Below are 60,948 nucleotides of genomic sequence, written 5' to 3'. Positions count from 1 at the left end.
TTCTCCCGTCTCCACTTAGGAACTCTGGAGCTTTGTCAGAGTGACCATTGGGTTCTCCCTGACCAAGGCCCTTCTCCCCCGATTGCTCAGTTTGGCCGGGCGGCCAGCTCTAGGAAGAGTCTTGGTGGTTCCAAACTTCTTCCATTTAAGAATGATGGAGGCCACTGTGTTCTTGGGGACCTTCAATGATGCACACATTTTTTGGTACCCTTACCCAGATCTGTGCCTCGACACAATCTTGTCTCAGAGCTCTACGGATAATTCCTTGGTCCTCATGGCTTGGTTTTTGCTCTGACGTGCATTGTCAACTGTGGGGCCTTATATAGACAGGCATGTGCCTTTCCAAATCATGTCCAATCAATTGAATTTACCACATGTGGACTCCATTCAAATTCTAGAAACATCTCAGGGATGATCAATGGAAACAGGATGCACCTGAGCTCAATTTCTCATAGTAAAGGGTCTGAATACTTAAGGTATTTTTTATTCATTTGCAAACATTTCAAAAAAACTGTTTTCGCTTTGTCATTATGGGGTATTGTGTGTGGATTGATGATATTTAAAAAAAATATATATATATATCAATTAAAAAAAATAAGGCTGTAAAGTAACGAAATGTGGAAAAGGGTAGGGGTCAGAGTACCTTCCAAATTCACTGTATAAATGGTCTCTGTGTCTCTGCTCTCGGGACAGCCAGGTTGTTTCCTCATGAATCAGCCCTGTAGTCATTGTTCCAAGTCTGGCAGAACAGATCACTGACCAGTGGCCTGACTCAGTGCTTCATGTTCATATTTCTGTGGCCTTGCCTAGTCTGACCTGGACTGGACAAAACCCTCTGTCAGGACCGGCCCAGCTCAACCATAACCACTGGTCCAGATGTCACTAAGGTCACCAGCCTTTGAAATGCTTCAAACCATAAAGCATCTTTACTGGTGTATTTCCCAGCCCTGGCTGCTCTATAGATAGAGAGCCATAGGAAGGAAATCACTTCCATACATCCAGCATAGGAGGCTTAGGGTTAGGGTTAGTTCCACTGAGAAACAAATGTTTGGCAGCGGAGTTCATTGGTACTGCGGATTCTAAAGTCCTCTGTAACTCTGTCTGGAGTCAGAGACCAGAGTTTTGTAATGTAATCAATATAGAATGAGAGGAGTGACTGAACAATGTCAAAGCAACTGAAGGCTATCACATTCCCATCTGATTGGCTTTAAAACATGGCTTCCCTCAAACCAGACACAGGATCAAGGGAAACGCAGGCTTTTTATTTTAGACAGTTAAACCAGTTTGACTCTTTCAAAACAACTCCTCCATCATGCCAACTGCCATGTGTTCTAAAGAGGGATGTACCCAGGACGTGTAGAGCACACTTAGGCCTGATAGACCCACAGCAATGGCTTCCATGCCGCCTGTAAACCTAAACCACGCATGTACACACACACACACACACACACACACACACACACACACACACACACACACACACACACACACACACACACACACACACACACACACACACACACACGCACGCACACACACACACACACACACACACACACACACACACACACACACACACACATACACACACACACATGTACAAACACACACATGTACAAACACAAACACACACACGCACAATATGGAATTGTTTGTCTTCCTTGCTGTTGGCCAGTGTTCCAGTGCTGTTTGGATAATAGAGCAGGTTTAAGTTCAAGTGTTTCATGGTTGTAATTTCACACAGAGCTGCTTCTATATGGATCTCTGGCCGAGAACTGATACACTGAATATTCACATAAAGTCCACTCAACCTCTCTACCCTGGACTCCTCTGATTTTCCCACCCCCGCCCCCCATCTTCCAACATCCCTTAATCTCCCCTCTCTCCCCCATCCTCTATCTGCCTCCCCCAGTCTGCCCTGGCCTGAGCAGTGAGAGAGTTCAGTCAAAAATCTGTTGTTGACTCAGAAATGCTCTGCCAAATACCAATAGTCAATAATCAAACAGTCAGCCAAATCCACACAGATGGCTTTTAGTCGGTGCCTGGGTGGAGTCATGGAGAGTCTTACTGGACTCAGGTTACGCTCTCTGGCACTTCAGATGGACTCAGTATAAATGAGTACAGTCAGTCCATTGTCCATTGGCTACGGCTTCCTATTCCCTATACAGTGCAGTGCAGGACTTTGGGCCAGAGCCCTACTGTGAGGTGTCCTATGCCTCTCCCCATACTGTATCCTGCTCTCAGTCCCCTTAACCAAACCCAGAATGATGATGACATGTCTGTGCTCTGAGGATCCACTGTAAGCCCTGATCTCAGTGGAAATGCTGACACCATGTCTTCCTGAAGGGGAGAGAGAGAGGTTAGAGAAGGGGTGGGGAGAGAGGGGGGGGGGGGATAAGAACGAAATACTGTGTCTTTGTACCCAGCGTGTATCCAACACCCCCTTAGTTAGGTGGAACTATTCCATAGGATGACAGTCCTTTCCATTAGATATGGCTGCACTGCACTAAATGCGTCTGCATGTGTTATCTTGTAGTTTGCCAGTAATGTATAATAAATGGACCTCTTCTGTCAATTTATGGTTGTGAGGATAGTGGAGTTAGTGCAGGTCTCTGTGTTGGTCCAGGCTGAATGGTTCCTGTGTGAGAACGCTGCAGGGTTATAACACTGTAACACTCTCAGCTGGAGAGCTTTCATTCTCTCTGTGTGTGTGTGTGTGTGTGTGTGTGTGTGTGTGTGTGTGTGTGTGTGTGCGTGTGTGTGTGTGTGTGTGTGTGTGTGTGTGTGTGTGTGTGTGTGTGTGTGTGTGTGTGTGTGTGTGTGTGTGTGTGTGTGTGTGTGTGTGTGTGTGTGTGTGTGTGTGAACTTGTTTAGTTTCTTTTCTAACTCAGGATCCCTGTGGCTTCGCTGGGTTTATATTCTCATTTGGAGCTTTCAAAGACATCCCTCTCTCTCTCCTCTTCCCCTCTCTCTCCCTTGTCATTAATACCTGTCCCTCTGTCCTTCTCAGTCTCTCTCTCTCTCAATCCCTCTCTGCATAGATGTGTATGTATGTTGGTTTTAGGAATTTAACTTTGCATGCAGTTGTGAGAATATGTGTGGTTAAATATTGTGATGTGATATGTCATGATGTGATGTGATATGATATGTAGTGATGTGATTATGTTAGCTGTGGGTGATATTCTCTGTCTCTGTTTTATTGTTGTATTGGTAGACAGGCGGCGCATCTGTTCAGCATTATCATGCTCTTCACAGGGGACCCAGCCTGTGACTGGCGACATGGCTTTTAAAGAGTGCTAGCTCCAGTGTGTGAGTGTGTGTGTGTGTGTGTGTGTGTTTGTGTTTGACCCTTTAGAGCAGTGTCCCATCTGCTGCTTACATATCCCATAGGCACACAGTGACAGTATCCCACAGGCACACAACTACCAGGCCTTCACCCCACACACTTCACTGAGCTCATTAAAAACACACAGGAAGTATTTACAGAGGTGGGCCTTGATGAAGGACAGATAACTTCACTGGTCTGGATTTAACTCACACACACAAACACTCCTCTGCAGTAACAGTACTATAATGCAGCTACAGTTTCTGCATTCCTAAACACTCTGGGTCAATAATTGTGTTAAATTCTACTGGGGAAAGAGGTGCATCATGGGTGTGAGAATCCAATGCAATCAGCCACAAGAAATGCGCCAAGCAAATTGCAGTGTCTAAGCGGCCTCAGCCACATTTCTAGCTAGCTTCCTTTTTTAAGTTACAGTTTTAAAACATAGTACAACCACTATGGTCAAACCATCTTATGGGGGTTACCACATTTAATCCATTAGGGAACATCCAATAGGAAACATCCTGGAAAGAGTCTCAGTGAACAGTTTCCTGTAGGGGTTCCGTATTGGCCACTTCTACTTACTACCCCAGACTAGTCGCTGTTTCAAGTTTTACGTTTTATTTGTCGTATTTACGGGATACACATGGTATACATCGTCCAAATAAATGCTTACTTGCAGGTTCCTTCTCGACAATGCAACAACAATAATAAATAATAAAAGGTGTGTGTGTGTGCTCTCATGCGTGCGTGCATGGTCAATCCTGTTTCTATCCCCATGAACAGCTTTGAGAGGGAAGGATGGAGAGAGAGAAAGACATAGCGAGATGGACAGACAGAGACAGATGGGGGGGATGGAGAGAGAGAATGACAGAGAGATGGACAGACAGAGACAGATGGGGAGGATGGAAAGAGAGAAAGACAGAGAGATGGACAGACAGAGACAGATGGGGAGGTTGAGAGAGAGATTCTGGGTCGTGGATTATGTTTCTGGGAATCAGTGAGATAAGATCATAACAACATCTGCAGAGGGGACACTAGATGTGGAGAGGGGGAGAATGGGTGGTCACTTGTCAGTAACAGTAACCCTGGGACTGCTCTCTGCTGGCTCTACCTTTCATCTCTCTGACAGACATACTGAACCTGTCCTGTCTCCTGCGGGTCAGTCCTGTCTATGTCTGATGTAGAGATATACTGCAACAGCTGGTTAGTCTTTATGAAACAATGTTGGCCTCATCTGAACTGAAAGGCGTCGTTTGAGACATGCAGAAGGACACAGCTCTCCTGATCCTCTAATATGTGAAGATGAACCAACGGAATAGAGTGGATTGGTTGGACTGCTCTGTCTATTAGTTGAAGCCTTTACCAGCAGTCTGAGTGGCTGTCAGACAATATAATATTCTCACAAAAAATAAGATGAATTCCAGGTGGATGGATAAGACTGGAGGAGATTGAAAATGGAAGGGAGCATGGGAGGGTGAGGACAGGGGAGGGTCTGGGAGGAGAGGAAGTAGGATGAGGAAAGGAAGGAGGAAAGGATGAGGAGACCGGTGTGTTGAACGAAAGACAGACCGGCTGATGACATTTTGCCGAGACGAGCCTGGTTCAAAGAGAGGAGATAGAGGGATGGAGGGAGAGAAATGCTGGTCCTGTGTGGATGAATTGGTACAGAATGGCACTTGAAATGCTAGGGTTGTGGGTTTGATTCCCACAGCAGACTAGTACAAAAAAATATGAAAAAATGTATGTGCTCGTTACTGGGTCACTCTGGATAAGAGCGTTTGCTAAATGAATAAAATTTAAAAATTGAGAGAGGAAGGGAGTGGTGGTGAGGTCATTCTGCTATAAAACCCAGCTGCAAATGGTCACCCTCCTCCCCTCCTCTCCTTACCTCTTTATTCCTCCTACTTTCTTTCGGCCTGTCTTTCTTCCTTTCCTTGTGTTTGTATATCTCTATACCTCCCCATGTCTCTCTCTGAGTGCTTTAGGGTTGGAGCACACCTGTTTGGGAGTAATAATGTGATAATGGGAGAACTGGAATGTACTGTAACACGGACATGTGTCATCTCCTCTCCAAGCAGGTTATACAGTAGCTACTTTTTCATCAGGAGTTGCTTTAAGGTTGTGGTCCCCTGTCCCCATTTTATTCCTGGTGTTGGATGTCTTCACAAGATATCTGCTTCAGAAACGGTAGATCCATTTTATTGAAGGGTAACAAACTGAGCAGAGTCCACATGGAAGGCTCTGCCCCAGGCCCAAATAGAATCTCTCTGAGGGGAGAAGTTCTTTTCTCTAAGAGTGGAGAGGGGTTATGGGTTACTGTCTCTGTCAAAGCAGCTGCTCACATAGATAAGTATGTTTTTGTAGTAAGTAAAATATGCTTACGCACCAAGTCTTTGAAGAGATCTATTCTCATAGATGTCATACAGTATTATAAAACATTTAGATCAATAGATATTTTAGGCTGAGTCCAGTGGTAATGTCAGAGATGTGCAGTACTACATCTGTAATCCAGTATTATAGTGTAAATGCTGCAGGCTGTATCTAGTAACCTATAACCTTTAGGCCCTCTGTCCAGGGGGGACGTTTCTCCAGTTGTCTCCAGATGTTTCTATTGAGCAGAAGGGACGACAGTGATACAGTAATAACTAACAGAGCCATGGCACACACACACATACACACACACCCACACACAAACACACAGTAATAATACAGTAATAACTCCCAGAGCCCTGACTGTATCAGTTCTATCAGCCTGTCCAACTGTAACACCCCACCCCAGTCTGACCCACATACTGAACTATCCCTGTGTGTGTGTGTGTGTGCTTTTGTGTGTGTGTGTGTGTGCTTTTGTGTGTGTGTGTGTGTGTGTGTGTGTGTGTGTGTGTGTGTGTGTGTGTGTGTGTGTGTGTGTGTGTGTGTGTGTGTGTGTGTGTGTGTGTGTGTGTGTGTGTTTGTGTGTGTGTGTGTGTGTGTGTGTGTGTGTGTGGTCTGTGTGTGTTTGTGTGTGAGATAAGCAGTAGGAAGGACACTGCACTTCACGACTCAGTGTTTCCCCTAAGTACCCCCTCCCTCTTCTGTTTAGGTATTAAAACAGATATATATGGAATTCAATAGATTATATGGGATTCAATAGACTTTGGTATGTTTGGATTGTTTCAGTCGTCATCTGGGTTTCCATGGTGACTGAGTTATATCTAGTGTACCGACCGTCTGAACCCACCTGCTGACTAAAATTAACAAAACAGATGAAACACTTTTATCCACCTAGATGGATTTGGTTACATCTAGATTAAGTCATGCCTATGGACCCTTCCCATCTGTTATGTAGATAAGTGAGACATATTGTCCATGGGTGAAACAACATTACCCTATTATATATAATGCAGCTGCAATGTCCTGGGAGAGGAACACAAGACAGTGATATTTCATAAAGAAATACATTAAAGGTCTCTATAATACTAGTGTAATAGAGTTAACACATGTCTAACAGGAGATTCATGGATTTGACACACGAAGCAACTGGGTTTTGGAAAATGTGGGTGGGGAGGTTCTACTAAGCTAACATATGGAAATGTTTTAAGATGGTCATACCATTGATCATTTAGCTATTTGATTTTGAATTTTAGAACCCTTTTAGGTATTGAACAAATATTTAAAATATTGAATATTGATTATTACTATAACCCATAGAAATGCATTGAATAACACATTAATGGCAAAAATAAAGGTTTTGAAGTGTCTGTTTTATATCAAGGAGATATACTGTACAGTACACATATTTAACCCCTTCTTTTTTGGGTTTAAAATTACCTCCATACTTCCATTCATTTGTATGGGTTACCTTCAGATGAGTCCCGTGACACTTGTATAAGTCTCATCTTTCCATGGAGTGATTATATTAGTTTGTAGGCCAAACCATTCAGACGCTTCAGACGTTTTCATGAGAAGAACGACTTTCGGGATGTCTCATGGTCTGACAAACACTGCTGTAGCTCAGCCACCTTCCACCGCAGATGCGTAATTCCGACATAGGCGGATGTGGTGGATTGAGATACAGCTCTTGTTGTAGCTTAAACTGACAGATTTTGATGGGGATTCTTTTATTATGTTACTTAGATTGACGCAATAGACTCTTAAGGATTATTAAGACCCATTTCCTGGTTTCTCTGCTGAGACTCATGGGATACAAAGCCTCAGGTTCCCAAACAAACCCACTGTGTCTGTTCCTCCCAGGACACATACCCACACCCAACAGACTATGCCTTGATCAGCAGGCTGAATTCCTTTTAACTTTTATTTATAAAATGTAGCAGTTGGGGGGAAAAAGCAGAAGGTTAGTGAGAGATTCGAGAGACATCTCTCTCTTTATGACAAGAGGCACAAAATAACAATATATTACAGTCTTTACAAGACAAATAATTTAAACAAAATTGAAACATGATGATATCAGCTTTTATATGGATATTTTCACATGCGTGATCTGACACTGGAGCCACACACACATCTATGCTACAGAGAGCTGCAGACACAGAGCGCTGCAGACTCCTGTGGCTCCACAGAACTACATTGGAGGAGTTCTGTGACCACTATCAAACATTTGTTCTGCTCATGAATACATAACTGTACACAGGACTCAAAAGGCCACTTTAGATATTATGGAGGTAAAAGTTCAGAAAGGTTGTAATACAGAGCTGAATATGTTGCATGTTGCATGATGTGTATTGCAACAGCTGATGTTTTTACTCCCTGATATAGTCTGTGATGTTGACACTATTTCTTGTTGTTGAATGACGCAGTTGCTTCTCAGAGCTGCTCATTGCTTTTATAACTCACACTATGGCTGTAAGGTGCATAACACACTATGGCTGTAAGGTGCATAACCCACTATGGCTGTAAGGTGCATAACACACTATGGCTGTAAGGTGCATAACACACTATGGCTGTAAGGTGCATAACACACTATGGCTGTAAGGTGCATAACACACTATGGCTGTAAGGTGCATAACACACTATGGCTGTAAGGTGCATAACACACTATGGCTGTAAGGTGCATAACACACTATGGCTGTAAGGTGCATAACACACTATGGCTGTAAGGTGCATAACACACTATGGCTGTAAGGTGCATAACACACTATGGCTGTAAGATGCGTAACACACTATGGCTGTAAGATGCGTTACACACTATGGCTGTAAGATGCGTTACACACTATGGCTGTAAGATGCCTAACACACTATGGCTGTAAGATGTGTAACACACTATGACTGTAAGATGCATAACACACTATGGCTGTAAGATGCATAACACACTCTGGCTGAATCACATCCGGCCGTGATTGGGAGTACCATAGGGCGGCGCACAATTGGCCCCACGTCATCCGGGTTTGGCCGGGGTTGGCCGTCATTGTAAATAATAATTTGTTCTTAACTGGCTTGCCTAGTTAAATAAAGGTTAAAAAAAGATGCATAACACACAAAATGCATTTGGTTTTATATTCTCTATTACTATCTTTTATCAGTCTTTGGTTGAACAGTATTTTCTGCACTCAACTTTGCAGTTTCTTAGGGCAAAAGGTGTGTGTATGTGTATTTGTATTTGTGTGTGGGTGTGTGTGTATTTGTGTGTGTGTGTGTGTGTGTGTGTGTGTGTGTGTGTGTGTGTGTGTGTGTGTGTGTGTGTGTGTGTGTGTGTGTGTGTGTGTGTGTGTGTGTGTGTGTGTGTGTGTGTGTTAAGCAGGACCAGGTCTCACTGTATGTGTGTTCTGTTAGATCACATGTAGATAAGTGGCCTTGGTGTCGGTTCCAATGTCGTTCCGTGCAGTACAGCGGTAGAACCCAGTGTCTCTGCTGGTCGGGTTCTGGATCACCAGGGAACCCTGGGGACTCAGGTACCGGTTGCCATAGAGACGGGCCTGACCTGTGACCCTTAGCTGGGATTGGTCCGGCATCTCCCAGGTGATGGTCGCTCGGGGGGTTGCTATGACGTAGCAGGTGAGCTGCACAGCAACACCAGGACGAGTGTAGGTCAGGGGAGGGGGGCCATTGGTGATGCGAGGGGGGTAGGCAATGACAATCACTGGAACTGTCAGGATAGACAACGTGTCCTGATTGGTGGATCGGCAGGAGTAGGTCCCCCTGTCGAACACAGACGCATGCTGCACCGTCAGAGTCCCGTCATCCAGGATTGAGTACTGACCCGTTCCTGCCGTCTGGCCCCGAGACACAATCCCCCCGCTGGGCAACGTCCAGGTCAGAGACTGGGTCTGGCTGGAACTATGACTGGGGCTGTCTGTCTGGGGACAGGGTAGCTGTAGATTCTCTCCGCTTATGATGCTGACCAGAGAAGCTGATCTGCTGATGACCAAAGGCTTCCTCTCCGGGATGACACTCCTTGCTGCCTCTGACACTGGGCCTCTTGGACGAGGTGTATCCCCTCGGAATGGGACTCCTGGTACTGTCCTCTTATCCCCGCCTACTGAGCGAGGTTTCTCTGTGCTGACTTGGCCTCCTAAGTGAGGTTTCTCAGTAGTGACTGGGCCTCTGGGGTGAGGTGTCTCCTCTGTAACTGCGAATCCTGAGCGAGGTTTCTTTGTGTTAACTGGGCCCACTGGGTGAGGTTTCTCTGTGCTGACTGGGCCTACTGGATGAGATTTCTCTGTGCTGACTGGGCCTGGATGAGGTTTCTCTGTGCTGACTAGGCCTACTGGATGAGGTTTCTCTGTGCTGACTGGGCCTACTGGGCAAGGTTTCCCTGTGGTCACTGGGCCTCTGGAGCGAGGTGGGTCCTGTGTGTCTAAAACCTCCAGATGTACCATTATCTGAGCCTCGCCCCTCTCACCGCGAGCAACACACACCATCAGGCCAGCATCGCTTGCCCTCACCCCCCTCAGCTCTAGGGTTCCGTTGCGGTGCACAGTGAGTCTGCTGCCGTAGTAAGGCGCCGGGAGAACCCCGTTACCAGGCAGCAACCAGGCCAAGCGGGGTGGAGGGAAGCCCTGGGATGGACAGGGCAAAATAACTGTCTGGCCTCTTACTGCTGAGACCCTCTGGTCCCCTACATTACTGACCCCATTATGACTAACTTCATTATTAATGACACCATTACCAGTACTGACACCATTACCAGTACTGCCCGACTGAACCCTCCCTGCAGACTGACTGATGGTGATCACAGCACTGACTCCACTACTGCTAACAACAGCTGTATGTCTGTCTGTCCCATCGAGTCCACCCCTAGCCCCATTGAGAGTGAAGCTGGGTGGGGTCACGCTCACCTCCACCCCCATCATCCTGCTCATCTCCCCAGCCACATTGCTGGCTCGGCAGGTGTAGTTTCCTCCGTCAGCCCCTCTAGCCCCCTGGATCACCAAGGAGCCATCTGGCCGCACTACAACTGGACCGGACCCCCCCACAGGGATGACACGATTGATTGGAGAGAACCATGTGACTGTAGGGATGGGCTCTCCTTTGGCCCCACAGTTCAGAGCCAACACACTCCCTTGTTGCACCTTGATGACCTCATATCTCGTTCTGGGGAAGGAAGGGGGTGAGGTAAGGACTTTGATCATCACCCTCATGGAGTCTCTCCCCATCTGGTTCTCAGCGTGGCAGACATACTCCCCCTCCTCCCCCATCCCCACTGAGGGGAGGAACAGAGTCCCGTTGTCAAACACCACCAGCCGCCTCCTCCGTCCCCCTTTCTCCTCCCCTTGCAACAGTACGCTGTTCACTGAGGTTCCGTCCGGTAGGCTCCAACTCACTGAGGGGTCGGGCTGCCCGGTCGCCAGACAGTCTACCTTTAAAGCTGCTCCATACGATACCACCTTCTGATTGGACGGCTGCTTTGGCTCAATCTTAGCGGGTTTAGCGGGCTTTGTGACCACGGTGACACGGAGGAGGCGGTAGTCATCAGCCATTTTATTTCGTGCGACACATAAATAGTCCCCCCCGTCTTTCTCCGTTACGGACTGGATATACAGCGTTCCATTACTATGTACCTTCATCCTCTTGTCAAAACTGGAAATACAACACAGAGAGGATAAGGTTTGAAACATCAGCACAAGACACAGACAATCAATCAATACAACAGAGACAGACTAGATTAAACAGATCAGAAATCAATATGGACAAGCACACACCTGTAGTGGGCATCCACTAGTTTCTTGCCAGGTACCCTCCAGACCACTCTAGGCTCTGGGTTGCCGGTTACTGAACATTGAAGGAGCAGAGTTTCACCATATACAACTATAGAACTGGATGGAGAGGTGGAGAGGATCTTAGCCTTACTGAGGGGGGAGGAGGGCCGGAGAGGAGGGTTAAGGACGGCTGAGGAGGGTTTCAGGTCAGAGTTACTGTTAATGGAAGAGGAGGATGTAGTTTTATCTGTGGAGACAACACCTCCTCCTTCATCTCCAGTCACCAACACCCTCACCGTCCTCTTATCCCCGCCCACTGCATTAGTTGCCAGGCACTCGTAGCTCCCAGAGTCCTTAGTGGAAAGCTTGCGTATCAGCAAGGTGGCGTTGGGGAGGACAAACAGGTTCCCGTTGAGGAATTGAGAGGGGAGCAGCAGCGTACCATCTGGGGTCCTCCAGCGGATGGAGGGAACGGGGGCACCCCGGGCAGAGCAGTGGGCGTAGACAGGCATGCCAGCGGGCTGGGTTACCCTCTCCTCTCTCGGCTGCTGGATGGCTGGAGGCAGGAAGGAGACATGGAGTCGGACTGACAGACTGCTTGCCCCTGCTGGGTTGGAGGCTACACAGCGATAAAGTCCTCTGTCTGCTGGGGCGACAGCCACAATACGCAGAGTACCATTAGGGAATATAGACACCCGGGGGTGAGGGCCATGGGCAGGGTTGGAGTTAAGGTCGGGGGTCAGGATGGAGCGGTCAGGTAGCACCCAGGACAGCAGAGGGACAGGCACCCCCTGAGCCCGACATTCCCACCTCACCTCTCCCCCCTGGTGCACCGTGGCCTCTCTGTGAGTGGGTAGCTGAATGCGTGGTGGGCGGGACCAGACCTCCAGAGTCACCATCACACGGTCAAGACCCACAGAGTTCTGTGCGCTGCAGATATATGTCCCTCGGTCCTGGACCTGCACGCTCCGGATGAGAAAGGTTCCGTTGGGTAGGACCTGGAAACGCTCTGCCTTGGTGTCCAGTGATATCACAGCTCCTGGGCCAGACAGAAATACAGTTGAAGTCGGAAGTTTACATACTCTTAGGTTGGAGTCATTAAAACTTGTTTTTCAACCACTTCACAAATTTCTTGTTAACAAACTATAGTTTTGGCAAGTCGGTTAGGACATCTACTTTGTGCATGACACAAGTAATTTTTCCAACAATTGTTTACTGACAGATTATTTAACTTATAATTCATTGTATCACAATTCCAGTGGGTCAGAAGTTAACATACACTAAGTTGACCGTGCCTTTAAACAGCTTGGAAAATTGCAGAAAATGATTTCATGGCTTTAGAAGCTTCTGATAGGCTAATTGACATAATTTGAGTCAATTGGAGGTGTACCTGTGGATGTATTTCAAAGCCTACCTTCAAACTCAGTACCTCTTTGCTTGACATCATTGGAAAATCAAAAGAAATCAGCCAAGACCTCAGAAAACAAATTGTAGAACTCCACAAGTCTGGTTCATCCTTGGGAGCAATTTCCAAACGCCTGAAGGTATCACGTTCATCTGTACAAACAATAGTACGCAAGAATAAACACCATGGGACCACGCAGCCGTCATACCGCTCAGGAAGGAGACGCGTTCTGTCTCCTAGAGATGAACGTACTTTGGTGCGAAAAGTGCAAATCAATCCCAGAACAACAGCAAAGGACCTTGTGAAGATGTTGAAGGAAACTGGTACAAAAGTATCTATATCCACAGTAAAACGAGTCCTATATCGACATAACCTGAAAGGCCACTCAGCAAGGAAGAAGCCACTGCCCCAAAACCGCCATAAAAAAGCCAGACTACGGTTTGCAACTGCACATGGGGACAAAGATCGTACTTTTTGGAGAACTGTCCTCGGATCTGATGAAACAAAAATAGAACTGTTTGGCCATAACGACCATCATTATGTTTGGAGGAAAAAGGAGGACGCTTGCAAGCCGAAGAATACCATCCCAACCGCGAAGCACGGGGGTGGTAGCATCATGTTGTGGGGGTGCTTTGCTACAGGATGGACTGGTGCACTTCACAAAATAGATGGCATCATGAGGTAGGAAAATTATGTGGATATATTGAAGCAACATCTCAAGACATCAGTCAGGAAGTTAAAGCTTGGTCGCAAATGGGTCTTCCAAATGGACAATGACCCCAAGCATACTTCCAAAGTTGTGGCAAAATGGCTTAAGGACAACAAAGGCAAGGTACTGGAGTGGCCCTGACCTCAATCCCATAGAAATTTGTAGGCAGAACTGAAAAAGCATGTGCGAGCAAAGAGGCCTACAAACCCGACTCAGTTATACCAGCTCTGTCAGGAGGAATGGGCCAAATATTACCCAACTTATTGTGGGAAGCTTCTGGAAGGCTACCCAAAACGTTTGAACCAAGTTAAACAATTTAAAGGAATTGCTACCAAATACTAATTGAGTGTACGTAAACTTCTGACCCACTGGGAATGTGATGAAAAAAATAAAAGCTGAAATAAATAATTCTCTCTACTATTATTCTGACATTTCACATTCTTAAAATAAAGTGGTGATCCTAACTCACCTAATACAGGGAATTTTTACTATGATTAAATGTCAGGAATTGTGAAAAACTGAGTTTAAATGTATTTGGCTAAGGTGCATGTAAACCTCCGACTTCAACTGTACATATTGAGTGGCGTATTGTGTGACAGTAGTGAGTGCATTGAGTAAGGTGTATGTATGACAAAGTACGTATTGTGTGTATGTGAGTGACAGTAGCATGTATTGTGGTTAGAATTGAGAGTAGAGTATGTGGCGTACCTGTGGAGACCTTGATCCAGGTGATTGTCGGAGGAGGCTGTCCAATGGCCTCGCATGGCAGGAGGGCGTCACTCTCAGCTGGGACAGACATGGGGCGCACATGGGGGGGAGTGATAAGGGGCCTGACACGCAGGACAGGGGTCTGAGGGGGGCGTTGGGCAGTCACACTACGGTGTGGAGAGAGGGGAGGGGAACGATGAGGAGTAGAGCCAGTGTTGACCCCGGCCTGAGGGTCTGTGGTGGGTGGGGAGATCTTGGGAGGGCTGGACGGAGCTCTTGTGGTGGGGACTGCAGAGGAAGGGGTCTCTAAAATGTCTGGGAGAAGAAGTTTGGGGTTGACACGGTGTGGGAGAGAGGGTGCGTGTTTTATTGGGGGTGGAGTTCTGACTGGGTCAGGCCTAGTAATAAGGTGTTGTGGGTAGTTGGGGTAAGGTGGGGGGCGGTAGCGACTGCCATGTGAGTCTGGGATGGCGTTTAGCCCAGGATTCCTCCAGACTGTTGTAGTACTAGGAGTGGTAGTAGTAGTTGTAGGAATAGTGGTAGTAGTTGTAGGAATAGTGGTAGTAGTTGTAGGAATAGTGGTAGTAGTTGTGGGAATAGTGGTAGTAGTTGTAGGAATAGTGGTAGTAGGAATAGTAGTTGTAGGAATAGTGGTAGTAGTTATAGGAATAGTGGTAGTAGGAATAGTAGTTGTAGGAATAGTGGTAGTTGTTGTAGGAATAGTGGTAGTAGGAATAGTAGTTGTAGGAATAGTGGTAGTAGTTGTAGGAATAGTGGTAGTAGGAATAGTAGTTGTAGGAATAGTGGTAGTTGTAGGAATAGTGGTAGTAGGAATAGTAGTTGTAGGAATAGTGGTAGTAGGAATAGTAGTTGTAGGAATAGTGGTTGTAGGAATAGTAGTTGTAGGAATAGTTATAGTGTTAGTTCTTCTAATGGAGGTGATGACTGTAGAGGAGGTGATGGCTGAAACCGTGGTAGCTGCTGTATCAGTTGTGTTTGGGGACAGTAGTTGTGTTGTAGATGAAAGAGAGCTGTTTATTTCTGACTCTGGCTGTCTCTCCTCTGGTTTATCAGGTGCTAGATAGACTGGTTCCATCTCACTGTGTTCTTCATCAGTGGCTGGTGGTTCTATCTCTCTGTGTTCTTCATCAGTGGCTGGTGGTTCTATCTCTCTGTGTTCTTCATCAGTGGCTAGTGGTTCTATCTCTCTGTGTTCTTCATCAGTGGCTGGTGGTTCTATCTCTCTGTGTTCTTCATCAGTGGCTGGTGTTTCTATCTCTCTGTGTTCTTCATCAGTGGCTGGTGGTTCTACCTCTCTGTGTTCTTCATCAGTGGCTTGTGGTTCTATCTCTCTGTGTTCTTCATCAGTTGCTGGTGGTTCTACCTCTCTGTGTTCTTCATCAGTGCCTGTTGGTTCTATCTCGCTGTGTTCTTCATCAGTTGCTGGTGGTTCTACCTCTCTGTATTCTTCATCAGTTGCTGGTGGTTCTACATCTCTGTGTTCTTCATCAGTTGCTGGTGGTTCTACCTCTCTGTGTTCTTCATCAGTTGCTAGTGGTTCTATCTCACTGGGTTCTTCATCAGTTGCTGGTGGTTCTTCCTCATTGGGTTCTTCATCAGTGGCTGGTGGTTCTTCCTCATTGGGTTCTTCATCAGTTGCTAGTGGTTCTATCTCACTGGGTTCTTCATCAGTTGCTGGTGGTTCTATCTCACTGGGTTCTTCATCAGTTGCTGGTGGTTCTATCTCACTGGGTTCTTCATCAGTGGCTGGTGGTTCTTCCTCATTGGGTTCTTCATCGGTTGCTAGTGGTTCTATCTCACTGGGTTCTTCATCAGTTGCTGGTGGTTCTATCTCACTGGGTTCTTCATCAGTGGCTGGTGGTTCTTCCTCATTGGGTTCTTCATCGGCAGCTGGGTAGAGGGGTTCTATCTCACTGGGTTCTATTTCACTGGGTTCTTCATCAGTGGCTGGTGGTTCTTCCTCATTGGGTTCTTCATCAGCAGCTGGGTAGAGGGGTTCTATCTCACTGGGTTCTATCTCACTGGGTTCTTTCTCAGTGCCAGTAGGTGTTGTTCTGCCTGGTGTGGTTCCAGACCGAGGGGGAGTTGTTTTGATATCCTCTGGGTTGTGTTGGTTGAAGACAGATGGAACCTGCTCTTTTGGAGTGGTCCAGACCTGACCCTCTGTTTCAGCATAACTCTGTTTGTCTGCATCGCTGTGTGTAACTGTGGGTGTATGTTTGTTTGTGTGTGTACTAGTTGTTGTGGGTGTATGTTTGTCTGTGTGTGTACTAGTTGTAGAGACTGTGGGTGTATGTTTGCCAGTGTGTGTGCAAATCTGTGTGTGTATGCTAGACGTTTGGGACCTGTCAGGGAGCTGAGAAGCAGTGTTTGCTGAGTGAGTCACCCTGTCTGTGTGTGTCTGGGGGAGAGAGGCAGGAAAGAAAGCAGGGGAGGAGACGGATGTGCTTGATGGAGCAGTGATCCGGGTAGAGGATGGAGCAGTAGTTATAGTAGTGGTTATAGTCGTGGTTGTAGCAGCTGCTGGCAGTTCCCTGGGGTCTGCAAGTGCTGCTATGGGGTTATTCTGGCGAGGGGAGGTTTGACCTGGGTTATTCTGGCGAGGGGAGGTTGGACCTGGGGTATTCTGGCGAGAGGAGGTTGGACCTGAGGTATTCTGGCGAGGGGAAGTTGGACCTGGGGTATTCTGGCGAGTGGAGGTTGGACCTGGGGTATTCTGGCGAGGGGAGGTTGGACCTGGTGCATTCTGGGGGGCGGTGGGTCGTCCTCTGGGTCTGTTGATGCGTCTCTTCTGGCCAGGCCTTCTCCTGGAATTCCAGGGGATTCTGGATTGCGATGGGACAGAGTTGGAGAATGTTACCTGTCCAGAGTTTGTTGTTCCATACCTCCCCCTCTCACCTGTGGTCCTTACAGGACTAAGGATCACCTCTGTGCTAATGTCATTGATGCTGGAGGTTGGCTTTGTGCTTTTAGGAGAACTCTCTGTCTCTGTTCCTGTCCCTGTATTTGTGTCTGTGTTTGACTGAGGGGTCTGGGGGAAGTTATTGGTCTGATCTGCAGTGTTTGTTGTCTCTGGGGCCCCTCTATCCTTTGTTAGCAGGTCTGGGATCAGTGATGTGTGGACAGTGTTCAACCCCTCTTCCTGTAGACTGGGGACATCTATGGAAAAACCCTCTGTGGTATCAGCCTCTGACTCCAATACAGTACGTTGAGGGGATTTTCCTCCCACTGTAACATCTGGTGTGCTCTTTGGTAGTGTGGTGTTTGGTAGTGTGGTGTTTGGTAGTGTGGTCTTTGGTTGTGTGCTGCCTGGCTTTATTCTGGTTGTCTGCATTCTGGTTGTCTTTGCTTCAGATGAGGTTGAGGTGGTTGTCTTTGCTTCAGTTGGGGTTGAGGTTGTTGTCTTTGCTTCAGTTGGGGTTGATGAGGTTGTCTTTGCTTCAGATGAGGTTGAGGTTGTTGTCTTTGCTTCAGATGAGGTTGAGGTTGTTGTCTTTGCTTCAGTTGGGGTTGATGAGGTTGTCTTTGCTTCAGTTGGGGTTGAGGTGGTTGTCTTTGCTTCAGTTGGGGCTGAGGTGGTTGTCTTTGCTTCAGTTGGGGTTGATGTGGTTGTCTTTGCTTCAGTTGGGGTTGAGGTGGTTGTCTTTGCTTCAGTTGGGGTTGATGTGGTTGTCTTTGCTTCACTTGGGGTTGATGTGGTTGTCTTTGCTTCAGTTGGGGTTGATGTGGTTGTCTTTGCTTCACTTGGGGTTGATGTGGTTGTCTTTGCTTCAGTTGGGGTTGATGTGGTTGTCTTTGCTTCAGTTGGGGTTAGGGTGGTTGTCTTTGCTTCAGTTGGGGTTGAGGTGGTTGTCTTTGCTCTAGTTGGGGGGGCTGAGGTGGTAGTACGTGCTCTAGTTGGGGGTGATACATACAGGGAGTCTGTGATTTTAGGGGCAGTCCTTTCACGTATCTTAGCCAGCAGCTCGGCCCATTTCTGAGGGTCTATCTTGTGTTTGGCCAGGTTAAACCTCCGACGGCCCTCCAGCCTGTTCCTCTTCTGCTCCACAGGGAAGCCTCTCCTCATGGGCCTCCTTCCCCTCTGAGGGGGTCCGCCTCCCTCCACCCTCACCATGTGGGATCTGATGGGGGGGCGCCGTGTCAGGGTAGGTTTAGGTCTAAGACCTCTCCTCCTGGTGTTACCTGCCCTGGTGGGCAGTATGTTCTCCTCCTCCCCCTTGTCATTTCCTGACACCCCCTCTTCAACCTCCTTGACCCCTAGAGGGGCTGGTACCCTGTTGGACAACCCCACCACAGACTGTGGCCTCATGGGATATCTCATGCTTGATGAGGTGTCGGAAAGACGTGGGGTTAGAATCAGTCTGGTGGAATGAGAGTCAGCACCGTGCTGGTTCACCGCTACACAACGGTATAGTCCTGCGTCTCTCTGCCCAGGGAAGGGGAGAGACAGGGTACCATTGGCTAAGACAGTCACCCCTGCCTCCCCCCTTCTTCTCCCCTTGTTCCTACTCCCTATCACTCCCCCGTTAGGAAGAACCCAGTTCACCTCAACCCTCGGTGAACCAGAGGCCTCACACGGTAGACTGACAGGGTCTCCAACCAATCCAGTCACAGCAGGGCCTAGCTCCTCCCCTGGGGGAGGGTTGGATGATTCTACTACCACCAGACGGAGGGGGAGAACATCGACATTTCCCCCTGCCCGGGCCACGCAGTAGTACAGTCCAGCATCAGAGTGATCCACTCTCTGCAGGATCAGCCCTTGGCCAGACACCCGGACCCTACCATCTGAGCTGTGGTAGGGGAAGAGGACTATTGAACCATCTGGAAACACCCATTGGAGCCTGGGGTCTCCAGAGCTTAGGTCCTCAGTAGAGCTAAGGACAGGACAGGGCAGGTGGATCTGGCTGTCTGTGGCTGCTGTAAAAGCTGTGTGGGTGTTGTTGGTCTGGATGAGGACCCAGGGGTGTGGGGATGGGGGGTCTGGGGGTGCAGACACCAGGGTGGACAGGGTCAGTTTAACCCTGTGGGTGCTGGACTGAGCTCTGTTGAACTGGAGACTAACATGGGGCTGTAGTAACCAGGCAGGCTGGGCTTGGACACTGGCCCTGACCCCTGTATGGTAGTAGCCCTCTCTCTCTGCTCTCTGTCTGTACCTGAAGGACATGAAATGAATGTGTTGGGGTTAAAACAAAATGGTAGGATAATAACAGAGGAATGTGTTGTGTGTGTTTCTGTAATTTCATACCTGTAGGCAAGTGTTGGGGCTTTACTCAACATGATTTCTCTCTGAAGCCTGGCAGGTGTCTCACTGTAGTAGGCCATCAGCCTCCACAGCCTCTCATAACTGTGCCCATCCACCCCACAGACCAGGGAAAGGGAAAGAGAGAGGGAGAGGGGGGTGATAGAGGAGGAAAGTGGTGGTGGGGTAATGTCAGGAGTCTGTGAGGAGTGTGTGATGTTACACTTCAGATCAACGGCATTCCCCTGTTGGTCGGACATCCCCAAGGAGGCGTGACCTAAAGCCTCTCTAAAAGTTTCTATTGACTGAATTTCGCCATCCTCCTGAGATGAGGCTCTGGGATTGGTGGCAATTACAGGCGAGGTGCATGATAAGTCTTTCTGCTGCAAAAGACCACGTCCCTTCAGGTGATTGGGTGAGGCACAGACCAGGCACTGTGACCCCGGACATTTCAACAACCCTGAGAGAGAAGAGAAGAATCAGTATTTCTTCACCCAAATAGGCATCCCAGTTCCAGTGATTTTGGGACTAGTGTAAGGACTAGGGGTTAGTGTAGTGTGATTGTCACCTAGGTGAGAGATGCTCCAGGCCTGCAGCCAAGCCATGCTGCAGTCGCAGGTCCAGGGGTTGGCCTGTAGAGCTAGGGACTCCAGAAGAGGGGCGGTCCTCAGTATGTCTCTGGGCAGATTAGTCAGACTGTTGTTGGACACGTCCAGATGCCTGGGGAGAGGAGGGGGATAGTCCAGTCACAAATGACACCCTATTCCCTAAGTAGTGCACTACTCTTTAGGTGTGACCTATAACTAAGAGTGAATCAATTAATAAATTAAGACTGTAGAAAACCCACCTGAGGGTGGAGTAGCAGAATGTCTGCAGTAGGGACAGAGTGCAGAAGGCCTGGGGATGCAGCTGGTGGAGCCGGTTCCCCTGCAGCCGGATCAGTCTGAGGTTGGGGAGGCGGAGCAGGGCCTGGGGGTGGAGAGACTGCAGCCAGTTGTGATCCAGGTGGAGGCGCTGTAGAGAGGACAGGCCTGAGAAGCTCTTTGCTGAGATCTCCCTCAGCTTGTTATAGCTCAGTTTCAGGACCTGGGGGGGGGATTGGAAATACATGGTATAAACTCCTCCAGCTATAAACAACAATACATACACATCAATGTGAGTCAAATGAACACAACAGCACAATACAATAACAGTGTCTAAGCTCAATAGAACAATTTCCATTTGCTTCCAATTATTAGCTAATTTGACCCCTCCCCTCTCAGTACCTGAAGGGAGGACAGATCTTGGAAAGCTTCGTCAGGAATCTCACGGATGTCATTCCCATGAAGCATCAGCAGCGCCAGCCTCTTTAGACCGGCCAATGAGCTGTCTGGGATCCTGCTGATACTGTTGAACCTTTTAGAGACCAGAGAGAAACAGCATCAACCAATGGAATGCCTTTAAAATGTGTGTGTGAGAGTGAGAGTGAAAGTGAAAGTGAGAGCGAGAGAGAAAGAGCTAGAGAGAGAGAGAGAGAGAGAGAGAAGTACAAACCCTCCAACCCAAAAAGGCCTGTGGTGTTGATGGTATCCTCAATGAAATTATAAAATATACAGACAACAAATTACAATTGGCTATACTCTTTAACCTGTTGGGGATGGGGGCGCTGTTTAGACTATTTATGCTAATGTGGCTAATTTTTTAAACGGCTTCCCACAAAATCCTTGATCGTACAATATGCATATTATTATTATTATTGGATAGAAAACAGTCTATAGTTTCTATAGGAGTTGAAATTTTGTCTCTAAGTGGAACAGAGCCCATTCTACAGCAATTTCCCTGACATGGAGTCAGATTTGAGAAATGTTGGCCACTCTTCTGAAGTCATTTAAAAGGGCACTGTCGTTGCTATGACTATACGGACACTTCTTACGTCTTCCCCTGGATGCCTTTACGTGATGACGATTCCAACGGGGTCGATTGCGCGTTCACAGGCCCTACAAATCAAAAAACCCTGAAGCTAGTCATTCTTTGGGAGCTGCGTCATGAGCCTAGAGGACCCCGGCGCGCACCTGTTCCAAGCGTTAGTTTAGCCTGTTATATTTCTCCGGTCATCTTTTCACTCGTTATAGGAGTTAAAAACATCATAAGGTAGTTAATTTAAAGCGTTTTATAGCAATTTATATCCGTTTAGTGCGATTTTGGGACATTTATTTTTGCAACGATGTGAAAAGTTGGGCACGCTTTTCAGTTCATCCCGAACGCAGTTGACATTTCCACATGGCAAGAGGACAGCTTTCCACCAAAAGACGATTTCTCCCAAGAAAGGATCCTTTGCCCAAGATACTGATGGAAGAACAGCTCAAGGTAGGACATTTTTATTATGATAAATCGTGTTTCTGTCGAAACATTTTAGTGGCTTAGGACGCCATGTTTTTTGACGTAGCTTCGCTTGGCGCAAACTGTATTGAAAAGTAAGGATAAATTAAAAAATGTAATAACGCAATTGTATTAAGAATTAAATTGTCTATCAATCCCTGTCCACCCTATATTTTTTAGTCACGTTTATGAGTATTTATGTATAAGAGTAGATCACTGTCTAAGTGGCGCAAGGACATTTTCTGACCAGCCTGTCTACATTTCACATTGTCTAACCATGATTTTGGTGGCTAAATATAAACATTTTCGATCAAACTGTATATGCATGTTGTAATGTGATGTTACAGGAGTGTCATCGGAAGAATTCTGAGAAGGTTAGTGAAAAAATTAATATCTTTTGGCGATGTTGACTTTTATCGCTCACTTTGGCTAGAATCAATGCTGGGCTGCTAATTGCTATGTGCTAAGCTAATATAACGATTTATTGTGTTTTCGCTGTAAGACACTTAGAAAATCTGAAATATTGTCTGTATTCACAGGATCTGTGTCTTTCGATTCGTGTATGCTGTGTATTTTTACGAAATGTTTGATGATTAGTAGTTAGGTAAACACGTTGCTCATTGTAATTATTCTAGTCCATTTGTGATGGTGGGTGCAATTGTAAACTATGCCATCTACCTGAAATATGCACTTTTTTCTAACAAAACCTATCCCATACCATAAATATGTTATCAGACTGTCATCTAATGAGTTTTTTTGTTGGTTAGGGGCTATAAATATCTTAGTTTAGCCGAATTGGTGATGGCTACTGGTGTTGGTGGACAAATAAAAGATGGTGGATTATGCTAATGTGTTTTTAGGTAATAGATGTACATCTTTACATATTGTGTCTTCCCTGTAAAACATTTTAAAAATCGGAAATGTTGACTGGATTCACAAGATCTGTGTCTTTCATTAGCTGTATTGGACTTTAATGTGTGAAAGTTAAATATTTTAAAAAAATATTTTTTTTGAATTTCGCGGCACTGGTTTTTCAGTGGGGGGGGGGGGGGGGGGGGCCGCTAGCGCCACGCTGATCCTAGACAGGTTAACATCATCCTTAGCTCTGGCTTCTTCTCCAATATTTGGAACCAAGTGCTGATCACCCCAATCCACAAAAGTGGAGATAAATTTGACCCCAATAATTACCGTGGGATATGCGTCAACAGCAACCTTGGAAAAATCCTCTGCATTATCATTAACAGCAGACTTGTACATTTCCAATGTACTGAGCAAATGTCAAATTGGCTTTTTACCAAATTACCGTACGACACACCGCGTGTTCACCCTGCACACCCTAATTGACAAAGAAACAAACCAAAACAAAGCCAATGTCTTCTCATGCTTTGTTTATTTCAAAAAGGCCTTTGTCGTTTTAGCATGAGGGTCTGCTATACAAATTGATGGAAAGTGGTGTTGGGGGAAAAACATTGTAAAATCCATGTACACAAACAACAAGTGTGCGGTTAAAATTGGCAAAGGACACACATTTCTTTCCACAGGGCCGTGGGTTGAGACAGGGATGCAGCTTAAGCCCAACCCTCTTTAACATATACAGCTCTGTTAAAAATGAAGAGACCACAGCAAAATTATCAGTTTCTCTAGTTTTACTATTTATAGGTATGTGTTTGGGTAAAATGAACATTTTTGTTTTATTCTATAAATTCCTGACAACATTTCTCCCAAATTCCAATTAAAAATATTGTCATTGAGAGCATTTATTTGCAGAAAATGACAACTGGACAAAGAAAACTAAAAAGATGGAGTGTCGTCAGACCTCGAATAATGCAATGAAAATAAGTTCATATTCGGTGGAATAACCCTGATTTTCAATCACAGCTTTCATGCGTCTTGGCATGCTTCGGCGATGTAATTTCCCCCTGGCTACCCCAACCCCGACCAACCGCTCCGCATCCCTCGCAGCTACTTGCCCAAGCCTCCCCAGCTTCTCCTTCACCCAAATCCAGATAGCAGATGTTCTGAAAGACCTGCAAAACCTGGACCCGTACAAATCAGCTGGGCTAGACAATCTGGACCCTCTCTTTCTAAAATTATCAGCCGCCATTGTTGCAACCCCTATTACCAGTCTGTTTGACCTCTCTTTCGTATCAGCCGAGATTCCTAAAGATTGGAAATCTGCCGCGGTCATCCCCCTCTTCAAAGGGAGTGACACTCTAGATATAGGTCTGTAACCTCCAGACCTGAACCCCATAGAAAACCTCTGGAATGTGATCAAGAGGAAGATGGATGGTCACAAGCCATCAAACAAAGCCGAGCTGCTTGAATTTTTGCGCCAGGAGTGGCATAAAGTCACCCAACATCAATGTGAAAGACTGGTGGAGAGCATGAAAGCTGTGATTGAAAATCAGGGTTATTCCACCAAATATTGATTTCTGAACTCTTCCTAAGTTAAAACATTAGTATTGTGTTGTTTGAAAATGAATATGAACTTATTTTCTTTGCATAATTCAAGGTCTGACAACACTGCATCTTTTTTTGTTATTTTAACCAGTTGTCATTTTCTGCAAATAAATGCTCTCAATGACAATATTTTTTATTGGAATTTTGGAGAAATCTTGTCAGGAGTTTATAGAATAAAACAATTTTTTTCATTTTACCCAAACACAAACCTATAAATAGTAAAACAAGAGAAACTGATAATTTTGCAGTGGTCTCTTAATTTTTTCCAGAGCTGTATATCAACAAATTGGCGAGGGCACTAGAACAGTCTGCAGCACCTGGCCTCACCCTACTAGAATCTGAAGTCAAATGTCACTGTTTGCTGATGATCTGGTGCTTCTGCCCAACCAAGGATGGACTACAGCAGCACCTAGATATTCTGCACAGATTCTGTCAGACCTGGGCCCTGACAGTAAATCTCAGTAAGACAAAAATAATGGTGTTCCAAAAAAGGTAAAGTTGCCAGGGCCACAAATACAAATTCCATCTAGACACGTTGCCCTAGAGTACACAAAAAAACTATACAGACCTCGGCCTAAACAGGTAACTTCCACAAAGCTGTGAAAGAGCTGAGAGACAAGGCAAGAAGGGCCTTTTATGATATCAAAAGGAACATAAAATTCGACATACCAATTAGGATCTGGATAAAAAATACTTGAATCAGTTATAGAACCCGAGGCGGTTGTGGTTCTGAGGTCTGGAGTCCGCTCACCAACCAAGAATTCACAAAATGGGACAAACACCAAATTGAGACCCTGCAAGCAGAATTCTGCAAAAACATCCTCTGTGTACAACGTAAAACACTAAATAATGCATGCAGAGCAGAATTAGGCTGATACCCGCTAATTATCAAAATCCAGAAAAGAGATGTTAAATTCTACAACCACCTAAAAGAAAGTGATTCCCAAACTTTCCATAACAAAGCCATCACCTACAGAGAGATGAACCTGGAGAAGAGTCCCCTAAGCAAGCTGGTCCTGGGGCTCTGTTCACAAACACAAACAGACCCCACACAGCACCAGGACAGCAACACAGTTAGACCCAACCAAATCATGAGAAAACAAAAATATAATTACCTGACACATTGGAAAGAAATAACCAAAAAACTGAGCAATCTAGAATGATATTTTGCCCTAAACAGAGAGTACACAGTGGCAGAATACCTGACCACTGTGACTGACCCAAACTTAAGGAAAATGTTTGACTATGTACCCGACTCAGTGAGCATAGCCTTGCTCGGGGCTCCCGAGTGGTGCAGCAGTCTAAGGCACTGCATCTCAGTGCTTGAGGCGTCACTACCGACACCCTGGTTCAAATCCAGGCTGTATCACAACCGGCCGTGATTGGGAATCCCATAGGGTGGCGCACAATTGGCAAAACGTCATCTGGGTTTGGCCGGTGTAGGCCGTCATTATAAATAAGAATCTGTTCTTAACTGACTTGCCTAGTTAAATAAAGGTTCCATTTTTTAAAAATTGAGAAAGTGAGCCGTAGGCAGACCTGGCTCTCAAGAGAAGACAGGCTATGTGCACACTGCCCAGAAAATGAGGTGGAAACTGAGCTGCACTTCCTAACCTCCTGCCAAATGCATGACCATATTAGAGACACATATTTCACTCAGATTACACAGATCCACAAAGAATTAGAAAACAAACCCAATTTTGATAAACTCCCTTATCTAATGGGTGAAATACCACAGTGTGCCATCACAGAAGCAAGATTTGTGACCTGTTTCCACAAGAAAGGGGCAACCAGTGAAGAACAAACACCATTGTAAATACAACCCATATTTATGTTTATTTATTTTCCCTTTTGTATTTTAAATATTTGCCCATCATTACAACACTGTATATAGACATAATATGACATTTGAAATGTCTTTATTCTTTTGGAACTTCTGTGAGTGCAATGTTTACTGTTAATTGTTACTATTTATTTCACTTTTTTTTTATTATCTACCTCACTTGCTTTGGCAATGTTAATATATGTTTCCCATGCCAATAAAGCCCTTGAATTGATTAGAGAGAGAGAGAGAGAGAGAGATAGAGAGAGAGAGAGAGAGAGAGAGAGAGCGAGAGAGAGAGAGTTTGTGTGTGTGTAGAGAGAGAGAGAAAGAGAGAGAGAGAGAGAGAGAGAGAGAGAGATTGTGTTTGTGTGTGTGTAGAGAGAGAGAGAAAGAGAGAGAGAGAGAGAGAGAGAGAGAGAGAGAGAGAGAGAGAGATTGTGTTTGTGTGTGTGTAGAGAGAGAGAGAAAGAGAGAGAGAGAGAGAGATTGTGTTTGTGTGTGTGTAGAGAGAGAGAGAAAGAGAGAGAGAGAGAGAGAGAGAGAGAGAGAGATTGTGTTTGTGTGTGTGTAGAGAGAGAGAGAAAGAGAGAGAGAAAGAGAGAGAGAGATTGTGTTTGTGTGTGTGTAGAGAGAGAGAGAAAGAGAGAGAGAGGGAGGGAGTTTGTGTATGTATTTGTGCACAGTCCTTACCCCAGGTTGATGTGTAGTGTGTGTTGCGGTAGGGGCTGTGGTATGTTGACTAGAGATCTGAAGGTGCAGTGTAGTTCAGTGGGCTGGTAGCAAGAGCAGGGCAGAGGGCAGGCACCACCAGGGGACACCAGGGTCAGCAACACCACAGCCAGGGACACACCACACACACTGGGAACCATCTTATATAGGAGGGCCGCTCACTGACGAAATAGAAATATATATGTCAATGTGACACACACACACACACACACAGTCTCTGGAGTAACAACTATAATGCAGGGTAACACTTTATTTGGATAGTCCATCTGTAGATGCTCTACAGACTATGAGTAGCATTTCAGCATCTACTAACCTTAACTCTTATCATAACCCTAAACTTAACCCTTACCCTAAACCTTATTTTAACCATAGCAAGCATTTACTTATGAACAGATAGTTTGTTAATAGCAGTGGTGGAAAAAGTGCTCAATTGTCATACTTGAGTAAAAGTAAAGAGACCTTAATAGAACATGACTCAAGTGAAGTGTGAATGTCACCCAGTAAACTTGAGTAAAAGTCTAAAAGTATTTGGTTTTAAATATACTTTAGTATCAAAAGTAAATGGAATAGCTAAAATGTATGTAAGTATCAAAAGTAAAAGTATAAACCATTTCAAATTCCTTATATTAAGAAAACTAGCCCTCATAATTTTCTTGTTTTTTTATTGACGGATAGCCAGGGGCACACTCCAACACTCAGACATCATTTACAAACGAAGCATTTGTGTTTAGTGAGTCCGCCAGATCAGAGGCAGTAGGGATGACCAGGGACGTTCCCTTGATAAGTGTGTGAATATGACCATTTTTGTGTCAAAATGTAACGAGTATTTTAGGGTGTCAGGGTAATTGTATGGAGTAAAAAATACATTATTTTCTTTAGGAATGCAGTGAAGAAAAATTATTTTTACTTAAGTACTTTACACCACTGGTTGATAGTATGACCATCTGTAGAGTATCTAAATCCGGACAATCCTAATTAAGTGTGTCCTAATGCAGCTACAGTTTCTGCATTCCTAAACACTCTGGGTCAATAATTGTGTTCAATTGGCCAGTGTTCTACTGAGAGGATGATGGCACTGACACACAGCACTGACAAACACTCTAAAGGCATGTGCTGACGTTCCCGTGCAAATTAGTCTGAGTCTGGTTATTCTAACGTCTTGACCAGCTATCTTTGACATTGCTCTGACATTTCAATCTATGTGAATAAATGTAAACAGTAACGTTCTCGAAGGAGAAGAACGAGCTATCTAAATTCAGCAACTAATAATTTACACCATCTGCAAGCAGAAGCGCCAACTGTTTCCTATTGTTTTAAGCGCGAGTGGGCTTCATAGAACCTTTCCTCTAATAATCCACAACCAAGCAGTTAACCATCATCATCTGACTATTAACACCCTTGACCCGATGCTGATACGGACTATTCTTTGACTGACTGCAAAACCAGCTGCCACAGAGAGTGATGAAATTGAAGAAAAGCATACCTGTTCCTCGGTGCGTAAACGCATCAATGTGATACTACTTTACAACTTTATATTGCATGGAAGTACATTTTAGATACATTTTAAATACATTTTAGCATCTAGCGGGAATTTGACAGAAGTTTCCCCGGTCATAATATGAATAATAGGATTAGCATTTCATTTGGGAGCTATAACTTTCAATTTACCTGGCAATCCTTCAAATCGAAGATATCAAGATTCTTCATTTCCTTATAGTCCAATTCCCATCAAGTGCTCATTTTTATCCAAAGGACGATTTGGCAACGGTAGAAATGATAGAAAGCCTTATCATTTACGTAGTATAATATTGGCATTCAAAATGTTACTGACGTTTCAATAGACTACAACTTTATCCATTGAAAATAATAGAGTTGAAAACCAGTAGCCTATACAATCCAAGAAAAAACGAATATATCTATATTTGGTATTCCCACACAGCACGTCTTGTTCCACTGTGCAGTTGAAAGGAAAGGAAGGGAAGGGATAAGAAAGAAAGGATTGTAAAAAATAATCTCGATCCCAGCGCTGTGCGCAATAGCCAGGGGACGAGGTAACCTCTCTCCGGATAGCCTGGTCTCATAAACTACACGTAACATAGTACATTTAAATCAGGGGCACCCAAATTGGTATGATATGTTATGTTTGGAATGGTTACATAACACAAAAGGTTACTTAAGGCAAAGACGAAATGAGTGTGGTTGGTTGGGTGTATAACACAAAAGTCTAGCAACCCAATGGTTGATTGTTCGAATCTCATCATGGACAACTTTAGTTAATTAGCAACTTTTCACCTACTTCGTACTTTTAAGCAGCCTAGCTAAAGTTAGCCACAACAAATTGAAATTCATAACATATCATGCATTTTTCAAATTCATAACATATTGTACATTTGCAAATTCGGTACATATCATACGAGTTGTAATTCGTAACATATTATAAGAAATGGATGATGGTCATCCACAAATTAATACATACCATACGAAATGTAATATATCATACTAAATGGAGTGTCTTGGATTTACAGACAGAATTATACGAAATGCTCTGAGACCAGGTTGCTGAGGAGGGGGTCTGAGTGGGTGACTTCCTCTTTCAGAGAATTGTATCTGGAATGAAAAGTGAGACCACCTGATAAGTTTGCCCATTAGTCTATATTTAACCTTTTGCCCACCCTGACTAGAGCTGTGGAGCATGTGCTGTGGCAAGTCGGGGACTGTGCCTGTGTTATGTTGTGATGCAACTGGGGGGTCTGATGATGCTAGGGTTCGGACAGGTGTTTGTTGTGGCAGGGGTGGTCCCACGCCCTCACACCTCCAGAGCTAAAGGGGGAAACCTGGAGGTGTGGAAATAGCCATGGTCTCCTCAGCTGTTGTTCTCAGGGCCTTAGCCACGTGGGCGTGTCCTTTATTTCTATGTCTCATCTCTAAATCTCTCTCTCTTTTTCTTGCTCTTTCTCTCTGTCTGAAATGTCTCTGTTATAGGTATCAGTAGTCCTGTAGCTGCTCTCCTGTTCTAGTGTAACCCATCCAGCCAGGCTGTAGAAAGCATTAAGCCCAAACCCATTCAGACAGTCCCTCAGTCCCACACAGTTACATAACAGCAAAGCAGTGACCCAGTCCTATTCAGTCCAACACAGTCCCCATTATAACATGAGGTTACCATCATAATGCTGCTGGAATTCATAGTGTCTGACTGTCTGGCCTTCATGCTGTAATGGCATGATGTCGACAGAACAGAGCACCGCAGTGGCTCTGAGGGGTTTCTGGACATTGTCTGAAGCAGTCATTTGTGATAGCTCATATTGGGCATGGTTCGAAGCCGTAGTTTTTAGGGTAGGTCTATATAATGTTGTAATATAGCCTTGGGGCTGGTCAGAAGCAGAGTAGAGTGTAATATTGGGCATGGTCAGAAGCACAGCCTTGTTAAATGATTTCCCTTAAATCAATGTGGATTCTCTCTGAGTCATGAGCTAAACTAATGGAGGTAATAAACCTCGTCATTGGTCAAAGGGTGGATAACATGAGCCACGATCGAGGATTCCGTAGGACTGTGGTTATTTGGCTGAAGCTGTTTTAGTATATATATTATGGAATCCTTGACATCCGGTTTGGAGCGAGCGGTCGCATTTGCATTCGCTCTGCAGGTAGTATAACTTTTCATTACATTTTATTACATTTCATTATAGTACAACGGTTTAATTTGTCTAACCTTAGCAATTTCTTCTTAGCTAGCTACTTAGCCGTCTGTGTATAAAAGATAATTGCGTAATCATCGTATTTCGTCGCCTATCGTAGTCCACACTGCTATCTGCCCAGCAGCTAGCAAACGTCCACCGTCTACCGTATAACGTATAACTTTTCATTACATTTCATTATAGTACAACGGTCTGATTTTCATTTTCATTACAGTACAACGGTTTGATTTGTTTGATCTTAGCTAGCTACATAGCCGTCTTTGCATCAAACATAATTGTGTAGTTATTGAGGTTCGCCAGCCAGCTATTTTCGCCCTAACGTAACGCAACGTAGCCAACACGGCTAGCTAGCCAGCTTGCCACCGAATAGCAGCATTGTAGAAACGAGTGCATTACAACGGAACGACTTGATCAGTGTAGTGCTGGCTGACTACACAGTTGTCTTTGCTATCTTTGATTTGTATTTGTTCGATCTTAGCTAGCTACTTAGCTGGCTACATAGCCGTCTTTGTATCGGTGATAATTGTGTAGTTATCAAGGTTCGCTGAGGTTCGCTAGCCAGGTATTCTCGCCCTAACGTAACGTAACGTAGTAAACCCTGCTAGCTAGCCAGCTAGCCACCAATTAGCAGCACTGTAGAAACGATTACATTACAACGGAACGACTTGACTTGTGTAGTGTTAGCTAGCTACATAGTTTTCTCTGCTATCTTTGTATCTAAGATAATTGTGTAGCTTTGAGTAATTATCGGTTAGCTAGCCAGCTATTTTTCGCCTGCCGCGCTGCCGTCCTCCTACCTAGCCAACGCTGCTAGCTAGCCAACTTCTACCGAATAGCAGCACTGTAGAAACTTACATTACAACGGAACGACTTGATTAGCGTAGTGTTAGCTAGTTGTCTTTGCTGTCCTTGTATCCACGATAATTGTGTAGTTTAGAGAAATTTAGTGAAATTGTCGAGGTTACCTAGCCAGCTTCACTTTCAACAACGTAGCCACTGCTAGCCAGGCTACTTCACCAGCCAGCAGTACTATATCATTTTAGTCAATAAGATCTTGTATTTTATTTTTATTTTTTTGCAACGTAAGCTTAACTTTCTGAACATTCGAGACGTGTAGCCCACTTGTCATTCTAATCTCCTTTGCATTAGCGTAGCCTCTTCTCTAGCCTGTCAACCATGTGTCTGTCTATCCCTGTTCTCTCCTCTCTGCACAGACCATACAAACGCTTCACACCGCGTGGCCGCGCCCACCCTAACCTGGTGGTCCCAGCCCGCACGACCCACGTGGAGTTCCAGGTCTCCGGTAGCCTCTGGAACTGCCGATCTGCGGCCAACAAGGCAGAGCTCATCTCAGCCTATGCGTCCCTCCAGTCCCTCGACTTCCTGGCACTGACGGAAACATGGCTCACCACAGATAACACTGCTACTCCTACTGCTCTCTCTTCGTCTGCCCACGTGTTCTCGCACACCCCGAGACCTTCTGGTCAGCGGGGTGGTGGCACCGGGATCCTCATCTCTCCCAAGTGGTCATTCTCTCTTTCTCCCCTTACCCATCTGTCTATCGCCTCCTTTGAATTCCATGCTGTCACAGTTACCAGCCCTTTCAAGCTTAACATCCTTATCATTTATCGCCCTCCAGGTTCCCTTGGAGAGTTCATCAATGAGCTTGATGCCTTGATAAGCTCCTTTCCTGAGGACGGCTCACCTCTCACAGTTCTGGGTGACTTTAACCTCCCCATGTCTACCTTTGACTCATTCCTCTCTGCCTCCTTCTTTCCACTCCTCTCCTCTTTTGACCTCACCCTCTCACCTTCCCCCCCTACTCACAAGGCAGGCAATACGCTTGACCTCATCTTTACTAGATGCTGTTCTTCCACTAACCTCATTGCAACTCCCCTCCAAGTCTCCGACCACTACCTTGTATCCTTTTCCCTCTCGCTCTCATCCAACACTTCCCACACTGCCCCTACTCGGATGGTATCGCGCCGTCCCAACCTCCGCTCTCTCTCCCCCGCTACTCTCTCCTCTTCCATCCTATCATCTCTTCCCTCTGCCCAAACCTTCTCCAACCTATCTCCTGATTCTGCCTCCTCAACCCTCCTCTCCTCCCTTTCTGCATCCTTTGACTCTCTATGTCCCCTATCCTCCAGGCCGGCTCGGTCCTCCCCTCCCGCTCCGTGGCTCGACGACTCATTGCGAGCTCACAGAACAGGGCTCCGGGCAGCCGAGCGGAAATGGAGGAAAACTCGCCTCCCTGCGGACCTGGCATCCTTTCACTCCCTCCTCTCTACATTTTCCTCTTCTGTCTCTGCTGCTAAAGCCACTTTCTACCACTCTAAATTCCAAGCATCTACCTCTAACCCTAGGAAGCTCTTTGCCACCTTCTCCTCCCTCCTGAATCCTCCTCCCCCCCCCCCCCCCCTCCTCCCTCTCTGCAGACGACTTCGTCAACCATTTTGAAAAGAAGGTCGACGACATCCGATCCTCGTTTGCTAAGTCAAACGACACCGCTGGTTCTGCTCACACTGCCCAACCCTGTGCTTTGACCTCTTTCTCCCCTCTCTCTCCAGATGAAATCTCGCGTCTTGTGACGGCCGGCCGCCCAACAACCTGCCCGCTTGACCCTATCCCCTCCTCTCTTCTCCAGACCATTTCCGGAGACCTTCTACCTTACCTCACCTCGCTCATCAACTCATCCCTGACCGCTGGCTACGTCCCTTCCGTCTTCAAGAGAGCGAGAGTTGCACCCCTTCTGAAAAAACCTACACTCGATCCCTCCGATGTCAACAACTACAGACCAGTATCCCTTCTTTCTTTTCTCTCCAAAACTCTTGAACGTGCCGTCCTTGGCCAGCTCTCCTGCTATCTCTCTCAGAATGACCTTCTTGATCCAAATCAGTCAGGTTTCAAGACTAGTCACTCAACTGAGACTGCTCTTCTCTGTATCACGGAGGCGCTCCGCACTGCTAAAGCTAACTCTCTCTCCTCTGCTCTCATCCTTCTAGACCTATCGGCTGCCTTCGATACTGTGAACCATCAGATCCTCCTCTCCACCCTCTCCGAGTTGGGCATCTCCGGCGCGGCCCACGCTTGGATTGCGTCCTACCTGACAGGTCGCTCCTACCAGGTGGCGTGGCGAGAATCTGTCTCCTCACCACGCGCTCTCACCACTGGTGTCCCCCAGGGCTCTGTTCTAGGCCCTCTCCTATTCTCGCTATACACCAAGTCACTTGGCTCTGTCATAACCTCACATGGTCTCTCCTATCATTGCTATGCAGACGACACACAATTAATCTTCTCCTTTCCCCCTTCTGATGACCAGGTGGCGAATCGCATCTCTGCATGTCTGGCAGACATATCAGTGTGGATGACGGATCACCACCTCAAGCTGAACCTCGGCAAGACGGAGCTGCTCTTCCTCCCGGGGAAGGACTGTCCGTTCCATGATCTCGCCATCACGGTTGACAACTCCATTGTGTCCTCCTCCCAGAGCACTAAGAACCTTGGCGTGATCCTGGACAACACCCTGTCGTTCTCCACCAACATCAAGGCGGTGGCCCGTTCCTGTAGGTTCATGCTCTACAACATCCGCAGAGTACGACCCTGCCTCACACAGGAAGCGGCGCAGGTCCTAATCCAGGCACTTGTCATCTCCCGTCTGGATTACTGCAACTCGCTGTTGGCTGGGCTCCCTGCCTGTGCCATTAAACCCCTACAACTCATCCAGAACGCCGCAGCCCGTCTGGTGTTCAACCTTCCCAAGTTCTCTCACGTCACCCCGCTCCTCCGCTCTCTCCACTGGCTTCCAGTTGAAGCTCGCATCCGCTACAAGACCATGGTGCTTGCCTACGGAGCTGTGAGGGGAACGGCACCTCAGTACCTTCAGGCTCTGATCAGGCCCTACACCCAAACAAGGGCACTGCGTTCATCCACCTCTGGCCTGCTCGCCTCCCTACCACTGAGGAAGTACAGTTCCCGCTCAGCCCAGTCAAAACTGTTCGCTGCTCTGGCACCCCAATGGTGGAACAAACTCCCTCACGACGCCAGGACAGCGGAGTCAATCACCACCTTCCGGAGACACCTGAAACCCCACCTCTTCAAGGAATACCTAGGATAAAGCAATCCTTCTGCCCCCCCCCCCCCCCCCCTTAAAATGATCTAGATGCACTATTGTAAAGTGGCTGTTCCACTGGATGTCATAAGGTGAATGCACCAATTTGTAAGTCGCTCTGGATAAGAGCGTCTGCTAAATGACTTAAATGTAAATGTAAATGTAATGGACTACGGTATATAATATGTATTTGTGTAGATATTTCTGAATGTGTAGGCAGCATTGTCCTATACATCAGACATATCTGAGCATCAGCATGCCTGTCTGGCCCTGGCTAATAGCCTGGGCTGGGTTGGGGGGGTCAGGAGGCTGGTTGACTGGGCCAGCAGGAGGCTGTAAGATTAGCCTGGGTCTGACTGGCTCCATGGGGTCAGGGCTGGAAGTCCGCCTGCTCAGTTAGGCTGGGGAAGGGAAGGGGTAGAGGGGTCAGGGCTGGGAGGGTGCCTGGCTGTAAAGATGTAAGTCAGGAGTAAGGGGCCTGGTTGCAGAAGGGTGTAAGGCTGGGTCAGTGGTCTCAGTGGCCTGGGGCAGGGGGTTAAGGTTAGCCTGGGGCTAGGGCTAGGGCAGTAGGCTGGAATGGGCCTGGGGTAAGAGTAGAGGGGTTAGGCTGGGACAGGGGTGGAAGTAGAGGGGTTAGGCTGGGACAGAGGTAGAAGTAGAGGGGTTAGACTGGGACAGGGGTGGAAGTAGAGGGGTTAGACTGGGACAGGGGTAGAAGTAGAGGGGTTAGACTGGGACAGGGGTAGAAGTAGATGGGTTAGGCTGGGGCAGGGGTGGAAGTAGAGGGGTTAGGCTGGGACAGGGGTGGAAGTAGAGGGGTTAGACTGGGACAGGAGTGGAAATAGAGGGGTTAGGCTGGGACAGGGGTGGAAGTAGAGGGGTTAGGCTGGGACAGGGGTGGAAGTAGAGGGGTTAGGCTGGGACAGGGGTGGAAGTAGAGGGGTTAGGCTGGGACAGGGGTGGAAGTAGAGGGGTTAGGCTGGGACAGGGGTGGAAGTAGAGGGGTTAGGCTGGGACAGGGGTGGAAGTAGAGGGGTCAGGCTGGAGGTTTGCCTCGGGGCCTCTGGCTCCATGGGGTCAGGCTTCCTTTAGTCATACCCTCCCTCCTCACAGATTTAAATCAGCATGACTTCAACTAGTTAGCATAACAGCACCTGTAGCCTCAGCACTACAGCAGACACTGCTCTATACACTGATGTGACAATACAGCATTAGTCACGGTTATACAGTAGAGAGGACGGCAAGGGAGCTGCTCTGTTGCCTCCGCTGTCTGTCCTTGTTGGTCTGAGTCTGACTACAGCACTGCTTTCCAGGTTTACATTTGCTCTCGTTAAAGAAAAGAAACATTTCAGTAAGTCAACACTTCACTTTAGTCAGTTGAAACAGAATGCTGTGAATTAGGCGACTTTAATGTGTGTTGTTTGGTGATCCAGTCAGGTAATCTGTTCACAAGAACATGTGAGAGAAGTGCAGTCTAAAGGACAAAACCAAACCAAGGAGTTTTACTGGGCTTGGTAGTAGCATAAATCCATAGCATGGATTTAGCCTATAGGACAGAAGTTCTGCAGAGAAACCAGCCTATCATTGTTTAGGACATAAATCCTGATCTAATTAAACACATTGAAGAGAGAATTATCTAGGAATATCCTTTTTAACATGCAAGGGATTCCAGCTCTATGGGAGGCCTGGCTATTGTGGCCATTTAAACAAAGAATTAGGACATTTGAGAAAATGGGAAACAGTGATTTCCCAGAGGCTGAAACAGAGACTGTCCTTAGTGAAACATTGAGAGGAAGAACAGAATGACAACAGAGCAACACTGACAGAGCTACAGAGCGGGTCAAGTCAAGTACCTCTAGTCTAATGACCCAGTAATTCACTATTCATTGTTGTGGATGTATTATAGCTGATGACCAGCAGATCGACAGTATGGACAGTTCCATTCCATCTTTGTTCTCTGACATAACTAACACCACAAATTGGTTTCATTGGATCTGACTTATTATTTAATGGCCATACTGAATTGATTGAATGATTCTTCATAAGGACATATTCGCTCTGTTGTGATAGCAGTAATATAGTAACAATAGAGTAATAACAGTAATTGGGGCAGACACCATGTGTCCCTGTGTCCCAGTCCCGGTCCCAGCTAGTGTCCAGATGGAGCTGAGCTGCTGACATAGCTGATGACTCCACATGGTCGTCATTACACCAGGAACAACAGGAAGTCTCACAGAAAGATATTTTGGAAACACAAGCCAGATAATCACAGATATGGAGAACAAAGCAAACTTTAGAGTTCACATGTTAACACCACCTTTCTACATGTGAGGAGAAAAACATGTTTTCATGAAATCACATTTGCAGTTTCTCATGTAAGAAAATCCACATGTAGGGGTGAAATATGTGTTAGTTCACATGAAGGATGAAATAGTGTTATTCTCCTCATGTGAAACGGTTGTGTTAACATGTTGCAGTTGCAATGTTTCCACATGTGTGTTTCCATTCTGTTAAAAGGTCACTTAGCCTACCGGAGTATAATAATTGAAGTGCGTTAAAAATCATTATTTATTCTCTCCCGAGTGGCGTAGTGGTCTAAGGCATTGCATCGCAGTGCTAGCTGTGCCACTAGAGATTCTGGGTTTGAGTCCAGGCTCTGTCGCAGCCGGCCGTGACCGGGAGACCAATGTTGCGGCGCACAATTGGCCCAGCATCGTCCGGGTTGGGGAAAGGTTTGGCCGGCAGGGATGTCCTTGTCCCAGCGCACACTAGCGACTCCTATGGCGGGCTGGGCGCAGTGCACGCTGACACGGTTGTCAGGTGCACAGTGTTTCCTCCGACACATTGGTGTGGCTGGCTTCCGGGTTAAGTGGGCATTGTGTCAAGAAGCAGTGCAGTGTGGTTGGGTTGTGTTTCGGAGGACGCACAGCTCTCGACCTTCGCCTCTCCCGAGTCCGTGCGGAAGTTGCAGCGATGAAACAAGACTGTAACTACCAATTGGGGAGAAAAAGGGATAAAAGTAAAATAATAACAATAATTCTTATTTCTTATTTCTGAGCCATTTCTGAGCCATTATTATTGTGGTCAAGTTGCATTGATATGCATGTATATGAATCGCTATCACTAGGGAGAGGCATTCAAAGTGTTACTGCTGCAGGCGCGTTGCTCTCTTTGTCATACGTTGCTCTGTGACCATTGAAAGAAGCCCAGTGAAAAGAACAGAGACGCTAGCTCTCTGTCTCCTTATTTTTATCCTGTTTACGATTTGTACTCATGGTTACGTTTTCGAAATCTAGAGTTAATATGTTTAACTAAACAATGTTGAGTTTTCATTTTGTTGTATAATTTTGGAATATGAGTGAGATTTTCCTATTTACGTAACAGTAGTCAAGCTAAGTAGCTAGTTAGGTCACTTAGGTATGCAAGTCAATGAGAGCAAGACGGCGTTTGGCTAATTTATTATTTCCACTATAAATATTTTGGCTCTTAAATGGTTTTATATTTACAAACGAGGGCTCATATTGAGCGTATTTAAATGTGTACATATGAACCGTGCTAATGATACGCATTTTATAAAGGTTACTTTTTATGAAATTTGTATCCAATGGTCGCATAATAGCTGCTAAATACTAGCTAGTGTGACACACACAAATATGTATGGTCATATTTTTTATGTTTTATTTTTGTTTGTTATTTTATGGGGCTATCCCTTGTATTATTTTCTAGTCCTTCTAGGTATTTGCATTTAAATGAATGTATATGAGTACTGCCACTAGGGAGAGCTGTGACGTCAAATGGGAGCGTTAGTGAGATCATGAGATCTTGGAGGTTTCTTCATCAATCTTGTAGAATACCTACTACTGGAACACCACTAACGTCTAACTAGCTAGCCATTTCACATCGGTTACATTCACCCCCCTTTCGACCTCCTCCTTTTCCGCAGGAACCAGTGATCTGGGTCACGGCACCAATGTAACAGTATAACTTTAGTCCGTTCCCTCGCCCCGACCCGGGCGCGAACCAGGGACCCTCTGCAGACATCAACAACAGTTACCCACGAAGCATCGTAACCCATCGCTCCACAAAAGCCGCGGCCCTTGCAGAGCAAGGGGAACCACTACTTCAAGGTCCCAGAGCAAGTGACGTCACCGATTGAAAGGCTATTAGCGCGCACCACCGCTAACTAGCTAGCCATTTCACATCGGTTACACACCCGCCTCTTGAGGATTGACCACAAGTTCTCAATGGGATTAAGGTCTGGGGAGTTTCCTGGCCATGGACCCAAAATATCGATGTTTTGTTCTCCGAGCCACTCAGTTATCACTTTTGCCTTATGGCAAGGTGCTCCATCATGCTGGAAAAGGCATTGTTCGTCACCAAACTGTTCCTGTATTGTTGGGAGAAGTTGCTCTCGGAGGATGTGTTGGTACCATTCATTATTCATGGCTGTGTTCTTAGGCAAAATTGTGAGTTAGCCCACTCCCTTGGCTGAGAAGCAATCCCACACATGACTGGTCTCAGGATGCTTTACTGTTGGCATGACACAAGACTGATGGTTGCGCTCACCTTGTCTTCTCCGGACAAGCTTTTTTCCGGATGCCCCAAACAATTGGAAAGGGGATTCATCAGAGAAAATGACTTTACCCCAGTCCTCAGCAGTCCAATCCCTGTACCTTTTGCAGAATATCAGTCTGTCCCTGATGTTTTTCCTAGAGTGAAGTGGCTTCTTTGCTGCCCTTCTTGACACCAGGCCATCCTCCAAAATTCTTCGCCTCACTGTGCGTGCAGATGCACTCACACCTGCCTGCTGCCATTCCTGACCAAGCTCTGTACTGGTGGTGCCCCGATCCCGCAGCCGAATCAACTTTAGGAGACGGTCCTGGCGCTTGCTGGACTTTCTTGTGGGCCCTGAAGCCTTCTTCACAACAATTGAACCGCTCTCCTTGAAGTTCTTGATGATCTGATAAATGGTTGATTTAGGTGCAATCTTACTGGCAGCAAAATCCTTGCCTGTGAAGCCCTTTTTGTGCATAGCAATGATGATGGCACGTGTTTCCTTGCAGGTAACCATGTTTGACAGAGGAAGAACAATGATTCCAAGCACCACCCTCCTTTTGAAGCTTCCAGTCTGTTATTCAAACTCAATCAGTATGACAAAGTGATCTCCAGCCTTGTCCTCATCAACACTCACACCTGTGTTAACAAGAGAATCACTGACATGATGTTAGCTGGTCCTTTTGTGGCAGGGCTGAAATGCAGTGGAAAGTTTTTTTTGATTCAGTTCATTTGCATGGCAAAGAGGGACTTTGCAATTAATTGCAATTCTTATGATCACTCTTCATAACATTCTGGAGTATATGCAAGTTGCCATCATACAAACTGAGGCAGGAGACTTTGTGAAAATGTATATTTGTGTCATTCTCAAAACTTTTGGCCACGAATGTATATATTGTAACGGCTTTCTTCCGGGGGTGAAGGAGAGGACCAAAATGCAGCGCGGCTAGTGTTCAACATGATTTAATAAAGAACATAAGAGAACACTACAAACAACAAAACAAGAAATGTGAAAACCGAGACAGTCCTATCTGGTGCAGAACACAAAGACAGAAGACAACCACCCACAACTCCCAACACAAAACAAGCCACCTATATATGATTCTCAATCAGGGACAACGATTGACAGCTGCCTCTGATTGAGAACCATATTAGGCTGAACACAGAAACAGACAAACTAGACACACAACATAGAATGCCCACCCAGCTCACGTCCTGACCAACACTAAACAAGCAAAACACACAAGAACTATGGTCAGGACGTGACATATATATGTACAGTACCAGTCAAATGTTTGGACAAACCTACTCATTCAAGGGTTTTTCTTTATTTTTACTATTTTCTACATTGTATAATAATAGTGAAGACATCAAAACTATGAATTGACTCATGTAGCAACCAAAAAAGTGTTAACAAATCCAAATATATTTTATATTTGAGATTCTTCAAAGTAGCCACCCTTTGCCTTGATGACAGCTTTGCATACGCTCGGCATTCTCTCAAACAGCTTCATGAGGTAGTCACCTGGAATGCATTTCAATTAACAGGTGTTTTTTGTTAAAAGTTAATTTGTGGAATTTCTTTCCTTCTTAATGCATTTGAGCCAATCAGTTGTGTTGTGACAAGGTAGGGGTGGTATACAGAAGATAGCCCTATCTGGTAAAAGACCAAGTCCATATTATGGCAAGAACAGCTCAAATAAGCAAGAGAAAGACAGTCCATCGTTACTTTAAGACATGAAGGTCAGTCAACCTAGAAAATGTCAAGAAATTTGAGTGTTTCTTCAAGTGCAGTCGCAAAAACCATCAAGCATTATGATGAAACTGGCTCTCATGAGGACCGCCATAGGAAAGGAAGACCCAGAGTTACCTCTGCTGCAGAGCATAAGTTCATTAGAGTTAACTGCACCTCAGATTGCAGCCCAAATAAATGCTTCAGAGTTCACGTAACAGACACATCTCAACATCAACTGTTCAGAGGAGACTGTGTGAATCAGGCCTTCATGGTCGACCTGCTGCAAAGAAACAACTACTAAAGGACACCAATAAGAAGCTGGGCCAAGAAACACAAGCAGAGGACATTAGACCGGTGGAAATCTGTTCTTTGGTCCAAATTTGAGATTTGTGGCTCTAACCGCCGTTTCTTTGTGAGACGCAAAGTAGGTAAATGGATGATCTCCACATGTGTGGTTCCCACCGTGAAGCATGGAGGAGAATGTTTGATGGTGTGGGGATGCTTTGCTGGTGACAGTGTTGGTAATTTATTTCAAGTTCAAGGCACACTTAACCGGCATGACTACCACAGCATTCTGCAGCGATACCTCATCCCATCTGGTTTGCGATTAGTGGGACTATCATTTGGTTTTCAAAAGGACAATGACCCAACACACCTCCAGGCTGTGTAAGGGCTATTTGACCATGAAGGAGAGTGATGGAGTGCTGCATCAGATGACCTAGCGTCCACAATCATCCGACCTCAACCCAATTGAGATGGTTTGGGATGAGTTGGACCACAGAGTGAAGGAAAAGCAGCCAACAAGTGCTCAGCATATGTCAACTCAAATAAAATAAAATGCTATTGGTCACATACACATGGTTAGCAGATGTTATTGCAAGTGTAGCAAAATGCTTCTGCTTCTAGTTCAGACAGTGCAGCAATATCTAACAAGTAATCTAACAATTCCACAACAACTACCTAATACACACAAATCTAAGTATTGGAATAAGAATACATACAAATAAATATATGGATGACCAATGACCGAGTAGCATAGAAAAGATGCAATAGAAGGTATAAAATAGGGTATATACATATGAGATGAGTAATGCAAGATATGTAAACATTTTTAAAGATGCATTATTAAAATGACTAGTGATCCATTTATTAAAGTGGCCAATGATTAAGTCTGTATGTAGGCAACAGCCTCTCTGTGCTAGTGATGGCTGTTTAACAGTCTGATGGTCTTGAGATAGAAACTATTTTGCCGTCTCTCGGTCCCAGCTTTGATGCACCTGCATGACCTCGCCTTCTGGATGGTAGCGGGGTGAACAGGCAGTGGCTCGGGTGGTTGTTGTCCTCTATGATCTATTTGGCCTTCCTGTGACATCGGGTGATGAGTTGTGCAGACCGCACCCCGCTCTGGAGAGTCCTGCGGTTGTGGGCGGTGCAGTTGCCGTATCATGCGGTGATATAGCTTGACAGGATACTCTCACTTGTGCATCTGTAAAAGTTTGTGAGGGTTTTAGGTGACAAGCCACATTTCTTCAGCCTCCTGAGGTTGAAGAGGTGCTGTTGCGCCTTCACCACACTGTCTGTATGGGTAGACCATTTCAGTTTATCCATGATGTGTACGTCGAGGAACTTAACTTTCCACCTTCTCCACTGCTGTCCCGTCGATGTGGATAGGGGGGTGCTCCCTCTGTTATTTCCTGAAGTCCATGTTCATCTCCTTTGTTTTGTTGACATTGAGTGAGAGGTTGTTTTCCTGACACCACACTCCGAGTGCCTCCACCTCCTCCCTATAGGCTTTCTCGTCGTTGTTGATAATCAAGCCTACTACTGTTGTGTCGTCTGCAAACTTGATGATTGAGTTGGAGATGTGCATGGCCACGCAGTCATGGGTGAACAGGGAGTACAGGAGGGGGCTGAGCATGCACCCTTGTGGGGCCCCAGTATTGAGGATCAGCGAAGTAGAAATGTTGTTTCCTACCTTTACCACCTGGGGGCAGCCCATCAGGAAGTCCAGAACCCAATTGCACAGGGCGGGGTTCAAACCCATGGCCAAGAGCTTAATGATGAGCTTGGAGGGTACTATGGTGTTGAATGCTGAGCTGTAGTCAATGAACAACATTCTTACATAGGTATTCCTCTTGTCCAGATGGGATAAGGCAGTGTGCAGTGTGATGGCGATTGCATCATCTGTGGACCTATTGGGGCGGTACGCAAATTGAAGTGGGTCTAGGGTGACAGGTAAGGTGGAGGTGATATGGTCCTTGACTAGTGTCTCAAAGCACTTCATGATGACAGAAGTGAGTGCTAAGGGGCGATAGTCATTTAGTTCAGTTATCTTTGCCTTCTTGGGTACAGGAGCAATGGTGGCCATCTTGAAGCATGTGAGAACAGCATACTGGGATAGGGAGAGATGGAATATGTCCATGAACACATACCATTCTCCTGTCCTGCTAAGCATTCAAAATGTAACGAGTACTTTTTGGTGTCAGGGAAACTGTATGGAGTAAAAAGTACAGGAATGTAGTGAAGCAAAAGTAAAAGTTGTCAAAAATATAAATAGTAAAGTACAGATACCCACCACTGCGACCTGTACGCTCTCGTTGGCTGGCCCTCGCTTCACACTCGTCGCCAAACCCACTGGCTCCAGGTCATCTACAAGACCCTGCTAGGTAAAGTCCCCCCTTATCTCAGCTCGCTGGTCACCATAGCAACACCCACCCGTAGCACGCGCTCCAGCAGGTATATCTCTCTGGTCACCCCCAAAACCAATTTTTCCTTTGGCCGCCTCTCCTTCCAGTTCTCTGCTGCCAATGACTGGAACGAACTACAAAAATCTCTGAAACTGGAAACACTTATCTCCCTCACTAGCTTTAAGCACCAGCTGTCAGAGCAGCTCATAGATTACTGCACCTGTACATAGCCCATCTATAATTTAGCCCAAACAACTACCTCTTTACCTACTGTATTTATTTATTTTGCTCCTTTGCACCCCATTATTTCTATCTCTACTTTGCACCTTCTTCCACTGCAAACCAACCATTCCAGTGTTTTTTTTACTTGCTATATTGTATTTACTTCGCCACCATGGCCTTTTTATATTTTTATTTATTTATATATATATTTTGTTTGCCTTCACCTCCCTTATCTCACCTCACTTGCTCATATTGTATATAGACTTATTTTTCACTGTATTATTGACTGTATGTTTGTTTTACTCCATGTGTAACTATGTGTTGTTGTATGTGTCGAACTGCTTTGCTTTATCTTGGCCAGGTCTCAATTGTAAATGAGAACGTGTTCTCAATTTGCCTACCTGGTTAAATAAAGGTGAAAAAAGATACCAAATAAACAACTTAAGCAGTACTGGAAAGTATTCTTACTTAAGTACTTTACACCACTGCTAAACTGTTTGTATTCGTCCATATTCCCAGTCACCTTTCCATGGTTAAAGGCGGAGGTTCGTGCTTTCAGTTTTTAGCGAATGCCACCATCTATTCACGGTTTCTGGTTAGGGTAGGTTTTAACATCTCCTATGCACTTCCTTATAAACTTACTCACCGAATCAGCGTATAAATCAATATTATTCTCGGAACATGTCCCAGGCCATGTGATCAAAATAATTCTTGAAGTGTGGATTCCGATTGGTCTGACCAGCATTGAATAGACCTTATCACGGGTACATCCTGTTTGAGTTTCTGCCCAAAGGAAGGGAGGAGCAAAAGGAGGTCGTGGTCAGATTTGCCGAAAGGAGGGCGGGGAAGGGTCGTGTATGAATCTTGGAAGTTAGAGTAGCAGTGATCCAGTGTTTTGCCTGCGTGACTTCTACAATCAATATGCTGACAGAACAAATTTGCTTTGTTAAAATCCCCAGCTACAATAAATGCAGCCTTGGGATATATGGTTTCCAGTTTGCATAAAGTCCAGTGAAGTTCATTGAGAGCTTTCGTGGTATCGGCTTGAGGGCGGATATACACGGCTGTGACAATAACCCTCGAGAATTGTCTTCGGAGATAATACATTGTGAGGAATTCTAGGTCAGGTGAACGAAAGGACTTGAGATCCTGTATGTTATTACAATTACACCATGTGGGAACTCCTTCAAGACTGCTGGAAAAGCATTCCAGATGAAGCTGGTTGAGAGAATGCCAATAGTGAACAAAACAGTCATCAAGGCAAAGGGTGGCTACTTTGAAGAATCTAAAATCTAAAATATATTTTGATATGTTTAACACTTTTTTGGTTGCTACATGATTCCATATGTGTTATTTCATAGGTTCGATGTCTTCACTATTATTCTGCAATGTACAAAATAGTAAAAATAAAGAAACACCCTTGAATGAGTAGGTGTGTCCAAACTTTTGACTGGTACTGTATACAGTTAAAGTCGGAAGTTTACAGTTGGAGTAATTAAAACTCGTGTTTCAACTACTCCACAAATTTCTTGTTAACAAACTATAGTTTTGGCAAGTCGGTTAGGACATCTACTTTGTACATGACACAAGTAATTTTCCCAACAATTGTTTAATTCACTGTATCACAATTCCAGTGGGTCAGAAGTTTATATATACTAAGTTGACTGTGCCTTTAAACAGCTTGGAAAAATCCAGAAGATGATGTCATGGCTTTAGAAGCTTCTTATAGGCTAATTGACATCATTTGAGTCAATTGGAGGTGTAGCTGTGGATGTATTTCAAGGCCTACCTTCAAACTCAGTTCCTCTTTGCTTGACATCATGGGAAAATCAAAGGAAATCAGCCAAGACCTCAGAAAACAAATTGTAGAACTCCACAAGTCTGGTTCATCCTTGGGAGCAATTTCCAAATGCCTGAAGGTACCACGTTCATCTGTACAAACAATAGTATGCAATGGGACCACACAGCTGTCATTCCGCTCAGCAAGGAGACGCGTTCTGTCTCCTAGAGATAAATGTACTTTGGTGCGAAAAGTGCAAATCAATCCTACAACAACAGCAAAGGACCTTGTGAAGATGCTGGAGGAAACTGGTACAAAAGTATCTATATCCACAGTAAAACGAGTCCTATATCAACATAACCTGAAAGAACGCTCAGCAAGGAAGAATCCACTTCTCCAAAACCGCCATAAAAAAGCCAGACTACGGTTTGCAACTGCACATGGGGACAAAGATCGTACTTTTTGGAGAAATGTCCTCTGGTCTGATGAAACCTAAATAGAACTGTTTGGCCATCATGATCATCGTTATGTTTGGAGGATAAAGGGGGAGGCTTGCAAGCCGAAGAACACCATCCCAACCGTGAAGCATGGGGGTGGCAGCATCATGTTGAGGGGTGCTTTGCTGCAGGAGGGACTGGTGTACTTCACAAAATAGATGGCATCATGAGAGAGGAAAATTATGTGGATATATTGAAGCAACATCTCAAGACATTCGTCAGGAAGTTAAAGCTTGGTCACAAATGGGTCTTCCAAATGGACAATGACCCCAAGCATACTTCCAAAGTTGTGGCAAAATGGCTTAAGGACAACAAAGTCAAGGTATTGGAGTGGCCATCACAAAGCCCTGACCTCAATCCTATGGATAATTTGTGGGCAGAACGAGCAAGGAGGCCTACAAACCTGACTCCGTTATACCAGCTCTGTCAGGAGAAATGGGCCAAAATTCACCCAACTTATTGTGGGAAGCTTGTGGAAGGCTACCCGAAACGTTTGACCCAAGTTAAACAATTTAAAGGCAATGCTACCAAATACTAATTGAGTGTATGTAAACTTCTGACCCACTGGGAATGTGATGAAAGACATAAAAGCTGAAATAAATCATTCTCTATACTATTATTGCCACATTTCACATTCTTAAAATAAAGTGGTGATCCTAACTGGCCTAAGACAGGGAATTTTTACTAGGATTAAATGTCAGGAATTGTGAAAAACGGAGCTTAAATGTATTTGGCTAAGGTGAATGTAAACTTACGACTTCAACTATATATATATATATATATATATATATATATATATATATATATATATATATATATATATATATATACTGTATATAATGTAATGTAGCCTCTTATGGTACAATTTGATGGTTTTACTTGCCAAATAGATTTTATAGATGCTAATACTACTGATTGAATAGCCTCAAATTATATGCACTATTGATTTGACCATTAGTGAAAGGTAATATGTGTTTGAATATGTAGATGTATGGTGATAGTTTTTTGAACTTGTGACCTTTATTTTTGATACTGAAATATAGAATGTAACAACGTAATACTACAATGCAATTGTAATGTGTCATTGATTTTGACAACAAAAAGATAGAAAAAGAAGACAAAAGAGTTTGAGTTTATTTTATTTTTACAGAGACCGTGCACATTAATCAACGTTTCAGTATAAAGTGCCGGTTTTAGCCAGCCGGCTAATTTTCAACCACAGTCCCTGGGCAGGTTATTAAAAACCAGTACAGTACAGACAATCAATGAGCAGTGAGCACACGCAGAGCAACACAGGACAAGCAAGACGTAGCATACAGACAGAGCAACATAGCACAAAAAGCAACAAGACAAAAATCCATAAAAGCAACAAAGTGTTTCCACACCTCACAAGCTACAGACAACATGGAAAGCGGCAATAGACAGCTAGGGATTAGGTTCACAAATCTGATTGACATTTAGCCATGTCTTCATGTTTTTTGTGAAAGTATGAGTTATGAGTGTCTGATGGCAGTGTATTCCAGACATGGGAAGCTCTCACAGAGAAAGCGGATTTACTAAAGGTGCTTTTCCTTAAGGGAACTATACAGTCACCTCTCATGGCAGACCTTGTGGATCTGCTGCCATATGTTTGGATTTTCTGTTTAACAAAAATACTGAGTGAAGGGGGGCAGGCCATTTAGTATCTTGAATACAAAGAGAACAAGAGAACAATATTTTTATAAATATTTTAGAATGCCTACTACTGAACACCACTAATGTTTCTCATCATTCTATCCTGTTAATTCAGGTTTATTATCTGCTGACCACGTCTCAGTCCGAGGCGTGTAACACTAGCTTAGTGATAGGCGATAGCTAGCCTTCCATTTCGTTCTAGCTAGCTATTTTTAGCTTCTGTTATTGTTACCTATCCATTGGTTTTTGTTACATTTAATACACAGGCCTAAAATAGATCTTTATTTATTTGAAAAGCTGTGAATGGGTTTGCTTTTGGAAATCAATGGAAACAGATACGTTTCAACAAAGAGATGGTTTTGAATTAGGGCTATTAGGGCTAATCAGTTAACTCCTGTTAACTTTTTGTAATTTTAGTGCACAATTAACTAAACGCATTAACTAAAAGCATTCAAAATGCACTGAAGACATCCAAAAAACGTCACCCATACAGCTAAAAACAAGAATGTGATGTCAAAACAAGTTGACATTAGGTAAAGAAAGTGTGCTTCATCAGTTTACCTGATTTTGCAAACCGTTACTTTGGCCAAAATCAAGACGCCAATATTCTTGTAATGCTTTGTATATAAACAATCTTAAATTACAGCTGACTCATGTGAATTTTTGTTTTCACGTGACATTCATGGTATTTGTTCATACATAAGTTCACGTGACATTCATGGTATTTGTTCATACATAAGTTCACGTGACATTCATGGTATTTGTTCATACATAAGTTCACGTGACATTCATGGTATTTGTTCATACATAAGTTCACGTGACATTCATGGTATTTGTTCATACATAAGTTCACGTGACATTCATGGTATTTGTTCATACATAAGTTCACGTGACATTCATGGTATTTGTTCATACATAAGTTCACGTGACATTCATGGTATTTGTTCATACATAAGTTCACGTGACATTCATGGTATTTGTTCATACATAAGTTCACGTGACATTCATGGTATTTGTTCATACATAAGTTCACGTGACATTCATGGTATTTGTTCATATATAAGTTCACGTGACATTCATGGTATTTGTTCATACATAAGTTCACGTGACATTCATGGTATTTGTTCATACATAAGTTCACGTGACATTCATGGTATTTGTTCATACATAAGTTCACGTGACATTCATGGTATTTGTTCATACATAAGTTCACGTGACATTCATGGTATTTGTTCATACATAAGTTCACGTGACATTCATGGTATTTGTTCATACATAAGTTCACGTGACATTCATGGTATTTGTTCATACATAAGTTCACGTGACATTCATGGTATTTGTTCATACATAAGTTCACGTGACATTCATGGTATTTGTTCATACATAAGTTCACGTGACATTCATGGTATTTGTTCATACATAAGTTCACGTGACATTCATGGTATTTGTTCATACATAAGTTCACGTGACATTCATGGTATTTGTTCATACATAAGTTCACGTGACATTCATGGTATTTGTTCATACATAAGTTCACGTGACATTCATGGTATTTGTTCATACATAAGTTCACGTGACATTCATGGTATTTGTTCATACATAAGTTCACGTGACATTCATGGTATTTGTTCATACATAAGTTCACGTGACATTCATGGTATTTGTTCATACATAAGTTCACGTGTCAGAAAACCACGTGTTTTTTCTGACATTCGGTTTTTTCCTATTTTGGGGGGTTATAAGGGTACTTTCAGCTCCTCCAAATGACTGTCAAATACATTTGGCCAAAAATACGTCAAATACAGCTGACTGCTGATGAGTTAAATACCAACAAGATCACACGGTTTGATACGGTCTACAGTATTCAACGTTTGTCCAAGGGGGCGATAAACATAGAGTTTTGATGGTTAAGTTTAAGGAATTAATTACGATTGGTTAAGGGTTAAGATTTGGGACAGGGTTTGAACAGAAACAACTCAACGCTTAAGTTTAGGCATTCATTCTATTTGGTTAAGGGTTAAGGTTTGGGATAGGGTTAAAACAAAACAAAAACAAGTGCCTAGCACTGGGATTGAACCCGCGATCCTCAGAGCTGGAGCTCATGGCTTATGCTCATCCGCTATATTACAGTCTGTAAAAGCTGTAATACATAAAACACATGTCAAATGCAGCCATAGCTTTCCCAAGAACAAGATGGACAGGTTAGGGTGAGGAGTGGGAGATGTTGCGTGGCAGGTGTGTGTGTGCATGTGTGCAGGACTGCCATGCTGACATCAGCTTGAGCCATAAACCCTTACAATCTGACTAGTAATGTAAGTTGGATGAAACCTCCCTGTGAGATAGAAAATGGGGAGAGCGACTGTCGGAGAAAGAGAGGAGAGAGCAGAAAGAGAGAGTCCAAAAAAGAGGAGGGCGCAGAAAGAGAAATAGTGTGAGTGAGACAAGGCGAAGCAGTGATCTGAGGTAATGTTTGCATATTGCATATCATATTGGGGTGTCATGCTGTGGCTCCAGGGCTTGTCCTGTTTGAAAGGTGAAATCACAGTAAACACACAGTAAACACACTAACAAGCACAGAGAGGAATGTTCAGCAACATATTAACAAGCAGAAAAAGGTGTGTAATATAACATCCTAACTAGAGGCTGCAATGGACACAAGCATGCAGACATGCATGCTGGAGCAGAAACCTTAACCCCTAACCCCCAAACCCTACACGACAACACAGGAGCAAACACCAAAAATGCTCCTGATTCCCTCTATATCAGGGGTCTCCAGCAGGTTGATCGCGAGCTACCAGTAGCTTGCAGCCAACCTATGAGTAGCGCGCCAAACAAATCTGAAAGTACATGCAATTTTCACGTGTTCCACTGCAAAGTGTCATTAACATATCTCTCAAGTATCATGAACACATCTCACAAGTAGCAGACACCACATCTCCCAGGTACTATCTAATCAATGTCAAATTAACATTTTGTTATTTCTCTATGAACAATAGTAATTTTAAAAATGGAAAATAAACTGAGAACATAATTGTGGAAAATATACAACATAATTTTGAGGGGGTGGGAAATCACAGATTTTATAGGGCCCCCCTAGAGTTTATTACCATTGTTTTACCAGGTATATTGACAGAAAACAGTGCACTACTTTCTCTTGTACACTAAGGACCCAAGGGAAAAGTTGCAGGAGAGGAGAAGAATATGCTTATTTGAAAGATAGAAAAAAATGAGTAGCTCGCAACATGTTGAATTTTTTGAAAGTAGCTCTCATGCTAGAAAAGGTTGGAGGCCCCTGCTTTATATAATGCACTACTTTTAGTCATAACCCTATGTGGCTAACAATACAAGTCTCAGGCTAACAGCAACTTGGCATCGGGGAAGATATGAAGTATGTGCGTGAATGAGCTTCAATCCCAAGGTGTGTGTTTTGTCTCTAATCTTTACCCATCTGTTCCTAGCTGTCAGAGCAGCTCATAGATCACTGCACCTGTACATAGCCCATCTATAATTTAGCCCAAACAACTACCTCTTTACCTACTGTATTTATTTATTTATTTTGCTCCTTTGCACCTCATTATTTCTGTCTCTACTTTGCGCTTTCTTCCACTGCAAACCAACCATTCCAGTGTTTTTAGTTTTTATTTTACTTGCTGTGTTGTATTTACTTCGCCACCATGGCCTTTTTATATTTTTATTTATTTATACATATATTTGTTTGCCTTCACCTCCCTTATCTTACCTCACTTGCTCACATTGTATATAGACTTATTTTTTTTTCACTGTATCATTGACTATATGTTTGTTTTACTCCATGTGTAACTATGTGTTGTTGTATGTGTCGAACTGCTTTGCTTTATCTTGGCCAGGTCGCAATTGTAAATGAGAACGTGTTCTCAATTTGCCTACCTGGTTAAATAAAGGTTAAATAAATAAAATAAATAAAAATTAGGTTTGTGTGTTTGTGTGTGTGTTTGTGCGTGCGTGAGTATGCACGTGCGTGCATGCTTGTGTGTGTGTGTGTGTGCGTGCTTGAGTGCGGGGGTGTATTGTGCAGGGAGTGGGTTGGGTGTGGGGGTATAGTAGTGCATCGGGGGGAAATTAGGTCATTATGACTCTCCCAGTGCTGCTGACTGAGCTGTGTGTGTGTGTGTGTGTGTGTGTGTGTGTGTGTGTGTGTGTGTGTGTGTGTGTGTGTGTGTGTGTGTGTGTGTGTGTGTGTGTGTGTGTGTGTGTGTGTGTGTGTGTGTGTGTGTGTGTGTCACCTACACACAGCAGACCCTGAGAGAGAGGGGGGGGGGGGGGGGGGGCATGGGAGGAAAGGAGAGTAATGACAAAGTAGAAGAGAGGGAATGAGGAGGAGAGATGGGAATGATAGTCTGATGTATTAATCCTACATATGTTTGTGTGTTTATACTGTACAGAGACTTCAACACATACTGATGATTTCCCTGTGCACTCAGTTAATCATACTCTAGCACACTGGCCTCAGTAGTTTACAACATCTCAGATATCATTAGTCTGCTAAACTTGATATTCTGCAGCAAATATCCTAGACATCTTTCTAGGAGCATAGTGATGTTACTGCAACTCATTGAATCCCAATAGGTGATAAACTATCCAGTATTTGAGCTGGGTTGGAGGATAGAATAATCTGTCCATCCTTTGTTCTCTCCTCCTGGCCTTTGTCCCACCTTTACTTCCTCTCTGGGTTAAAGACAGCAGGCTGCACACTGACTGATCTGAATCAGATACACATGCAGCACACACAGACAGCTTTCTGAGGTGGACACCTGCCATTATCAAGTGTTTTCTCTGAGATATTATCACCTCTGTTGCTAGGTCCCTCCATTATCACCAAAGTTACTTTTATTAGCATTCAGTGGGTATTCCCAAAGCCTTCATGGCTAAAATAGTTTATTTTACTCCACAACCCATCCCCAAGAGAGTAATAATTATAATACTGATAAAATGTTAAATGTGTAAGTAAAACAAAAAAACATTGCTGTTCTAGGACATGCGTGAGTCTGTGTCCTCAAGAGATGAGGCTCGGGAAACCCACCCCCAAGCTGTATAGAGTTTATAATATAGACATTCTCACTGTTATCATTAGACCCTGGCAGAGGAGTGAGACAGGCTTTTACCTCCAGTCAAGAGTCGGAATAGATTTCAGTATAACTACAAAACTACTGCTGCTATCATTACTTTTCCATCCGCTTACTGGGGACCTTAGACATTGATGAATATGAGAATTCAGCTCTAGAATTGGAGAGAGAGGGCTAACTGGCTTATGTAATGCAGGTATCCTTGAGTCTCTTGGAGAAACATTTGTTTATATAAGAACAGATGAAATGCTGTTCCATCATGTTGTAAACTGGCCGGACAAAGAGTAGACAGATGGTTTAGTAGCACTGGGCTCTGGGAGAAGACCAACATTTACTATTAACATGACCACCTGGCTACCGGAGAGGAGAGGAGAGGAGAGGAGAGGAGAGGAGAGGAGAGGAGAGGAGAGGAGAGGAGAGGAGAGGAGAGGAGAGATCAGAGAGAGTGGGAGACAGAGAGATAGGAAGAGCAAATATGGGAGAGCAGGGAGAAGAGAGAGCACATGGAAATTACATTTTGTACCATGGCCATTATATACTGGAGTTTTAAGTCTCCTCTACTCAGTTAATTCTCTCCTCTCCCCTCGCCTCTTCTCTCCTCTCCTCAGCAGTGAAAGCAGCTTAGCTAAACTCTGGTCTGCCTGTTTATATGAGATGATTGAGGTGTGTGTGTGTGTGTGTGTGTGTGTGTGTGTGTGTGTGTGTGTGTGTGTGTGTGTGTGTGTGTGTGTGTGTGTGTGTGTGTGTGTGTGTGTGTGTGTGTGTGTGTGTGTGTGTGTGTGTGTGTGTGTGTGTGTGTGTGTGTGTGTGTGTAAAAGAAACAGTGAGAGGGTGTTTTAGGAACTTACCTCGAGGGACAGTTTCTCAGCTCATGGCTTGCTAAAGTCTGGAAAATGTTACAGTGGACCGGAAGTGCAGAGAACAATAATAATCAAGTAGTTTTTACACAGCCACTGTGCTGGCCGTATCCTCTCAGAGCCCAGCGATCGCATGGACTGAGATATCTAAGCTACTTAATCCTGATGGAATGGACATTTATAGTGAAAACTGTTCTTCAGGGGGAAATAGTGTCCAAATCCATTCACATTCCACTTCCTGCTGTCTCTACTCTCCTCTGGGCCGGGTAAGCTCAAGGGGGAGGTGTGTGTCTCTTTGTTAACAACAGCTGGTGCACAATCTCTAATATTAAGGAATGTCTCAAGGTTCTGCTCGCCTGAGTTAGAATGTTAACTGGTATTTATTTATTTAACCTTTATTTTAACAGGGAGTCAACACTCAGACCGAGGGTCTCATTTGCAGATGAGCCCTGTGTACACAATACACATTGAGATACAATATACACATTTAATACTACACATGCATAAACAAATGTTAAAATACCCCAAAATATGCAAAAAGCTAAAACACAATCGTAAACAACAGTTTAGCAAAGGCCTTGGACAGGTCTATAAATATGGTAACACAGTTATTCCTATGATCTAAGCAATTTAAAGTATAATTTAAGACAAACGTAGCTGCTGAAACAGTGCTATACACAGGTCAGAAACCAGACTGGTACACATTAAGAATTTAATTTGAAGTTAAAAAAAGTTCTTAGCTGAGAGTTTGCCAGTGATTCTAATATTTTTGCAAAGGAATATAGTTTAGAAATTGGGCAGTAGTTATCCAGGTCAGAAGGATCCCCACCAGATCTTAAGGATAGCACCAGAAGCAATTATTAACTAGAACATGTGAGTCAAAGGTTCTACAAGGGGGGCAGAAAGCTGCAGTAGAAAAGGATCGAGTCAGCTCAGATCAAGCGAATTAGATTTCTTTACATACATTTTTTTGCAAGTCAAGGCATTATTGGCATAAAATGGTTCAATTGGAAAAAAGAGTTAGTGCTTGGAAGTGGATCATTCTCTGCTATTTATTTAGAGGTGAATAAAGGACTCCCTCTAGTGGAGGTTGAGTTATTTTCAGAAATCTTTTTTTCAAATAGATCGCCAGTTGAGGCAAAATGGTTATTAAAAGCACCACAATTGTCATGTTTGTCTGTTATGGGACCAGAGGCTGTCACAACCTGCGGGGGCAATGAGGGGGTGGAGTTTTTTTTCTCTAAGACTTGACCACATTCCAGAATTTAGCTGGATAGACCACCACTCTCAGATTCACAATTCAAGAAGTATATTGACTTTGCTTTTCTACCCAGAGTAAGACATCTATTTCTCAAATGTCTAAAGGACTACCAGTCACAGGAAGAATCAGTCAATCTAGTCTTAGCCCAAGTTAAATTTATTTCATGAAATCTTTCAGACAATTCATGCGTGGAGCATGGGTTAGATCTGTCCTTTACCCGTAATCTCTTATATGTGGCATGCTTATTTACAACAGAGTTAAACAGAGAGGTAAAACATTTAAGGGCCTGATCTGAATCAGAGATAGAGGACACACCCTCCCAATCATACAACCCCAGGTTATTCAGGAAATGTTGCTCATTGAAAGTTCTAAAATGTATATTTTTAATAATGTGTGGACACGATTTAGGTAGCTTAGTATCTCTATTGTAGACAATGGGAAAATGGTCACTGAGCTCATTAGCAAAGATTCCATTGGCTGTATACTTATGAGGGGCGTTTGTCAGAATGATATTAAAAAAGCTTATTTTTCAGGGTGTTTTAAGTTGGGGAGGGTTGATTCAGTTGAGTTAAATTTAGCTCAGTACAAATATAGATTTTTGTCTATCTGATACTGCCATAAATCAATCCAGGTTAAGATCACCCAATATTAATAATTCAGAATTAGTATAGTTAGATAGCAAGTCAGACAATTTGCTAAGAGCAATTGGGAGGGATGAGGGAGGTTGATAAACTTCCACTCACATTAGTTGGGTATTATTACCCAGGCCCACATTTAGGAAAGATTTTCTAATTGCTTGTGGACAGAGGTGGTAATACACACAGTAACATTCAAGTTGTTCTTTATGGATATGGCGACAATCCCATATTTGCCAGCTTCGTCAGATCTATAGACATATCCAATTAGAGACACATCAGAGTATGGTGCAGATTTTTTTAACCAAACATCAGTAACTATCAAAAGGCCTCATGAGTAGGGCTGATAATGGTCCATTCTAAATCAAAACAAATGTCACACATATTATTTCATATATGTAAATACAAGATTAAATCAAGAATAGTCTGATGGGTGACAATATTACAATATCACTTGTGAATTATATATTATCACTTGTGAATGATGCCCAGAATAAGAAACAATGTCGTTTTTTGCTACTTTTTCTAATCATAGTTGCACAGCTCATGTAGCCTAGCCCATAGGCCTATATGTTTTAATAAGGTTTGAATCACAACTAAAGTGGCCAAATAACTTCTTAAAAGTAAGCACATTAATCCGCTTTACAAGGGGTGTAGAGCCTAACTGGCATATATAAGCAGCGCGTGAGTTTCAAGTTTGGGGAAGATCATTTTCACCATAGAAATGCACCTTTATAGTAATAATTGCATTTGCGGTCACTTTTGATAATGGTGTTTTCTGCTAATGGAACTTTCACGCTTATAGCCTACTGCCATGTGCGCATTGCTGCGCTTATAATGTGAAGAAATAGCCTGATAGTTTGTCAACATTTTAAGCTAAAAATGTTCTGATCAACAAAACATTTTTTTAATGCTAGTGGTTGTATTCATTTGGGATCTATCGCATCCCACAACTGTCCCAGACTATGTTTGGAATATGTATTTCACGCACAGAATATAATAGATTGACATAGGCTAGTGCTTTTGCTGTCCTTTAGGCCTACTCATCTTGTTGACTGATTGTTTTAGGGTGCATTATGACCACACGAAGGGGATGCCGACGTGAAATTCTATTCATTATCAAGTGCTTGTCAAATTGTGAATGAGTGAAATAAAGCAGAACTCATGCCTTTCAAGCAACTTTTTTCAAATCATCATTAGTCACATCATGCAACCTTACAATGTATGAAACATCTAAACATATAGCCCAACGTTTGTAGAACAACTAAAGTTACATTAATAACTCTAAATTAAGCAGTACCTACCTATTTCTTTGTTAACCGCTCAACACATAGCACATACCCTCAAACAGTTTGGAGAAAATATCCTTTCTATTTTATTCAGCTTTGTTCAATTGTATTCTTCATACTATAAAATAATGCCATGGAATTCTAAGCAAATATTGTCTGCTAAATGAACTAGTGTAGCACACAACCATTTGGCAAAGCCAGATCAGGACCTAACATAAGGACAACTCAGAGTATGCTATTCTGTTCACCTAAAATAGACTACATTTTCTTCCATGCTTCTTTAGACCTGTCTAAAATAAATAATAGATTTATTGTGAAGGTGTAGGCTATATTACATCAATTTATAGACTTTTTAAAATGTAGATGTTCTGAAGGTCTGCAATAGTGTCTTGTAGGAAGCCAGGAGATGCTAAATGTGTTTATATTAATTAGTGTTCAATTACCGTGAGACCGACAGTTATTTGCCTGACAATCACCGGCTGACAAAATTTTGTGAACGCCACTGCCCTACTCATGATAAATTGTAGACCATACTATTTACCAAGAGAGTTTTCATCTATATTTTTCATAGCTGTCTATTTACCACCACAAACCGATGCTGGCACTAAGACTGCACTCAATGAGCTGTATAGTGTCTTGAGCAAACAAGCAAATGCTAATCCAGAGGTGGCGCTCCTATTGGCCGGTGAATTTATTGCAGGAAAACTGAAATCCATCTTATCTCATTTCTACCATCATGTCACCTGTGCAACTAGATGCAAAATAACTCTAGATCAAATTTTACTCCACACACAGAGACGCATTCAAAGCTCTCCCTCGCCCTCCATTTGTAAAATCCTGCTTACAAGAAAAAATCAAACAGGAAGTACCAGTGACGTGCTCAATAAGGAAGTGGTCCGATGAAGCGGGTGCTAAGCTACAGGACTGTTGCACTAGAACAGACTGGAATATGTTCCAGCACTCATCCAATGGCATTGAGGAGTTTACCACATCAGTTAGCAGCTTCATTGTCCCGTGTGGCTCAGTTGGTAGAGTATGGCACTTGCAACAACCAGAGTTGTAGGTTTGATTCCAATGGACGACCAGTACAAACAAAATATGAAAATGTATGCACTCACTACTGTAAGTCACTCTGGACAAGACCATCTACTAAAATGTAAAAATGAATAAGTGCATTGATGACGTTGTCCCCACAGTGACCGTATGTACATATCCCAACCAGAAGCCATGGGTTACAGGCATCATCTGCACTGAGCTAAAGGCTGGAGCTGCTGCTTTCAAGAAGCGGGACACTAACCCGCACGCTTATAAGAAATCTCACTATGCCCTCCGATGAACCATTAAACAGGCAAAGTGACAATACAGGACTAAGATCGAATCCTACTACACCGTCACTGATGATTGTCGGACGTGCCAGGGTTGGCAAACTATCACCGATTACAAAGAGAAACCCAGCTGTGAGCTGCCCAGTGATGCAAGCCTACCAGATGAGCTAAATGCTTTCTATGCTCGCTTCGAGGCAAGCAACACTGAACCATGCTTGAGAGCACTAGCTGTTCTGGATGACTGTGTAATCAAACTCTCTGTAGCTGATGTGAGTAAGACCTTTAAACAGGTTAACATTCACAGGGCAAGACGGATTACCAGGATGTACTTAGAGCATGTGCTGGGTGACCAGCTGGCAAGTTACTTCACTGACATTTTCAACTTCTCCCTGATCCAGTCTGTAATAAATACACAGTAAAAAAGGGTGTGTAAAAACTACAGTTTTGACTTATTTTAACCCAGGATGAGTATTTTCAACATTATGAGGAGTCATTAAATCGGAGTGTAAATCAAATCAAATCAAATTTATTTATATAGCCCTTCTTACTTAAGCTGATATATCAAAGTGCTGTACAGAAACCCAGCCTAAAACCCCAAACAGCAAGCAATGCAGGTGTAGAAGCACGATGGCTAGGAAAAACTCCCTAGAAAGGCCAAAACCTAGGAAGAAACCTAGAGAGGAACCAGGCTATGAGGGTTGCCAGTCCTCTTCTGGCTGTGCCGGGTGGAGATTATAACAGAACATGGCCAAGATGTTTAAATGTTCATAAATGACCAGCATGGTCAAATAATAATAATCACAGTAGTTGTTGAGGGTGCAACAAGTCAGCACCTCAGGAGTAAATGTCAGTTGGCTTTTCATAGCCAATCATTGCTGCTCCTGCTGTCTCTAGAGAGTTGAAAACAGCAGGTCTGGGACAGGTAGCACGTCCGGTGAACAGGTGAGGGTTCCATAGCCGCAGGCAGAACAGTTGAAACTGGAGCAGCAGCACAGCCAGGTGGACTGGGGACAGCAAGGAGTCATCATGCCAGATAGTCCTGAGGCATGGTCCTAGGGCTCAGGTCCTCCAAGAGAGAGAAAGAAAGAGAGAAAGAGAGAATTAGAGAGAGCATACTTAAATTCACACAGGACACCGGATAAGACAGGAGAAATACTCCAGATATAACAGACTGACCCTAGCCCTCCGACACATAAACTACTGCAGCATAAATACTGGAGGCTGAGACAGGAGGGGTCAGGAGACACTCTGGCCCAATCCAATGATACCCAGGGCCAAACAGGCAAGATAAACCCCACCCGCTTTGCCAAAGCACAGCCCCCACACCACTAGAGGGACATCTTCAACCACCAACTTACCATCCTGAGACAAGGCCGAGTATAGCCCAAAAAGATCTCCGCCATGGCACAACCCAAGGGGGGGCGCCAACCCAGACAGGAAGACCACGTCAGCGACTCAACCCACTCAAGTGACGCACCCCTCCTAGGGACGGCATGTAAGAGCACCAGTAAGCCAGTGACTCAGCCCCTGTAATAGGGTTTGTTATGGGAATTTTATGAATAATGACTAAATGATGTATACATTTAACGTAGAATTATAACTAACAGAATTATATCCTGTCTGATGAAGAATGTTTGTCCATAAGAAAGAGGGACTGTTGGTAGGCAAGGAACTGTGGCAGACAACTTGTGACCACTGTGAAACTGATAACAGGGATGGAAGTCTCCCCACCCAGGGAGGGGAGAGACCTTGGGCTTGTAGTAGATTGTATAACAGGTGGCGGACCATGTATGAGAAGAAGACTTGTGAACTATGTTGCCATTGTATCTGAGAGGAGGAGGAATGTTTCTGACGAAATGTGAGGTATATAGACCAATGTACCGGAAATGATAAGCAGAACGTTCGCGTAAATAAACATTTGACTATTGTAGAATGGGCCTCTGTCTGTTTTTATTTCTATCAGTGTCTTACAAATCCTGATATAGCAGACTGAGTAATTTAATTTAATTGGTTAAAGAACATGAGAACTTAATTCTCCTAACAGGGTTAGAGGCAGAGAATCCCAGTGGAGAGAGGGGAACCGGCCAGGCAGAGACAGCAAGGGCGGTTCGTTGCTCCAGAGCCTTTCCGTTCACCTTCACACTCCTGGGCCAGACTACACTCAATCATATGACCTATTGAAGAGATGAGTCTTCAGTAAAGACTTAAAGGTTGAGACCGAGTCTGCGTCTCTCACATGGGTAGGCAGACCATTCCATAAAAATGAAGCTCTATAGGAGAAAGCCCTGCCTCCAGCTGTTTGCTTAGAAATTCTAGGGACGATTAAGAGGCCTTCGTCTTGTGACCGTAGCGTATGTGTAGGTATGTACGGCAGGACCAAATCGGAAAGATAGGTAGGAGCAAGCCCATGTAATGCTTTGTAGGTTAGCAGTAAAACCTTGAAATCAGCCCTTGCCTTAACAGGAAGCCTGTGTAGGGAGGCTAGCACTGGAGTAATATGTTGGTTCTAGTCAGGATTCTAGCAGCCGTATTTAGCACTAACTGAAGTTTATTTTGTGCTTTATCCGGGTAGCCGGAAAGTAGAGCATTGCAGTAGTCTAACCTAGA

General features: G+C 44.3%; 1 protein-coding gene across 1 annotated transcript; it reads right to left on the bottom strand.

The window, feature by feature from the left end:
* Window positions 1-7,604: 7,604 nt before the first annotated feature.
* LOC129820923 (matrix-remodeling-associated protein 5-like) lies at window positions 7,605-28,875 on the bottom strand. The gene is made up of 9 exons (XM_055878045.1): window positions 28,586-28,875; window positions 26,879-27,078; window positions 20,811-20,940; window positions 20,393-20,631; window positions 20,114-20,265; window positions 19,552-20,005; window positions 14,286-19,459; window positions 11,467-12,502; window positions 7,605-11,344 (listed from the first exon to the last, which is right to left on the bottom strand). The coding sequence occupies exons 2-9, from the start codon at window positions 27,055-27,057 to the stop codon at window positions 9,094-9,096; spliced, it is 9,615 nt and encodes a 3,204-aa protein (XP_055734020.1). The 5' UTR covers window positions 27,058-27,078; window positions 28,586-28,875; the 3' UTR covers window positions 7,605-9,093.
* Window positions 28,876-60,948: the final 32,073 nt, after the last annotated feature.

The sequence above is a fragment of the Salvelinus fontinalis genome, chromosome 23, assembly GCF_029448725.1.
Source record: "Salvelinus fontinalis isolate EN_2023a chromosome 23, ASM2944872v1, whole genome shotgun sequence".
NCBI classification, from domain to species: domain Eukaryota; kingdom Metazoa; phylum Chordata; class Actinopteri; order Salmoniformes; family Salmonidae; genus Salvelinus; species Salvelinus fontinalis.
The sequence above is the reverse complement of the archived record's forward strand: the minus strand, read 5'-3'. Positions and strand labels throughout refer to the sequence as shown.

Excerpts from the sequence above, each read along its gene's own strand:
- LOC129820923 (XM_055878045.1), bottom strand. The coding sequence starts at position 27,057 with ATGGTTCCCAGTGTGTGTGGTGTGTCCCTGGCTGTGGTGTTGCTGACC. Across the intron at positions 20,266-20,392 it reads TTCTGCTACTCCACCCTCAG|GCATCTGGACGTGTCCAACA; the intron begins GTGGGTTTTCTA and ends TCCTCTCCCCAG. Across the intron at positions 12,503-14,285 it reads CTGGATCAAGGTCTCCACAG|GAGCTGTGATATCACTGGAC; the intron begins GTACGCCACATA and ends TGTCTGGCCCAG.